Genomic DNA, 58,218 nt, shown 5'->3' on the forward strand with positions numbered 1-58,218 from the left:
GGTCGAATTTGGAGGTGGTGGTGAGCTCTGAACATCTCAAGAACCCAAAAAACGCCAGAATGAACATGACGTCGAGTGTGCGGGCGGTACTGGGGGGCTGATAGATGGTGCGGAGGGAGTGGATACATTTGGTGAGGATGTCTAAAGTTATGGGTAGTCTGGAATCGGGACGAGTGGGCCGAGATCGTTGGATTCCTTTGATTAACATAGAGGTTTGAGAATTGCTTAGTTCGGGCAAGGGAGAGCCATACATGAGTTTATGAAAAAATTGGATGCCGCTTAGGTAACCTCTGATGGAGCTGATTTGGAGGCCTTTGATGCTGTTGAGAAAAGGGATAAAAGAGGTTATTGAAAGTAGAGAAAAATCAGGAAAAAGTTAGTTATAAGATAGGTGGAACGACTTAAAACATCTCCATGCTGTCACGTATGACTGGAGGGTCCTGGGAGATACCGCCTGGAGGATGGTGTTGAGTGAGTCATCGAAAAGGGGTTTTAATGGGTGCGTTACGGAAATATTCGTTCTGAATAGTGAGGTACTGGAGTTGGGAATTGGTCCGCCTCTGGTGCCAGCATCCTGAATTTCTGGAACAGAAAGCGAGACAGAGAGTCAGCGATTCTATTTTCTGAACCTGCGACATGCTTAGCAACTATTATAAATTGGTCGCATGCTGAAATCCATATTAAGCGTCTTAAGAACGGCGTGAGGGCGGGGGAATGTGAACGGCCTTTATTGACACACTGGACGACTGCTTCGTTGTCGCAGTGCACTAGGATACATTTTGAGGTCCATTCGTTTCCCCATAGGAAAGCTGCTACCACGAGGGGGTAAAGCTCAAAAAGAGCTGAGGACTGTGGTGAACCCTGCAGCTGGGTGGGCCATGGGGACGCGAACCAGCGGCCTTGGTAAAAACCTCCGAAACCGATTGATGGGGCTGCGTTTGTGAATAGATTAATGTCGATGGGAGATGAAATGAGGTTGGTGTGGAAGAAAGAAAGACCGTTCCATTGTTTGAGGAACGTTATCCATAACCTCAGTTCGTCTCGGCATTCTTGAGATAGGGAAATGGGGTCCTCGAGTGCCTGGTAGGAGGAGATGCGAAATAAAAGGCCGACCTTGGGGAATGATGCGCATGGCAGAGTTTAAATGCCCGAGAAGTGACAGGAGTTCGTGTTTGGAACAGCGGGAACTGTCGATAAGGGAGGAGGAGACGAGGATGATCCTGTCAATCTTTCCTTTGGGCAGAGAGACTTGAAATTTGGCTGAGTCCAGGTTAATGCCAAGGAATTTGATAGACGTGGCGGGACCTATGGTTTTTTCTTGAGCGATGGGGATCCCAAGCTCAGAAAAAACTTTTTGGACAGTGAGGAGGTGGGCGGCAGGGATGGCGTCGGGAGGCGAAATTACTAAGAAATCATCTAAGAGGTGGATGAGGTGGGGAATGGCGTAATTGTTTAACAGAATCCAGCAGACGGCTTCGGAAAGCATGTCGAAAATTTTGGGGCTTCTTTTGCAACCGAAGGTAAGGTGGACGGCAAAGTAGTATTTCCCCAGCCATCGAATACCGAATAGATGCCATGCGTCCGGATGGATGGGCATTACTTTAAATGCGGAAGTAATGTCTAGTTTTGCGAGCCAGGCTCCTTGTCCTGCGATTTTGATGAGTTCTACTGCCTGTTCTATATCGTGGTATCTAAGGGAATATTCGTTGAGAAGAATCAAGCTGTTGATGCTTGGAACAGTGGAGTTATACGGAGATGACAGGTCGATGATTAGGCGTTTTTTATTAGAAAATTTTCTAGTAGCTACGCCGATGGGACTGACGCGAAATTTTTCGAAAGGGGGTTTATCGAAAGGTCCGATCATGAAGCCTGATTTGACTTCTTTCGCGATGAGGTTGTTTACTACATCGGGCTCGGCGTGGGCGGATTGGAGGTTGTTACAAATAAATGATTGGGAGAGTGTGCATTCGACGCCCGGATTAAACCCGTGGCTGAGGCCGGATAAGAGATAGTTGCGAAATTCTGTGTCTGGATTGTAACAAGTGGATTGTTAGTTTTCTGTCATGTTCCCAAGCGGACAGATTTGAGTGACGTACAGCCGGAGAGTTAGGCTTATGACACTAGTAATGCTGTTATGCACATGTGTTAAATAAAGTAAGCAATGATACTGCTTTAATCGTCCATGCTGTATAGTTTGATAAAACAGAACAGTATGAAACATGGTGGCAGCGGCCGTGAATTCAGCCGAAGTTAGTACCGAGCCGTGAAGAGTGAAAAGTGCCGCTAGCTTGTTGTAGTTAGCCTAGCCAGCGAGCTCGGACAAGGGACTTACCCAGTGTTTACGGAGCCGAAGCCGGAGCAGAAAAGAGTGTCAGACGTCGCGATGGATGGTCTCAGGCCGCCTCCAATACTTTGTTTGGATTCAACCACCTTAGCGAAAACTTGGAAAAGTTGGAAGGAGGAGTTTACGCTGTATACAGACCTCACTATGCCCAATGCAGAGGAGACAACTAAAGTTAAGTTGTTTAATTACCTCCTCGGAGAGAGAGGGAGGGAACTTTTAGAAACGCTGACAAGCGGTGATACATCTGCGAGGAGGACAGTGAGAACAATGATGACGCAGTTTGATAAACATTGCAATCCGCAACTGAATGAGACTGTGGAGCGATATAAGTTTTTTGTTAGAGACCAAGGACAAGACGAAAGTATTGACAGATATGTCACAGATTTGAGAGTATTGGCCAGCACATGCAATTTTGGTGGCATCAAAGACTCACTAATAAGAGATCGCATTGTGTGTGGTACACAGAGCCCTGCGATGAGGGAAAGACTGTTAACGCTGGATAAGTGCATGCAAATATGCAGAGCTAATGAACTGTCAAAAGAGAACAGCAAAACCATACAAGGTAAAACGGTGGAAGAAATACATGCAATGAAGAAGAATCCAAGAAGAGACAAAAAAGAGGAGATTAACTGTAACTGTTAAGTTAAATCTGAAATTGAAGGAAAGAGGGAGAAATATATTCATCATTGTTTAATTAAAAGATTTGAGATCAAAATGGGTGCAGCCTATTGGTTGTGAGCACAGTGCTGCTGGAACAACCAGGGAAGCTGATTGGCCATTGAAACTCCACATGGCACAAAGGACCAGGTGTGTTTGATTGTGAGCATGCTGAGATCTTTGAGCAGTGGATGTGCTTCTCCTACCTAAACTGGTGGATTTTGGAGATTATACAACCAAATGAGAAAGATTGGTAATCAGCATCGAGTCAATTGAGTTTGTTCAAAGACTGCTGGGAAAAGCCAAAATGTGTTCATCAACTTGGAGTGCTACTGGTAGGACAAATATTCATTGTGTTTGCAAGTTGTTTGATGCTAGTATTTTAGCATCTAGCATGTTAACTGGACCTGTGCACTAGGTGTATTTGATTTTACATTGTTGTTGCTGTTTACAAACTGCTATATAAACCGCAAATAGTTTAACAATATTGTTTGTACTTTTAATATCTCTGAATGTACATTTATTTATACTGTGTGTAGTGACTCATATTTATATATGTTTTTCTATATAGGTTATTAAGCTAAGCATCTGAGCTATTCATTGAAACGAGAAGATCAAGTCATTGTTGAAAGATTTTCAATAAATTGATTCGATGAAGAAGAATTCAATGCTTTGAGTTATTCCATGCACCCTCCTCTTAAAGTTGATTGAAGCCTTTTCAAGTTTGGGCAGACATTGAGGCACAGAAACCTTGAGAACTTGACACTTAATAACCACCGCTTATGGATAAGAAGATTAAAGGCTTCTGATGGTCCAGAAAATAAAGCTGGTGCAAAACAAGAATCAACATTGTCAAAACAAGTCATCAGAGAATTGAGTTGTTTAAGAAGACGTATCATTGAGACTTGAAGATAAGATGGCAGAAGAAGCTTTGGGGAAAACGGTGGATCAACTTAAAAGAGAGAGAACCACTGCAAAGATGTGTTTCACAAGGCAAGCCAACCTTCTCATTCGAGAGTCAAGTCAAATGATTGAATCTGAACTTCGGAAGGAATTCCAGAAACTCTCTTCTAGTGCAAGAGCACTTTTTGATGCGAATGATGACTACAACATGGGGTTGCTGGCAGAGCTGGAAGTTAAAGCAAAGAGTGACGAGAAAGTGGAACTTGAAATGCAGCAGACAACAGATATTGAGAAGACTGTTAATGATTGTGAGACAAAGCTCGAAGAGGTGCGGAGAATGGTCCAATTTAACTTATGGCAGAGGTACGGCCAAGAGGAATTGACTGTTGCAGTCCATGAAGCTGAGAAAGCTTGTAATCACTGTGCTTCAATACCTGTTGCTGGTGTCAATTGTGAAGGATATGAAGTTCAACTAATTCACTTGGAGAGGCTCTTGAGTAGAGCAGTCAAAACTCTATCCAGCTGGGAGCGATGGATTCCTACAGGAGAGAAAAAGGACTTTGAGAGCAGAGTAAAGCAATTAAAAGTAGAAAATAATGGACTTGTTTCAAGAAACACTGAGTTTATTACTGCACGTAATGCTGAAAGAAGTTCTCAATTTGTAAGTCCTATAGACCCAAACACAGTTCTCCGAACTACGCCGGTTACACCAGTTGTGAGAATAAAACCAACTAGTTTGCCTAGATTTAGTGGCATCAAAAGAGATTTCTTCCGCTGGAAGAAGGATTGGGAAAGTTTGCAGAAACAAGGTGAACCATCTGGATCGGTAGAGGTCAAGAAATTCCAGCTCCTGGACAGTTTGGATGACAGAATTGTTAAGGACCAAAGGCTGTCATGTTATAGCACTGCTGATGATGTGTTTAGAGTGCTGGAAAACAGATTTGGCAATAAAGTAACAATTGCCATGGAAATTATTGAAGAACTGGAAAGAATTCCTGGTGTGAAGGGCAATCAACCCAGAAAAGTGATAGACTTGATCCAGACTGTTGAAAAAGCTCTATCTGACCTGACAGATCTTGGGAACATTGGTGCAATTAAGAACCCTCTCGTAATCAAGTCTATTGAGAGTAAACTGCCTGAGTTTGTAAAAAGGGACTGGCTTTTCTTCATGATTGACTCTGACAATGGTGTGACTCCAGAGAATCACTTTGACCTCCTGTTGAAGTTTTTGAGGAAACAGGAAAATGTTCTTGAAAAACTCGAACAGCTCCGAATCACCGACAAGGCAGATAGATCTGAAAATAGATTTGAAAGGAAGTATGCGTCTACAAGAACCACAAGGAAAGATTCTGACGGTGGGTGTGCTTTGTGTGGAGCTGTGAATCACAAGGACAAGATTTTCTTCTGTAAAAAGTTTAAGGAGCTAAAGTTAGCTGAGAAGAAAGCTGCTCTGAGGAAGATTGGAGCATGTAAGAAGTGCCTCGGATGTCATGAAGGTAACACCGACTGTAGAGACACATTCTTGTGTAAAAATAGAGACTGCAGAAGAGAAAATGTCCCAGATCATCATTATTTTCTCTGTCCAAGAAGAGAATCCACGAATGGGAGTGAGAAAAGGTTTGGAAAGGACAGTAGGAAGATAAATGTGCTAACAGCAGAGCAAGAGGAACTTCTAGCTGAACTTTCCCCAGAGCTTGCTGAGAGGTGCAGAAATGCCTTCACCAACAAAATTGCAATAGTGACTTGCACTGGAAAAACCAGAGTTGGACTTCTAAAGGAAGGTGGGGTACAAGAACTACCTGTCATTATGATGCTCATGGAAGTAACAGCCAATGCAGGGCAGAAGATTGGAACTTTGGTAGATCTTGCATCAGATACCAACTATATTACCCACAAGGCTGCAGAACGTTTGAGGTTAAGGAGCGAAGATGTCACACTGATAGTGCATGGAGTTGCTGGAATGGCCATTAAGGTGAAAACCAAGCGATATCTTCTTCGAGTAAGAGTCAAGACTGATGAGGATAAGGAAAGAGCACATGCGCTTCTCTGTTATGGCTTGGAGGAAATTGCTAAAGTGCATAAAGTTATCAAACCTAAGCAATTGCAGAGATTCTTCCCAGAAGTCAAGCTTGAAGAGTTGGTAAGACCTAAAGAGATTGAACTTCTTATTAGCCATCGAGAAGGGAGATTGGCCCCACAAAGAATGAAGGTTGTGGGGGATCTTGTCTTATGGGACAGTCCTTTGGGAAAGACAGTAGGCGGAGCTCATCCAGACTTATTTGAAGAAATTAACGTAGCTGCTTATGAGTCCAAAACACATTTTGCTCGCTCAATGAGAACAGCCGCAACAAAATATGAAGAGAAAGTGGGAGGACCTGAAATGCAAGTGATGTCTAAGTCAGTTCAGATACTTCAAGAAACCAGAGCTGAAACAAATATTGCTGTTACCAACCGCGAGTTCTTGGAATGGTGGAAGTGGGACAGCATTGGGGCAGCTTGTGAACCAATGTGTGGATCTTGTCGCTGTGGGAATTGTCAGCCAGGTGGTAAGGAGATGACATTGGCAGAGGAAAGAGAACTCGAGGTTATAAAAGAGTGTCTTACCTACCTAGAAAGTGATGATCACAGCAAGTCTCCTCATTGGCATGCAAAATATCCCTGGACTGAAGATCCAGCTTCCCTTCCCAATAATAGAGGGGGAGTAGAGGCAACATTCCTGAGAACAGAAAAACAGCTCAAGAGGGAACCAGAGTGGCAAGTCGCTTATACAGCTCAAATTAATGAAATGGTGCAGCGCGAAGCAGCAATCAAGCTCACTGAAGATACGATGAATTCCTGGAATGGACCAGTATGGTATGTGAGTCACCTGATTGCACCAAATCCTCACTCAGTTACGACTCCAGTGCGCTTGGTATGGAACAGCAGTCAGAAATTTAAAGGAGTGAGTATGAATGATCTTCTTCTGAAAGGCCCAGATTTTCTTAATCCAATCAGAGCTGTTCTCCTAAGGTTTAGGAGCGGAGTTTATGCTGTCCTAGGAGATATAAGGAAGATGTATAACTCTGTATGGCTGGAGGAGAGAGAAATGCATCTACATAGGTTTCTGTGGAGAGGTGATCAGAGTAAGGAGATAGAGGAGTATGCAATCACCAGAGTTAACATCGGTGACCGACCAGCAGGGTGCATTGCGCAGTTAGCCATGCGTGAAACTGCAAAATTGGCAAAGTTCTCTCATTTGCATGAAGAGCGCAAAGTCATCGAAGAGGATAGTTATGTAGATGATATTCTAACTTCCCACAATGATCAGGAAAAGCTGGACAAAGTAACCGAAGGCGTTGAGGAGATCCTAAGAGCTGGAGGGTTTTTCTTGAAGCACTGGGTTCGGTCAGGACAAAGTTGGAAGCCTGGTGATGGTGAGTCAGAATCAACAGCAGAAAACAGAATCCTGCAACTTCCAAACCAGTTGAGGGACAAGGACAACAAGGCCCTTGGAGTTGGGTATCTGGCAGAAGAGGACACACTTTACGTCATGACATCAATTAATTTTTCCAAGCGGAAAAAGAAGATGAGAATGGGACAAAACCTCCTTAGAGAGGAGGTCAGGGCCAAAACCCCTAATCCTCTGACTAGAAGAGAGCTGCTCAGTCAGGTGGCAGGACTGTATGATCCGATTGGCCTGGTCACACCGGTAAAGCAAAAGGGGGCCATCCTTGTACGGAAGGCATTTCAGGAAGCTGGACGTGAAAATTTGACCAAAGATACATGGGATATACCACTGTCAGAAAATCTCAGAGAAGAAGCCATTAAAATGTTTGAGGAGTATGTTCAGCTAAGCAAGATAACGTTTCCCAGAGGCTTAACACCTGGAGGCTGGAAAGGCAAACCGTTGGGAATAACCTTCTCTGATGGAAGCGATAAGACCTATGGAGCTGTAATATACTTTAGGTGGGAAACAGACCAAGGAATTGAAGTGAGGCTAGTTGAATCCAAGGCCAAATTGACTCCTTTGGATCAAAAAGGGGAAGCAGTCAAGGCTGAAATGTGTGGTGCAGTTTATGCAGCCAGACTGAGAAAGTATATTGAAAAACATTGTCAAGTGGAGATTGACCGATGGTTCCATCTGGTGGACAGCCAAACAGTTTTGGGGGCTATTCAGCGGGCTATCTATGGCTACCAGTCCTTCTTTGCCAACAGAATTGGAGAGATCCAGAGAACTACGCTTGTCGAGGATTGGTGGTGGATCCCAGGCGAATTGAACGTTGCGGACATTATAACAAGGGGAGGTAGTCCAGAAGGCCTAGAACAAGATTCTGCATGGCAGAGAGGGCCTATGTTTTTGAGGTGGCCGGTAAAGGATTGGCCTATTAAGTCAGCTGCTGAGGTTGCAACTGCTGCAAGAGAAGCTATTAACAAACTTCAGAGGAAAGCATTCTCTGCAGTACTAACCAGAAGTCTGACTAGGAAAAAGCAAGACTCAGGTCTCCTGCAGAAAGTTAAAGTGAGTATTCATGAGGATGGAGAGAAGAGTATGGTAAAGAACCTCAGTGCGGATTCAGGCACTCCTGCAAATCAAGAGGAAGAGCATATGATTGGTCCGTCAAGAAGGATGTCTGACGGCATAGTAGCAAGTAGGTTACTTGATGTTGAACAATTCAGCAAATTGTCCAGACTGGTCAGAGTTACTGCTTGGGTGCGTCGAGCTGTCAAGAAGTGGCTGAAGATAAGAACTAAGACCTCGGGTTCATCAAAGTGGGAGGTAAAGTCTTTGGAAGGAAGAGTCAATGAAGCAATCCTGACAGTAGGTGAACAGGAGGATGCTCTTGAAGATCTCTTTCTAGCAGCCCAAGAGAATGTGGTCTTTCCTGATACTACCCTTAGTAGGTTGGCAGTGTACAAGGATGGAAATTCTGGACTGATTGTTTGTGGAGGAAGAATTCAGATCTTCAATGAGGACAAAACTGCTGTTCCGATTTTACCATATAATGCATATGTGTCTACACTTTTGGCTCAGGAAGCTCATCAAGTAAACCATGAAGGAGTGGCTGGAACTTTGTTGAGAATGAGAAGGAAAGCTTGGGTTGTAAAAGGCCGCAGACTAGCTAAGAAATCCGTAGACTACTGTGTGACCTGCAGAAAGGCAAGGTCAAAGCAATGCCAACAGATTATGGGAGACCTTCCACCAGAGCGGTCGGAACCAGCTGCGCCATTTGAGTTCACAACCCTGGATTTGTTTGGACCATATCTGGTAAAAGATGAGGTAAAGAAAAGGGTGGGGCTCAAAGTTTGGGGAGTTGTTTTCTGTTGTATGGCATCAAGAGCTATCCATACTGATGTTGTCAGTGACCAATCAACAGAAGGATTTCTGATGGCATACCAAAGGTTTACAGCTTTAAGGGGACATCCCCGGAAACTGTGGTCAGACTCGGGATCAAATTTCATAGGGGCCAAGCCTGTTCTTGAAGATCTTCATAAGTTCCTAGAGCGACAAGACGGGGTAAAGTTAGAGATTGAGGCAGCCAAGAATGGTACGGAGTGGTCTTGGAAAATTCACCCGGCAGATTCCCCTCACAGAAATGGAGCAGCGGAAGCAGCTGTCCGTCTGGTGAAGCGAGCCCTCCAGAATCTAGGCTGTAATGGTGGTATGTCATGGGGAGAATTTCAAACTTTTCTTTACACGGCAACCAATTTGGTCAATGAAAGACCTATCGATGCCAGGACACAAAGTCGGGAAGACTGTGTGGAATACATAAGTCCAAACTCACTTCTCCTGGGACGTACTGGGAACAGAGGGGATCAAGGAAGTTTTGAGTTTGAAGGTTATCCATACAAAAGACTAAGGATCATCCAGGAAGAAGTCAACAAGTTCTGGAGAAGTTGGTGTCAGCTGGCAGGACCGAACCTGTTTGTAAGAAACAAGTGGCATACTAAAGAACGGAATATTGCCGTGGGAGATGTGGTATGGTTGGCTGACCAGAATGCTCTAAGAGGTCAGTACAAGATGGCTAGAGTCGTCAGTATAAATGCAGACAAGAAAGGAACCGTAAGAGATGTAATGGTCAGAGTATTCCCCAGCTATCCTGTCTCGATTGTTAAACCAAACCAAGCAGAAACAGCCAAGAATGTCAAATTAGCAAAGAAGCTTGGTGATAAGATCCCAGCTACGATTCTGCATAGGGATGTGAGACGCTTGGTGGTTCTACTTCCCATTGAAGAACAGTAAAAGAAATTTCAGGCAAGAAGTGTGTGACCTCCTTGGGTCAGTTGACCAGGAGCTCAAGTGGGAGGTGTTAAATTAAATCTGAAATTGAAGGAAAGAGGGAGAAATATATTCATCATTGTTTAATTAAAAGATTTGAGATCAAAATGGGTGCAGCCTATTGGTTGTGAGCACAGTGCTGCTGGAACAACCAGGGAAGCTGATTGGCCATTGAAACTCCACATGGCACAAAGGACCAGGTGTGTTTGATTGTGAGCATGCTGAGATCTTTGAGCAGTGGATGTGCTTCTCCTACCTAAACTGGTGGATTTTGGAGATTATACAACCAAATGAGAAAGATTGGTAATCAGCATCGAGTCAATTGAGTTTGTTCAAAGACTGCTGGGAAAAGCCAAAATGTGTTCATCAACTTGGAGTGCTACTGGTAGGACAAATATTCATTGTGTTTGCAAGTTGTTTGATGCTAGTATTTTAGCATCTAGCATGTTAACTGGACCTGTGCACTAGGTGTATTTGATTTTACATTGTTGTTGCTGTTTACAAACTGCTATATAAACCGCAAATAGTTTAACAATATTGTTTGTACTTTTAATATCTCTGAATGTACATTTATTTATACTGTGTGTAGTGACTCATATTTATATATGTTTTTCTATATAGGTTATTAAGCTAAGCATCTGAGCTATTCATTGAAACGAGAAGATCAAGTCATTGTTGAAAGATTTTCAATAAATTGATTCGATGAAGAAGAATTCAATGCTTTGAGTTATTCCATGCACCCTCCTCTTAAAGTTGATTGAAGCCTTTTCAAGTTTGGGCAGACATTGAGGCACAGAAACCTTGAGAACTTGACAGTAACTTTTGTGGCAACACACATGAGAAAAATAAACACAAATGTCCAGCCTATGGAAAGAAGTGTAAGAAGTGTGGAAAAGAGAACCACTTTGCTGCAAAATGCAAGTCCAAGTTTGAGAAAAACAAGAAAGGCAGACAGGTACACACAATTTCAGAGTCAAGTGAATCGTGTGAGGACATCATGACAATAACAGACATCAGAGAAAACCAAGAGACAATAAATCAAGTGAAAGAAGCACACAGCAAAAGTCAACATCTCTTCGGAGGTATGTTGTTGGACAAAAAGCTAGTTAACTTTCAGATAGACTGTGGTGCTACTTGTAATGTGATCCCAATGCAACTGTTGAACCCAAGTATAAAATTGGATCACACAGAGAAAGTACTTGTCATGTACAACAAAAGCAGATTACGCCCACTTGGAAAATGTAAAGTCAAACTCCGAAACCCGAGAAATGATAAATTATACAGACTTGAGTTTCAAGTGGTAGACCAGGAGGAAAGGATCCCGCTACTGGGAAGAAAGGCTAGTGAAGCCATGAAGTTGATCAAAGTGCAGTATGAGAACATACTGGCGATTGACAGTATAGTGAAAACACAATGTACAGACAAAACGACTGACAACAGTGTGCAGCTAACAAATATGGAGAAAATAAAGACAGAGTTCGGAGATGTTTTCACAGGCGTTGGCTGCCTAGAAGGCGAATACAACATAGAAATAGACAAAAGTGTACCACCAGTAAAACTGCCTAAACGCAGAGTGCCGGTTGCAATGATGACCCCACTTAAAGAAGAACTAAAGAATCTTGAAAGCCAAGAAATCATAGCACCTGTGGAGCGCAGCACTGACTGGATAAGCAGTATGGTGTCAGTGACAAAACAAAATGGAAAGCCAAGGATCTGTATAGACCCCAAACCACTGAATAGAGCACTGAAAAGGAGCCATTTTCCTCTTCCGACCATTGATGATGTCCTGCCAGGACTCTCAAAAACCAAGGTATTCACTGTTTGTGATGTGAAGCATGGATTTTGGCACGTCAAGCTGGACGAAGAGTCCAGCTACCTCACCACATTTGCCACCCCATTCGGACGGTATCGTTGGCTCAGGATGCCAATGGGTATAAGCCCAGCTCCGGAGGTCTTCCAAAGGAAACTCATGCAAGCACTAGAGGGCTTACCGGGTTTGTATATCATTGCGGATGATATACTAATCACAGGGGAGGGTGACACACAAGAGGAAGCAGACAAGGATCATGAGAAAAACTTGAGATGTTTTCTAATGAGGTGCAGACAAAGAGACATTAAACTCAATGCAGACAAGTTTAAACTGAAGAGAGAGTCTGTACCCTACATTGGACACTTGCTGACAGCTGAAGGCCTCCGCATTGACCCGGAGAAAGTGCGGGCGGTGCGGGAGTTGCCGAGGCCTACTGATGTTAAGGGGGTACAGAGACTTGTTGGTATGTTGAACTACCTTTCAAAGTTTTGTGATCATCTATCGGATGACTGTGAAGTTTTGAGACAACTTACGCACAAGGACAACATGTGGGAATGGACTAAGGTGCACGAGACAGTTTTTAAAAGATTGAAAGACAGAATAACAAACGCACCACTGCTCAAGTACTATGACCAAAATGAGGAGTTAACACTGCAATGTGATGCCTCAGAGACAGGGCTAGGAGCAGCCCTGACACAGAAAGGTAAACCTGTGGCATTTGCGAGCAGAGCGCTGACACCCACAGAACGGGGTTATGCGCAGATAAAAAAAGAATGTTTGGCCATAGTGTTTGGAATGGAAAAGTTCCATCAATATACTTATGGTAGAAAAGTGACTGTTCAAAGTGACCATAAGCCACTGGAGAATATTGTAAGAAAACCTCTACTTAGTGCACCAAAGAGATTGCAGAGAATGCTACTCAGACTGCAGAAATACGACATTAATGTGATCTATGTGCCTGGGCGAGACATGCTACTAGCTGACACACTAAGCAGAGCTTATTTACCTGACAGCAGTCAGGGAGACACAGAGGCAGATCTAGAGACTGTTAACATGGTTAACTACTTACCTATCTCTGCAGAAAGACTATCAGCCATTCGCGATGCAACAAAGGAGGACACAAAGTTGCAGGAGGTGATTAAGTTGATTCTTACAGGATGGCCTCAGAACAAAAAAGACATGGAGCAAAACATTCAACACTATTTTGCTTTTCAGGATGAGCTGAGCTTTCAGAATGGCATAGTGTTCAGGGGAGAAAGAGCAGTTATTCCTGACACACTAAGAGCTGACCTGACCAGCCGCATACACTCAACACATCTGGGAGTGGAAGGTTGCCTCAGACGAGCACGGGAGTGTGTGTACTGGCAGGGGATGAATGAGCAAATAAAGACGTTCATTTCCAAATGTGCCATCTGCAGATCAGTTGACCCCAAGCAACAAAAAGAGACACTGCATCCCCATGACATTGCCTACAGACCTTGGGCTAAGGTAGGAACTGATTTGTTTTCTTGGCACAATAAAGACTACCTAGTAACTGTGGACTATTATTCAAATTTCTGGGAGGTTGATTATTTGCCGGACACCAAAAGTACCACAGTGATTCACAAACTGAAAGCACACTTTGCTCGTCAGGGGATTCCAGATGTGCTCATCTCTGATAACGGGCCGCAGTACTCATCACACGACTTCAAAATATTCAGGCAAAAGTGGGAATTTGTGCACAGAACATCGTCACCCGGGTACCCGCAAAGCAATGGAAAGGCTGAGTCAGCTGTCAAAACAGCAAAACGTCTTATGCAGAAAGCTGCAGCTGCTGGACAGGATCCATACTTAGCCCTACTGGACCATCGCAACACACCGAGCCAAGGTCTCACCACCAGTCCAGCACAGAGACTTCTCAGCAGGAGGACCCGGACCCTTCTTCCTACTAAAGAGACACTGTTGGAGCCGAAAGTGTCTACCAACAAACAGGGACTGATTAACAACAGACAAAGACAGGAGAAATACTACAACCGCACAGCAAAAGACTTGGACTGTTTCACTTCAGGGGACAGTGTTCGAGTCCAACCATTTGAGCCTTGTAAAACCTGGAAATCAGCTAGAGTGATTAGACCAGTGAGTCCGAGATCTTATGAGGTTGAGTTGGAGTCGGGTAGTGTTCTGAGGAGAAACCGTCGCCATCTCAGGCACAACTACTGCCCACCCTCAACATCTGAACAAACAGGGGTTTTGACAAACACACAAACTGTAGCTGCTGAACAAGGTCAGGGTAGGGATCAAAGCACTGTTACTACGAGGTCTGGTCGTAAGGTTAAAATGCCTACCTATTTGAGGGATTATACTACGTGAGATTAATATATGACATGTTTGGTCATTTTCTAGGTATGATTGTGAGTTGCGGTTGCACTGTAAAAGAGAGGGGAAAAGGGTAAATGAGTTGTTGATTGCACAGTTAATTTGCAAGGAATATATTGTCAAGAATAAGTTTACAAATATGCACTTGAAGTTAATATCCTAAGAGGACATGTTATAAATTTGCTTTTGAATTTAGTAAGATAATTACATGCATTTTTGCTGAAGCATTAGTGTTTACATCTGAAGGCACTGAGAAGAAAATGTTAATTTTGTTTACAAAGAAAATGTATAACTTGAAAAGAAAAAAAAAAGAGAAAGGATGTAACAAGTGGATTGTTAGTTTTCTGTCATGTTCCCAAGCGGACAGATTTGAGTGACGTACAGCCGGAGAGTTAGGCTTATGACACTGGTAATGCTGTTATGCACATGTGTTAAATAAAGTAAGCAATGATACTGCTTTAATCGTCCATGCTGTATAGTTTGATAAAACAGAACAGTATGAAACATGGATGGTGGCAGAGCTCAATAGCCAGGCGAGAAATATTCAAGGGAGTCGATAAGTAATTTTTGTATTTTTTATTAGCAGCTTTGAAAACTGGGCATGTGGTGCGAGTATGTGCTCCGCCGCAAAAGCTGCAGATGTGGAGGTAATGACATCGCTGCCTGAAGCATCTTCGATTGTTGAAAGCAAAACATGGCTGTCTGATGTCTGCTGCGAGTGTGGCTGGATCCTGATCTGGATGAGTGATGGTTGCTGGTCTTGGAACGTAGCTGGTGGATTTCGAGGATGTGGGTTCTGAGCATGGTGTTGAGGGATTGATGCGTGGGCATGCGGTGGTGGAGTGAGTGACCGACCTGCATATGACGCATGAGATGTTCTTGCAACCTGTGAACACCCTGCTGTGGAGATCTAAGTCGAGAGCGCCCCAGTAGGGGCATTGATTCCACTGCGCCACTCGGACGGCACTTTTAGCGGAAAATAGTTTGTGGTAAGTGAAGAACAGCCCTCCTCCGTAAGATAACGCGAGCTCGGCTATGATAGCCAAGTAGTCGTTTAGCTCACGTCGTCTGTGGGGGAAGACGGAGTATATGATCTCGGTGAAACGACTAAAGGCTATGGAGAACTCAGGAAACGACAGGATATGGGATGACTGAGGATTGGGGTTTTTTAAAGTGACTGAGAAGTCCCCGCAATCTATCTGTCGGTGAGTTTCGGAGGTAGGCAGGAGGGAAAGGAGAAGCGAGAGATCAACATCCGCACCTGCTAATATTTGCGCGCGGACGTTGTTTGCCACTTGTGGTGGTTCGGCGGCGATAGCGTTCGCTGGGATGGGCATGGGTGTGGCGGTGAAGAGTGAATATTGTGGTTTCGCTTGCAAGAGAGGGTTGGCTGGGGGTGGGGCAATGTTTGGCAGCTCGTGGGGCCAAACGTTAGTCTGGGCTGTAATTCCCAAGCAGGAAGGAGCGGGTTGCAGGGCTGAATGAGGAGGCCACGGAGGCCCAGTGCTTGTCTGTGCTGTGAATTCTGAGCCATAGGGCTGCGGAGCTGAGGGTGGTTTCCCGGGTGGCCCTGGCCACGCTTGGGCCGCGGGCCCTGAACTCGGAAAGGTGGGCGGCAGAGCAGAATGTGCCGGCCATTGCAGCCAAGCGTTTGCTTGCGCTGCGGGCCCTGAGTTTAAGAAGGTGGGCTGCGGGGCTGAGATTGGCGGCGGAGGCGGCCAGGCGCCCACTTCAGTTGTGGGCCTTAGCATTGCTGAGGGAGGAGCCGCGGTGAAATGCTGAGCTGCAGCCAGATTCTCGCCTGGCCTTGCTTCGGTGGAATAGGGGGCGTGGTCTTGGCTTGCTGCGGGCTTAGCGCCGCTGTTTGATGAGCTGGTCCTTGAGCTGGAGGAGAATGGAGGAGTCTGCCTTGGTGTGTTCACGGATTTGCTGGGTTTTTTCCCCTTCTTTGGGGCTGGAGTGGATTTAGGAGATGGGTTAGTTGATCTTAGATTTTTATACAAGTCATATAATTCGGCTTTGGTAAACTTGCGTGGGGCCTGGATGTCAGCGTTGCTTAGCGCCTGCCTCAGGCTCGGCACGGTCCATTTTTCTATGGGTGGAATTGTTGGCCTGGTGGACCGGTATGAAGACGCTGGGGAAACAGGTGGTGTTCTCGCCGGAGGAGATGAATGAGAACTTCGGCGTTTTGAGAGGCGGGAGGCTGAACGGGTTGTAGGCCGCCCGCAACGAGGAGCCTGGGGCTCGATTGCATTGCTGTGCGGTGTACAGTTTTGGATAACTGGGCCACATTTGTGCCATCATATGCTGGCCACTTTAGACTCACAGCCACATTAGCCAGTGGTCCCTGTGCCATATATTTGCCAAAACTGACCCAAATATGTTTTAGGATAACTGGGCCACATTTCTGTCATCATATATATGCATGCCACTTTAGACTCACAGCCACATTAGCCAGTGCTCCCTGTGCCATATCTTTGCCAAAACCGGCCTAAACATGTTTTAGGATAACTGGGTCACATTTGTGGCATCATATGTGTGCCATTTTAGACTCACAGCCACATTAGCCAGTGCTCTCTGTGCCATATGTTTGCCAAAACTGGCCCAAATATGTTTGAGGATAACTGGGTCACATTTGCGGCATCATATAAGGGCCACTTTAGGCTCACAGCCACATTAGCCAGTGCTCACTGTGCCACATCTTTGCCTAAACTGACCCAGATACATTTTAATATACCTGAGCCACATTTGCTGAAACATATGTGGACCACATTTGGTTTACACCCTGATTAGCCTTTGTCGATAATGCCACATTTTTGCCAAAGGTGGACCACATTTGGTTGGCACTATTTGGGCCATATTTACTATTTACCACATGGGCCACTTTAGGGTCACATTCAGATTACACATTGCCATGAATACCACATATTTGCCTACAGAGGCCCACATGTGATTTGATATATTTGGGCCAGTTTTGCTATTTTACATGTGGGCCACTTCAGGCTTACATCCATTTTGTATGGGTCATAAGAAGGCCAGCAGTGCCGTATCATTGCCTTAAGTGGCCCACATCTGCATGCTATCTGGGTAGTGCTTTGTAAAGCTTCATTTCACCATCACTGCAAGAGAACGCTCAGAAGTGTTATCTGGGGCAAAACAAGACTTTGCAATGAGCAGAGGAGACAGTTATACATAAATAGTCCCAGGAGGAGGTTATGGGAAATACAGTAAACACTCAGATGATAGTGCCTTCTTGTGTTTATCAGGGGGAACCACAGAGGCCTGATTCGTGACAGTTAAGGCCTGTCCCAAATGGCACCTTAAACCCTCGCGGTCTTCCTCTGAGTCCGCATTTTCGTGACATAATGCTGCTTTGACTGTTGGATAGAAGTCTGCTGTGGAGCTCGCCCCAGTGTTGGCTTGGCAGAAGTGCGGATCGAGGGCGCATAGCGGCCGCAAAGGGACACTAAAATGACAAATGGGACACCCTACGGTCTGGTGGATTTAACGGACATGTGCACGCGGCGGCCATCCCTTACCAAAAAGTAGTATACTTCAAGTTTATCTTATTAAGTATACTTAAGCAAAGTTGAAGTATATTTTTAAGTATACTTTATGCAGTAAGTATACAAATATCAGTGTACTAGTAGTATACTCATAAGTGTACTATTTCAATGCTCCTTGGGACTAAACGGGCCCACTTTCTAGTATATAAAAGTATATATATAAACTTTAAGTATAACAGTAGTAAACACAACTAGTTTACATTTGAATAACATAAGTGAACTTTACATCATACTTTAAGTATGCTACTATGTCCCTATTTAGGTATTAATTTGGATATACAGTATCTCACAGAAGTGAGTACACCCCTCACATTTTTGTAAATATTTTATTATATCTTTTCATGTGACAACACTGAAGAAATGACACTTTGCTAAAATGTAAAGTAGTGAGTGTACAGCTTGTATAACAGTGTAAATTTGCTGTCCCCTGTAAATAACTCAACACACAGCCATTAATGTCTAAACCACTGGCCACAAAAGTGAGTACACCCCTAAGAGAAAATGTCCAAATTGGGCAATATTTTGTGTGGCCACCATTATTTCCAGGACTGCCTTAACCCTCTTGGGCATGGAGTTCACCAGAGCTTCACAGGTTGCCACTGGAGTCCTCTTTCACTCCATGACGACATCACAGAGCTGGTGGATGTTAGAGACTCCCACAGATGCTCAATAGGGTTTAGGTCTGGAGACATGCTTGGCCAATCACCTTTACCCTCAGCTTCTTTAGCAAGGCAGTGATTGTCTTTGTCTTGTTTAGGGTCGTTATCATGTTGGAATACTGCCCTGCGGCCCACTCTCCGAAAGAGAGGGGATCGTGCTCTGCTTCAGTAAGTCACAGTACATGTTGGCATTCATGGTTCCCTCAATGAACTGTAGCTCCCCAGTGCCAGCAGCACTCATGCAGCCCCAGACCATGACACTCCCACCACCATGCTTGACTGTAGGCAAGTACTCTTTGTACTCCTCACCTGGTTGCCGCCACACACGCTTGACACCCTCTGAACCAAATAAGTTTATCTTGTTCTCATCAGCTCACAGGACATGGTTCCAGTAATCCATGTCCTTAGTCTGCTTGTATTCAGCAAACTGTTTGCGGGCTTTCTTTTGCATCATCTTTAGAAGAGGCTTCCTTCTGGGACGACAGCCATGCAGACCAATTTGATGCAGTGTGCGGCGTATGGTCTGAGTATTGACAGGCTGACCCCCCACCCCTTCAACCTCTGCAGCAATGCTGGCAGCACTCATACATCTATTTCCCAAACACAACTTCTGGATATGATTCTGAGCACGTGAACTCAACTTCTTTGGTCGACCACGGCGAGGCCTGTTCTGAGTGTAACCTGTCCTGTTAAACCGCTGTATGGTCTTGGCCACCGTGCTGCAGCTCAGTTTCAGGATCTTGGCAATCTTCTTATAGCCTACACCATCATTATGTAGAGCAACAATTCTTTTTTTCAGATCCTCAGAGAGTTCTTTGCCATGAGGTGCCATGTTGAACTTCCAGTGACCAATATGAGAGAGTGAGAGTGATAACACCAAATTTAACACACCTGCTCCCCATTCACACCTGAGACCTTGTAACACTAACGAGCCACATGACACCGGGGAGAGAAAATGGCTAATTGGACCCAATTTGGACATTTTCACTTTGGGGTGTTCTCACTTTTGTGGCCAGCGGTTTAGACATTAATGGCTGTGTGTTGAGTTATTTTGAGGGAACAGCAAATTTACTCTGTTATACAAGCTGTACACTCACTACTTTACATTTTAGCAAAGTGTTATTTCTTCAGTGTTGTCACATGAAAAGATATAATAAAATATATATGCTATATGAATATCTGAACATACAAATTATCAAAAGAGAGAACAGAGAAAGAGACACAATCTGACTGAAGCCACTGAACGACTGCAGGAGATGATCTGCCAGAAACATGAGAAGCTCCTTGAGGTTTTCTGTAGCACTGACCAGAAATGTATGTGTGCGCTGTGTATGATTATTGAACATAAAAACCACAACATTGTATCAGCTGCAGCACAGAGGACAGAGAAACAGGTATTTAAAACTAGACACTGATGAAATATTGTTGAGACTCTTTTTATATGTGTTTATATTGGCACCCATATGAACAGCTTACATAATTCACACTGCACACGGCAGCAGAAATGAACAGCAGCTGCAAGAAAAGTTTCATTGTTTGCTGAAAAAAACTGTAAAACTTTATCAACACAATCTTTCATAAACTATGCTTTAATTAAGCAACATAAAATAATGGAGTGAACTGCTCACTCATCTTTCGATAAAATGTATAATTCTATCAGTCAAAATACAAGTTAAATGCCGTGACAGATAAGTTTCTATTCAGTAAATCTGACTGAATCCGGATGATTTCAGTCATTTATAGCTTCACTTTGTTCATCTGTAACACTGTCAGTGTGAAGCTCTACGTCTTTTTCAGTTTAACTTTTACTTTACGTACACTTGCAGTGTAAAAATGCCTTAATCTTCATGATAATTCATGCACGATAATTGTAACCGACCATCACTTCTGGAGTTTGAACCTACAGCCATTAGTTATCAGCTCCACTTTTACTGGATTCATCTGTTCACATGATGATTTAGTGCCAGTAGTTTTCTGTGAGATTGACTATCATCTGTTTGTCTTGCAGAAGCAGCTGAAGGAGACGCAGAAGACGCTCCAGCAGAGAATCCAGCAGAGAGAGAAAGATCTTCAGCAGCTGAGAGAGGCTGTGGAGTCTCATAAGGTGAGTCTGGAGAAGAAGAGAAGTTTGTCTCAGTCTCAGTTCAGACTCTCCTCTTTCAGTCCCACTGAAGGAACAGAGCTAGGAACAGAGAACTGGGCTAGTTTGGTCTGGAGGAGTGTTGGGATGATGGTGTTTAAAGCCCGGTACACACAAAGCCGACGCCGACAAACCAGTGTCGACGAAAGCAGACTGCGGGGTCGGCTCACGTCGGCAGCGTCTGGGTCCAAAGTTGTCCTGACACACCAAGGCAACACTCGACACCCGTCGAAGCACGTCCGTTCTGCGCCTTTCTCACGCACTGGTTCGCCAACTGAACAGCCAATCAAAATGATCAGATGGCCCGACTGACCGACGAGCTCCGACGCTGATTCAACGTGTCGAATCGGCCAAAAAAAAGGCGACGAGGACCAACTTCAGCCGATGGCGCGGAACACACTGAGAAAACTTAGTCGGCCGACGAACAAAAACTGTCTGACGGCCGACCGTCGGCTTTGTGTGTACCGGCCTTAAGACCGAACTGAAGTCCACAAACAGGATCCTCACATAAGTCCCTGGTTTGTCCAGATGTTGGAGGATGCACTGCAGTCACATGCTGACTGCATCATCCGCAGACCTGTTTGCTCAGTAAGTGAACTGCAGGGTGTCCAGTAAGGGTCCAGTAATGTCCTTCAGATAAGCCAACACCAGTCTCTCAAATGACTTCATGGCCACAGATGTTAGGGCAACAGGTCTGTAATCTTTAAGTCCTGTAATTTTGGGTTTCTTCAGAGAAAAGTCTCAAAATAGTTCAATCAAAAACTATTGTTTAGTCTAAAACATGTTGAAGTTTAGCCGATAAGCTGTTGATTCGTTAAATGATGAGCTGTTTTCTCTAAAATTCTGTTCATTCAGCGTATTTAGGTCTCTCCTCCATTGACACCCATTAAAACAAAACGGCCTCTGGTCTCCTTACCCACATAAGACCAAAGCGGCAGCATTAGCATTACCAGTGGCTTTGATGATAGGCTGAGGTGCACCTTCTCTCTCTTCCACTGAAGAAGAGTGAAGCCACCAGTGTCCTGGTAAGGCGCTGATATCTTGTGCTGATTCGGGGCCAGAGTCTGCGCAGTAGTGAGCGAAGTGTATCCGTGTCCCGCCCATAGGCTCCGCCCACATTCCCACAGAGGTGACACACCCCTTACCCGATTTTAATTAGCCTGACTGCTTCAAGTTTTGTCTGCTGATTGCCGTACAAGAAGCTTGTTAAAATAATATAAATACAACTCCAATCTCTTCCTGAAGATCCCCAAAAAAAGTCTGTTGGCTCGTCAGTTTGCTCAGAGAAGCTGTCAATCTCAGCTGTCAATCATGACATCACACTCCCATGTTTATAGCATCACATAACTAATCAAAACCAAACTTATTAAAAAACTAACACTTGAGCTCACAAGAGTGTGATAAAAATGACATAAAATTACAAAAAACATCTTTGGAAAAAAATTATTTTACGTGTAATTTAATTATTTATTTTGTCTCACATCCCATTAGATTACATGGTGAGGGAGGGGTTTATGGCCTATACTGGGTCCAGCCACCTGGGGGCAACCAAAACATTTTGGCTTCACTTTTCAGCGCTTGTGACAACAAACCTGATGGCACCGTTCAAAGAAGTCCTGAACAAAATCTTCCAGTGGCTGTCCTCTGTGATGTAAGACCAGGAGTTGCTCCTTTGCAAAATAGTCTAATATAGTCATTTTTAGGGTTTGTTATTCTGTAGCGTTCAGGTCAAGTCAAGTCAGCTTTATTTATATAGCGCTTTTAACAATACAGATTGGGTCAAAGCACTTAACAGTATCAAATTGGAGGATAGAGTGTCAGTAATGTATAATAATAAGATTAAACACTCAATTTTCAGTTAAAGGCATTTCATTATTGAATTCAGTGATGCCATTGTCTAGCTCAGTTTAGTTTAAATAGTATCTGTGAAATCAAATTGACGATAATCACTGGAAATTAAGTGTCCCCAACTGAGCAACCCAGAGGCGACAACAGCAAGGAACCAAAACTCCCTCTGTGACAGAATGGAGGAAAAAAGAAAAAACCAGGCTCAGTCGGAGGCCAGTTCTCCTCTGACCAGGAGATAATTGTTTATTTATTGTTTACTTATTGTATTAATTAAAATTTTAAATGTATAAATGTATTATATTTCTATTTTTATATTGTTTCAATTTCTAACAATAATAGTATTATGTAGTTAGGTATTTTATTATATTTTTAGTTATCTGTTTAATTTTAAGTTGTATTGTATTTTAAGTCTTCACTGGGGATATGTCCCCGGGGCTCATCCAGGTGTCTGGCCTCCGCTGACGATCAGGGCCACAAACATCATCTCCTGGCGCCGATCCACCATCTGATCCGGACACGGACTGAGAAACAGAATAGAAACAGACAAATATTAGCGTAGATGCATTTCTTCTTACGATGTAACGAGTACATCATGTGTTATGGGGAGTGTCCCCGGTTCCGGTTTATCTAATTAATGCAGCCTAACAATCCTTTAACGGATTTGAATAATAGAAGTGTATTAGTGTGTTATGTGTAAGCCAGGATAAAGAAATGGGTCTTTAATCTAGATTTAAACTGACAGAGTGTGTCTGCTTCCTGAACAGTGTTAGGTAGATTGTTCCTGAGTTTGGGAGCTAAATAGGAAAAGGATCTGCCGCCCGCAGTCGATTTTGATATTCTAGGTATTATCAAATGGCCAGAGTTTTGAGAACGCAGCGGACGTGGAGGACTATAATGTGATAAGCGCTCGCTCAAGTACTGAGGAGCCAAGCCATTCAGGGCTTTATAAGTAATTAACAAGATTTTAAATTCTATACGATGTTTAATAGGGAGCCAATACAGTGTTGACAGAACCGGGCTAATATGGTCATACTTCCTGGTTCTAGTAAGAACTCTAGCTGCTGCATTTTGGACCAACTGTAATTTGTTGATCAAGCGTGCAGAACAACCACCCAGTAAAGCATTACAATAGTCTAACCTTGAGATCATAAATTGAACATGAATAACATGAATTAGCATTTCTGCATTTGACGTTGAGAGCATAGGTGGCAGTTTAGATATGTTTTTAAGATGGAATAACGCAGTTTTACAGATGCTAGAAACATGGCTTTCAAATGAAAAGTTGCTATCAAACAACACACCTAGGTTCCTAACTGATGAAGAAGAATTGACAGAGCAGCCGTCAAGTGTTAGATAGTGTTCTAGGTTATTACATGTGGGGTTTTTAGGTCCGATAATTAACACCTCTGTTTTTTCAGAATTTAGCAGTAAGAAGTTACTCGTCATCCAGTTTTTTATATCGACTATGCATTCCATTAGTTTATCAATTTGCTGTGTTTCACTGGGCCGCGAAGAAATATAGAGCTGAGTATCATCAGCATAACAGTGAAAGCTAACACTATGTCTCCTGATAATATCTCCCAAGGGTAACATGTAAAGCTTGAAAAGTAACGGCCCTAGTACTGAGCCTTGAGGTACTCCATACTGCACTTGTGATTGATATGATACCTCTTCATTCACTGCTACGGCTACTTTGAACGGCTACTGTTGTAAATGTACAAAAGCACATTTACAAAAAGTGCTTTTGTAGAAAGGGACCTGATATTCAGTAAGCCAAGCTTTATCAATTGTTTCTCTGTATTGTAAACATTTTTTATTTGTTGAACATCAATTAAATTGTTACTCTTAATTTGGTTTGGACGTTTTCTGTATTTTCTAGTTCGGGGAACAGACACAGTCTCTATAGTGTGATATCTAGGTGAAGGAGCCTCTATGTGCTGAGAATTAACTGACTTCTGTGACGTGAGGCGGCTAGCAGACGGTCGGTTTAGCCAGTCTGTCTGCTTCCTGACCTGTCCAAAACAGAACATAGCTCTTACAGTGAGTAAGTGTGTGTGTGTGTGTGTGTGAGAGAGAGAGAGAGAGAGAGAGAGAGACTCTACACGAGCAGTAATGAGGAACCTACTTTACAGACTCGCGGACACACCTGTTTTACTCACGTGACTCAAACACAGAAGCAGGAAAAAGGAAACACCTGATTTCAGAGAAAAAGAAACTGAAGTGTAGTTGAGCTGTTGTGTGTTTGTGTCTCTTTATTCATGCAGTAAAATGGCAGAAGCGAGAGTTTTTCAGGATGATTTCAAATGTGCAGTGTGTCTCGATCTCCTGGAGGATCCAGTGGCCATTCCCTGTGGACACAGTTACTGTAAGAGATGTATTACAGGCTTCTGGGATCAGGAGTATCAGATGAGAGTCTACAGCTGCCCTCAGTGCAGAGAGACCTTCAGTCCAAGACCTGCTTTAGCTAGAAACACCATGCTGGCTGAAGTGGTGGAGAAACTGAAGAAGACCAAACTCTCTGCTGACTGTGACGCTGGAGCTGGAGATGTGCAGTGTGACATCTGTACTGGAAGAAAATCCAAAGCTGTCAAGTCCTGTCTGGTGTGTCTGAACTCTTACTGTCAGAATCACCTCGAACAACATGAGAGTTGGTTTAAAGGAAAGAGACACAATCTGACTGATGCCACTGGACGACTGCAGGAGATGATCTGCCAGAAACATAAGAAGATCCTTGAGGTTTTCTGTTGCACTGACCAGGAATGTATATGTGTGCTGTGTATGACGGATGATCATAAAAACCATGACATTATACCAGCTGCAGACCAGAGGACAGAGAAACAGGTATTCAAAACTAGACATCAAGTTAAAACTAAGTACAGTGACCCAACAGTCTGTTTGTTTTCTGTGCAGAGCAGCAGATTTATTACACAGAACACAGAAACACTATGAAGCTCTACATCTGTGTCAGTTTCCATTTTATAATATTTGCACTTGTAGTGTGAATCAAGCCTTAAAGGATTAGTTCACTTTTAAAAAAACTTTTGCTGATAATTTACTCACCCCCATGTCATCCAAGATGTCCATGTCTTTCTTTCTTCAGTCGAAAAGAAATAAAGGTTTTTGATGAAAACATTTCTCCATAAAATGGACTTCATTGGGACCCAAACGGTTCAAGGTCCAAATGACAGTTTCAGTGCAGCTTCAAAGGGCTTTAAACGATACCAGACGATGAATAAGGGTCTTATCTAGCGAAAAAAGTCAACCGTGACCTTTTCCACGTAATTACGTATTACGTGACGTCACGAACGCGCATCAGAACAGAGCAAGGCAAGCATTTGTGCTTATAAAACTTAAACTTTTTTATTTATTTTTGAAATGACTGATCGTTTCGCTAGATAAGACCCTTATTCATCGTCTGGTATCGTTTAAAGCCCTTTGAAGCTGCACTGAAACTGTCATTTGGACCTTGAACCGTTTGGGTCCCATTGAAGTCCATTATATGGAGAAATGTTTTCATCAAAAACCTTAATTTCTTTTTGACTGAAGAAAGAAAGACATGGACATCTTGGATGACATGGGGGTGAGTAAATTATCAGCAAAAGTTTTTTTAAAAGTGAACTAATCCTTTAATCTTCATAATTCATGTACGATGATTGTAACAGATTATCAATTCTGGTGTTTGAACTTGCAACCATAATTTATCAGATCAGATAAAGTTTAAAAAGTCCTTTTTTGTGCGGGTGAGGAGTTGTAGTTCGTCTGATTTATTTGCAAGGGAGCGGAGATTCACCAGGTGAATACTCGGCAGCGGAATCCTTAAACCATGTTGTCTGGATTTCACAAGCACACCAGCGCACTTCCCTCGCTTGCGTCGCCTGGAGCGCTTGTATACTATGGAGCGATTTTTGTGCCAATATTCATCATGCAAATCCAGTGTTTTGCAAATAAACACAATCTGCTTTGCAAAGAAAAACTTGACTTTCAAATAAACACAAAGTGATTTTCAAATACAAAACTCTATTTGAGAGAAAATGCAGAGGTATGGACAAATATGTATTGTGTGTTATAACTGTGAGACTCATTTGCCTTTTTATGAGGAAACTTGGCTTGATTTTCTCACATGAGTGCGGGCAGATTTTCTCACACGAGCAATTGAGCAACTTTCTTTTCCAAAACAGCAGATGACGCTGTTGGTCAATTTATGCTAGTCTCCCGAGACCTGAAGCACCTCTTTAACTTTTCAGACCAAAATGAGTGGGGAACAGGTGCGTTTCTGTCTTACTAGATCTATAGTTAACCATTTAGATGTTTTCACAAAGCGACCCTACTACAGTGTCAGTGAAATTCACAACAAGTCTGTAAAGTTGTTAACATGATTGATTAGTTAAAAAATCAGGAGTGACATGGCTAAACATTTAACTAGTCTTTCCCTATAAAAACTGATCCATTCTCCGTACCTTTTATCCTCTGTTGGATCGCGGGATATAGAATATACAGATATATTGATACAATTGTTCAACATTCAAAACAATGCAGGGGTAAAACAATATATCATGTCACAATATATTGTAATACTAAAATGCAAATATATAGTGGATAGCGACAATATTGTGGACCAAAAATGAAAGCATTTTGAATTTTATTTTTACGTTAGGTCAAGTAAGATTTATTGTCTTTCTTCTACGGTATATATGTTGAAACACAGCCTACAGTGGAGAGAAATGCTGTAGGATACCTCTGCAGTAAAAGTTTAAACAAGTATAAAACTACACATAGACAACCTACTGAGAGGAGTAGGCTAATCTAATTATACAAATAGGCTATTATAATCAAACTAGTTTAAGTTCAGGTGAGCTTTATTGTGATTCAGCTATATAAATGTACCAAAATATAATCTAAACATTAATATCCCTTACGAAAATTAGCCATGGTTTTACTAAATAAATACCATGGTATTTGTAGTAAAGCTGCCTATATTGAAATGGTAACCTGCAAAAAACACATGGTTACCACACTTTTACTATAGTAAACACAATTTTAATTTTCATAAGGGATATCATAGTTTATCATATTCATGTTTATATATAGTAATATACATGCCTTGTACAACATTTCAAACTAAAAGTGGCCTGTAAGGAGATATTTCATATTTCAACCAATATACCAGCAGATTTTAGTCTGACAACAGCCTGTTTGGAAAAATTCAACTAAAATGATGTATCTTTTTATATACGGCCGAGCAACATTTTAACTCATGAAGTTAAGAATAAAAGGCTACGGTCAGGAATTATATTAGTGGCTGTTTAAAATGCAAACGTTGGTCATCTGAGTCGCTCCTAGAAGAGTCCTCGCTGTCCAGAGTGTGTCTTCACCCGTGTAGCACGCTGTTTATTAAACCACTGCTTATTAAAATGATGAATTTAGTATTATATCAGCGTGATCCTATCACTTGATCCTTCTCCCCAATTCACAGGACAAGAGTGACACCAGAAAATAAATATTCATAGTTTTGCTTAGCTAAAAAATACGTAATTATTTTAGACAAATGATTGCACAGTTACATCATTTAAAAAAAAAAAGTTTTAGATATTGCACTAAATAATGTGATTTGTTTTCATTTTTTTATTAATAATTAATGACCTCTTGGGTGATATTACTATATCTGATACTAAATTAAATTGTCTAAACTTTCATTTTTGGAACACAATATTGTTGCTATACATTATACATTTGCATTGTCACAATATATTGTTATACCCCTGCATTGTTTTGAATGTTGTACAATTGTATCAGTATATATGTATATTCTATATCCCGCGATCCAACAGAGGATAAGAGGTACGGAGAATGGATCAGTTTTTATAGGGAAAGACTGCCTAGTTAAATGTTTAGCCATGTCACTCCTGATTTTTGAACTAATCAATCATGTTCAGAATCAGAATCAGAATCAGAAAGAGCTTTATTGCCAAGTGTGTTTGCACACACAAGGAATTTGTCTTGGTGTTAGGAGCTTCCAGTACAGAAAGTACAAACATAGTGCAGACAACATATAATTAAGGTGATAAAGAACACTAATGAAGAGAATATACAATAATTAAGAATAACAATAGTAATAAAAATAAAAATATACAGAAAAGAGACATGACCATAGACAGAACTGTGAATGTGCATGTGTCCTATGTACAGATGAAGGTTTGATGGGTTATTTACAGATGTACAGTACCGGGGTGTGTTATGTGTTGTTCAGGTGGGATACGGCCTGGGGGAAAAAACTGTTCTTGTGTCTGGCTGTTCTGGTGCTCAGTGATCTGTAGCGCCGGCCAGAGGGCAACAGTACAAAGAGAGAGTGAGCTGGGTGTGAGGGGTCCAGAGTGATCTTACCAGCCCTTTTCCTCACTCTGGAGGTGTAAAGTTCTTGGAGGCTGGGCAGAGGGGCACCGATAATCCTCTCAGCAGTCCTAACTGTCCGTTGTAGTCTTCTGATGTCTGTTTTGGTAGCTGAACCAAACCAAACAGTTATAGAAGAACATAGGACAGACTCAATGATTGCAGAGTAGAACTGTTTCAGCTATAACAACTTTACAGACTTGTTGTGAATTTCACTGACACTGTAGTAGGGTCGCTTTGTGAAAACATCTAAATGGTTAATTATAGAAATAGTAAGACAGAAACTCACCTGTTCCCCACTCATATTGGTCTGAAAAGTTAAAGAGGTGCTTCAGGTCTCGGGAGACTAGCATAAATTGACCGACAGCGCCATCTGCTGTTTTGGAAAAGAAAGTTGCTCAATTGCACTCGTGTGAGAAAATCAGCCTGTTGCATTTGTGAGAAATTCAAGCCAAGTTTCCTCATAAAAAGGCTAATGAGTCTCACAGTTGTAACACACAATACATATATTTGTCCATACCTCTGCATTTTCTCTCAAATAGTTTTGTATTTGAAAATCACTTTGCGTTTGATTGAAAGTCGAGTTTTTCTTTGCAAAGCAGATTGTGTTTATTTGCAAAACATTGGATTTGTTTGATAAATATTGGCACAAAAATCGCTCCATAGTATAGAAACGCAGCTCCTCCAACTAAAATGTCCAGTAAAGCGTCCGAATGTTCAAATGTCGGCAAAAGGTTATCTGGTGTGCTATTTCTTATGTACAAGAGTTTGTTTCTAGTGAAGCTGATTGGAAAAACGTTGCTTAAGACAGGACAGAAAAATTACCAAGGAGCAACAAACCGAAGCAGCCATGTTCAGCACCAGTCAGTAGTATCACTCTGAACTGAACACTCTGGCTGAACGGATCTATCCAGGACAGCGCTCTACATCTAGCGGGCTTTCAGCTGTTCAGAGCAGACCGCATCACCGAGTCGTCGGGGAAAACACGAGGCGATGGATTGTTTTTATATCAATGAAGGCTGGTCTACAGACATGACAGTTTTAAAGAAGATGTGCTGACCAAACCTGGAAGCTCTCTTTATTAACTGCAAGCCTTTTTATTCGCCGCATGAGTTTTCCTCTTTTATTCTGGTGAGTGTGTACATTCCTCCTGATGCGCGTATGAGCCCGCCCTAGAACTGTTGGCTGAACAAATCACACTGTAGCAAATTATATAGCTCAAAAGGGAATTGTATATAAATAATTACAATTAATTATGATTAATTACAATTATTTATATCGGCTGACTAATAACTGTAGCAGAATTAAATTGCCATCAACTGATCTGTCCGTCCAGTGATCATTCAGTGCAAGTTCATATCAACTCTAAGAAAGGATATTTTCTTGGCCACAGAAAACACTTTCTTAAGTATTAATACATTAGAGCATGTTGTAAGGGTCAAAATCGTAAAGGGACATTCATTTGCAAGGCAGACCCAGAAACTCATGTAATTTGTGCACACAACTTTTATTAACTAAACACTAACGCAAACTAGTCTAACAAACAAACAAACATACATACGTACAATCATTCATACATGGGGAAAGGGCAAATGAGAGTTGATGGATGAAACCGTCAGGAAAACCAGAGAATGCAGTTATGGAAAAAGTCATTTAAGCACCTGATTAAAACCATTTATAACCATTTATAAACCGTTTATAACGGGGTCTATAACTTATACTAAACCTCTGTTTCGTTTAGTTAAATTTACAATACTTGCAATGCATTTGGTTGTGACGAGTGTCCGGACTGCAGTCTCAGATGAAAGTCTTAATGGTTTCAAGGTTTTGGATTCCTGATCACGTTCTTCCAGGTTGAAGAGTGATGAATTCCAAAGATGTTCTGAGGTAGAAATGTTCTTTCCAGGTAGAGAGTGGAAAAGAGCTAAGAAAGAGATCTGCTGAGGTACTTTGTTGAATGGAAAATCAAGGCCGCAAGCCCTGGCACAAAAACTTAGAGGGTCCAGAAAAAGTTCTAGCTCACATCCTCTTAAGGCCGGTACACACCAAGCCGGCAGTTGGCCGTCGGGCAGTTTTTGTTCGTCGACCGACTAAGTTTTCTCATTGTGTTCCGCGCCATCAGCTGAAGTTGGTCCTCGTCACTCTTTTTTCGGCCGATTCGACATGTTGTATCGGCGTCGGAGCTCGTTGGTCAGTCAGGCCATCTGATCATTTTGATTGGCTGTTCAGCTGGCGAACCAGTGCGTGAGAAAGGCGCAGAACGGACGTGCTACTTGACCGTCGAGTGTCAAGCGTCGGCTTGGTGTGTCAGGGCAACTTTGGACCCAGATGCTGCCGACGTGAGCCGACCCCGCAGTCTGTTTTCGTCGGCGTCGGCTTGGTGTGTACCAGGCTTTAGTCAAGTCAAGTCACCTTTATTTATATAGCGCTTTTAACAATGTAAATTGTGTCAAAGCAACTGCACAATATCAAAAAAGGAAAATAGTATGTCAATAATGTAAAATGAAAGATTATAAAAAAAAGAAAGATTTTCAGTTAAAGGCAATTCATTATTGAATTCAGTGATGTCATCATCCAGCTCAGATTAGTTTAAATAGTGTCTTTGCAATCAGGTCGACGATATCGCTGGAAATGAAGTGTCCCCAACTAAGCAAGCCAGATGCGTCAGTGGCAAGGAACCAAAACTCCATCGGTGACAGAATGGAGAAAAAAACCTTGGGAGAAACCAGGCTCAGTCGGGGAAGCCAGTTCTTCTCTGGCCAAACAAACCAGCAGTTCAATTCCAACTGCAGCAAAGTCAGATTGTAAGGGCTCAACTGGCTCAACTTTAGGATCTAACAAAACCACAGACTGCCAGGGGCGTCACTGAAGTGAGAGCTTTATCTGATATAGAGGTTACACCTCTGGGAGTCAAAGGGCCTATGGTGACTTGAACTTTTGGAGGGAAAGTTTACAACTCTTTGTCTCCATGCATGGTAATTTGCAAATGAACCGGATTGGACGTTGATATACAAACTATTAAAGATCCTTAGAACACTTTTATTTTGCATGAAATGAAATATATTGCTGATATGCTCACTGAATATAAACCGAACAGACCACTCAGATCATTAGGATCGAGTCAGTTAGAAATACTGTGGCCATTTGTTAATCTAATAACTAATTGATTTGTTAAATCAAATGCAAAATTGTGTGTCTGATTGGTCCAAATGCTACAACACACACAGAGCAGCGTTGCCCGGACTCTTTCATTATCATTCTCAGGGATTTTAATAAAGCTAATCTCACCCGCGAACTGCCTAAATACAGACAACACATCACGTGCCTCACCAGGGACAGCAATATACTGGGCCACTGCTACACTGTTTTAAAGGATGCGTATCACTCTGTCACCCGTGCAGCACTGGGACTCTCTGATCACTGTTTGGTTCATCTTCTACCAGCCTACAGGCAGAAACTTAAATCTGCTAAGCCTGTAATAAAAACTGTAAAGAGATGGACTGTTGAAGCAGAGCAGGATTTACAGGCCTGCTTCGACTGCACTGATCAGAGTGTTTTTGAGGCTGCAGCTACTGATCTGGATGAGCTCACTGACACTTTGACATCCTACATTGGTTTCTGTGAGGACATGTGTGTACTACCCACCAGGACTTATTTAACATTTAACAACGACAAACCTTGGCTCAGTACAAGACTCAAACAGCTTCGCGAGGCCAAAGAGGATGCTCACAGGAGTGGGAACAAAGCTTTGTACAAAAATATACTGAATAGAGAGATAAGAGTAGCAAAGAAAAACTACACCGAAAAGCTAAAAAAAAACAGCTTTCTACATCAGTGTGGAAACGTCTGAAAGCCATCACCAGTTACAAGACCCCTCCCCCCAGCACCCAGGCCAATCAACAACTGGCTGAAGACTTGAACAAGTTTTATTGTAGATTTGAAATGCAAAAGCCTGGTCTGACACCCCACTCTCTCTACACGCATGACTGCGTGTCCTCTCACAGCTCCACATCTATTGTCAAATTCGCTGATGACACTGTGGTTCTGGGCCTCATCTCCAACAACGATGAGACCGCATACTTGGATGAGGTAGAGAGACTCACATCATGGTGCCAGGACAACTGTCTCTCTCTGAATGTGAGAAAAACTAAAGAGCTGATCATGGACTTTAGGAAGAGACAGCAGCAGCCCTACACTCCTCTTATGATCAGTGGGACCCCTGTGGAGAGGGTGAGTAGCTTCAAGTACCTCGGTGTAAACATCTCAGAGAACCTGACTTGGACTACACACATCCAAACACAGGTTAAGAAAGCCAGGCAAAGACTGTACCATATGCGTCAGCTGAGGAAATTCAGGGTCTCACCAGCAATCCTGAAAACTTTCTATTCAGGGACCATAGAAAGTGTATTGACTCAGTGCATCTCAGTGTGGTATGGAAACAGCTCCAATCAGGACTGCAAAGCACTACAGAGAGTTGTGCGCTTAGCTGAGCGCATCTCAGGGTCTGCTCTCCCCTCTCTGCAGGACATCTACCTCAAACGCTGCAAAAATAGAGCTGTCAAAATCATCACTCTAATCACCCTGGTAACCATCTATTCACTTTGCTTCCATCTGGTAAGCGCTTCCGTAGCCTGATGGCAAAAACTGAGAGACTTAGGAGGAGCTTCTTCCCCCAGGCCATCAGGCTCCTAAACTCTAACTCTGTGTAATATCACTTGACTCCATGTAATATCACCATATCAATAAGCTATTCATAATTTTTCTCTACCTCATATTGCTGCTATTCAAATACCCTGTACAACTTTTTGCACATTATTTTTTGCACATTCCTCTCATTACTAATTGTCAACAACATACTGACCTGCACATTTATATTTATATTTTTTATCTTATCTTATCTTATTTTATCTTATCTTTTATTTTATTTTATGTTTGTACTTCTTCTTAATATTTGTATTCTTTATAATTGCACTGTCCTTGGAGCGGACCTGACCTACATTTCACTGCTGGTTATACTCTGTATAATTGTGTATGTGACAAATAAAACTCTTGAATCTTGAATCTTGAATCTTGAACACCCACTCTGACCATCTCACAACACAGCCATCAACACCTTCCCCCTCCCTCCACCTACTGTTTCTCAGCCTGTAAGCACGATCTGTGAAGAAGATGTAAGCAAAGTCTTCAGGAAACAGAAGATAAGGAAAGCCAAAGGCCCAGACGGTGTCTCTCCAGCCTGCCTCAAAGCCTGTGCTGTCCAGCTATCATCCATCTTCACATTGATCTTCAACAGATCACTAGAGTTGTGTGAAGTCCCCTCCTACTTCAAACGCTCCACCATCATCCCTGTACCCAAGAAACCAAAAATCACAGGACTTAATGACTACAGACCTGTTGCTTTAATGTCTGTGGTGATGAAGTCATTTGAGAGGCTCGTGTTGGCTCACCTGAAGGACTTTACTGGTCCCTTGCTGGACCCCCTGCCATTTGCTTACCGAGCAAACAGGTCTGTGGATGATGCAGTTAACATGGGACTGCACTTCATCCTCCAACATCTGGACAAACCAGGAACTTATGCGAGGATCCTGTTTGTGGACTTCAGCTCTGCCTTCAACACCATCATTCCGGACACCCTTCAGAATAAACTGACACAGCTCTCCATCCCCGCCTCCATCTGTCAGTGGATCACCAGCTTCCTGACAGACAGGCAGCAGCTAGTGAGGCTGGGAAAACTCACATCCAACACTTGCACCATCAGCACTGGAGTTCCTCAGGGCTGTGTTCTCTCCCCACTGCTCTTCTCCTTCTACACAAACGACTGCACCTCTAAAGACCCCTCTGCCAAGCTCCTGAAGTTTGCAGGCGACACCACACTGATCAGCCTCATCCAGGACGGTGACGAGTCTGCTTACAGACAGGAGGTTAAGGAGCTGGCTGTCTGGTGCAGTCACAGCAACCTGGAGCTCAACATGCTCAAAACTGTGGAGATGATAGTGGACTTCAGGAGAAAACCCCCTGCTCTCCCCCCACTCACCATCATGAACAGCACTGTGACTGCAGTGGAGTCATTCAGGTTCCTGGGCACCACCATCTCTCAGGACCTGAAGTGGGACAATCACATTGACTCCATTGTGAAAATGGCTCAGCAGAGATTGTACTTTCTTCGTCAACTGAAAAAGTTCAACCTGCCACAGGCGCACATGATACAGTTTTACTCTGCTGTTACTGAGACGGTCCTGTGCTCTTCTATAACTGTATGGTTTGGGTCAGCCAACAAATCAGATATAAGAAGACTGCAGCGGACTGTTAGATCAGCAGAAAGGATCATTGGTGTCCACCTGCCCAGCCTTCAGGACTTGTGCTACTCCAGAATGAAGAAATGGGCAGGTAACATCACAGACCCTTCTCACCCTGGACACAACCTGTGTGTGCTTCTCCCCTCAGGCAGACGCTACAGATCTCTGTGCACTAGAACTTCTAGGCATAAAAACATTTTTTTCCCCCATGCCATCTCCAGCCTAAACAACTAACACAGAAATTATTACCTCTGTTCTGTAATTCATTCCCCATCTCTAATTATTGACTCTCTCCCTAGTACTTTGTACTGCATATTTTTCTAAACAGCTGTATATATAGATTCAAGATTCAAGATTCAAGATTTTTATTTGTCACATACACAATTATACAGGGTATAACCAGCAGTGAAATGTAGGTGAATAAGTCTTATTTAAATGTTTCTGTTCTCATGTCAGATATGTATGTATGTATGCATGTATATACCATGAGCTTCTTAAAAATCACAACAAATTCCTTGTGTGTTTGCGCACACTTGGCAAATAAAGCTGATTCTGATAAGTAACCTTTTAAACTGCCTTACCCTATGTTTATTGGATTCATCTGTTCACATGATGATTTAGTGCCAGTAGTTTTCTGTGACATTCACTATCATTCGTTTGTCCTGCAGAAGCAGCTGAAGCAGAAGCAGAAGACGCTCCAGCAGAGAATCCAGCAGAGAGAGAAAGATCTTCAGCAGCTGAGAGAGGCTGTGGCGTCTCATAAGGTGAGTCTGGAGAAGAAGAGAAGTTTGTCTCAGTCTCAGTTCAGACTCACTGAAGCCTGAATCACTGTGTGTCCTAACAGCGCTCTGCACAGACAGCAGTGAAGGACAGTGAGAGGATCTTTACTGAGCTCATCCGCTCCATTGAGAGACGCCGCTCTGAGCTGATACGGCTGATCAGAGATCAGGAAAAGCAAGCAGTGAGTCGAGCTGAAGGACGACTGGAGCGACTGAAGCAGGAGCTCAATGATCTGAGGAGGAGAGACGCTAAGCTGAAGCAGCTTTCACACACACAGGATCACATCCAGTTCCTGCAGGTAACACAGATCTAGAAGAACAGCATCATAGTGGACTTGAGCAGATCCTGCTGTGACACGAGACTCACAGAGAAACATTTCATGAGTGTCTTATTATATAATCATCAGTCAGACTCTAATCAGGGGGCTGTTCCATAAAAGACGCTAAGAAAAGCGGGGATTAAAGTCCAAAACCTGACTTGAACTAACATAACAAATCAATCGGGACTAAAGCGGTTCCATAAACGACAATTCAAGTTCACGCAATCTGACTAATGCTATCCAGGTTCAGTGAGTCAGGATAATGTGACGTACACGCTTATTCTGAAGCAGCCCTTAATGTCGATCATGGATCAAATCGATCCACCATAGCAAACAGCGAATATTTGTGCTGTTTAACGCATTTGAAACATTGTGTTTTCCTCAGTGCATAACTGATACGTCACAGGTATATTTTTACATCTGTAAATGTCAGAAAGCCATGCAAATATATCCATTTAGCTGTCAGGAGTGGGCGGGGCTTATGCGAGAGAACGAGCGCTGCGGCGCGCATGCGCGCTAAACAGACAGAGCAGAATAGAATACTAGCGCAAGAAATCTGAATAAAATATACATTCTGCTAAAATATTTGTTGTTGGACATTAAATGTGACACATAGAATTTTACTACATATAAGTGTATTTTTATGATAGCAGCAACTGTTAATCACTAGCTCAAATGAGTTAAATGTGTGTTCCTCTTATCAGTTAAAATGTACTCTGATTTCTATTATAAATTTACATTTTTAATTCAGTGATTTTAACTTTTGATTGTGTTTTTATGCTTTAATGCTTTAAAGAGCCATTTTAGATTGTAATGTTTTAATGTTCTAATAACCATAAAAGGTACAGCTGTCATATTCAGAGAGAAAGGCTGCATGGCTAGAAACTGCTGATCAACTGCATGCACAAGTAGCAACTATGTTAAAATGTCATTCGCCTACATTTTGGGCACAATACATTAAATACAGTTGGTTGTAGCCTATTTTTTATTTATTTGATTATTTAAGGTGTATTTTCTGTATACTTTTATTTTTGGACCGATAATAAATTAAACTGACTGTATGTGAGAGAGTCAGTGGTAATATCGATGCGTTCCTATTGGTCAGAGTTAGAGGAGCTCAGCTTAGCCTGACAGTTAGCCTGCTCCGGACCAGGTTAGTTTGCCAGCATAAGTTGCCGGGGTAACTGAGTTTGAACTTTTTTAAGTTTGATTTATGAAACCGAATCTACCAAAAATAAGCCTGACTAACCGAAATAAGCCTGGCTTATACTCTAATCTTGGTTTATGGAACAGCCCCCTGATCATCATCTTCTGAAAGAGATGCTGCTTACAAATGGCTTTCAGCTCTGGAAATATCTTAGGAATCATTTCTCTCAGCTCTTTCGTCTGGAGGATATATTTAGCTGTCGAACACCACTAGCACCACCAACAGTTCAAAACTTCACTAATATTTCAGCTTTATTACATCCATTTTCCTTTTGAATTATTACATCAGTGAAATCAAAATTGGATCAGGTGATCCAGGGCAGTCGTGGCCTAATGGATAGAGAGTTGTAACCCGAAGGTCGTGGGTTCGAGTCTCAGGTCCAGCAGGGATTGTAGTTGGGGGAGTGATTAACCAACACTCTCTCCACCCTCAATACCACGACTGAGGTGAGACCCTTGAGCAAGGCACCGAACCCCCAACTGCTCCCCAGGCGCCGCAGCATTGGCTGCCCACTGCTCAAGTAACAGGTGTATGTTCACTACTGTGTGTACACTTGGATGGGTTGAATTCCGAGTATGGGTCACCATACTGAAACCAAAGAAAACCTAAACGTGTCTTAAGGATCCGTGTGAAGTAACAGTGTCTCGAACTCCCCTAAAGTTCTATTTCATTCTTTCTGACCACCAGAGGCAGTCCTTCACACTGGATGTTACAGATGCACAGGTCGAGTCTAATACAAACAATGTCCCTCGTGACCAGGATGACTCGGGGTCCTCCCCTATTTAACCCTGTAATCTTCTCATGTGCATGTATTACAGGTCGGAGAATATTAAAGGAAGACACTTGGAAACACTGTTGGTGTTTCGCGACTGCGTGTCCTCCAGAGGCTGCATCGGATTCAGTTGAATTCATCGGAAAACAGTGTGATGAGTTTGGTACGTTAATGCTCGGGGTTTGTTTTTGTTTTTCCCGGCATTGTTTGGTGGCTAGAGAGAGTGTTTTCACTCTGTGACGCTGCCGGATTGTATTGTACAATCTCACAGCAGTAGAAGAGTGGGTATTAAGAGTGGGTGCGCTCTGTTCGGTATCTGTGTGAATCTATCAGTGATTCTACTAAATGCTCTGTGAGTGCGTGCATTCATATATTAGGTGTGTATATTATATACGTTAACATTAAGGATACATATATATTTATTTACACACAGATTGTTATTCACATTGTGTGTGTATAGCATATAGGCTATTATATATATATATATATATATGTGTGTATGATTGTAACGGAACTGCAGGACACAAAGGTAAGTGGTTCAAGTGACAAGGTTTATTTACAGAGTGGGTGAACACACAGCAAAGGTGGACGACGTGGAAATAGGTGAGTGGTGATTCTTCGTGAGTATGGTGATAGATCGTCAGGATTCTAACAGTCCCTTCTTTCTTTGCAGGTCCGTGGTTAACTGGAGTATCAGAGAGCTCAGGGAAGACGGCGTTCACCAGGAGCTGGATCCTGAGAGCGAAGAGGATGAAGAGGAACAGGGCAGAAGGTAAGTAAGACAGGTAGGGAATTTCAGGTAGTATACTCAGCCAGTAGCTTCGTAAGAGGTCAGTCCTTGTAGTCACAACAACTTGCAGCATGTTACTTTAAGATCGGACGATGAAGTGAGCTGAGGGAAGTGCTTTTATGAGTGTGGTGATTGGAGATTGATGAGGTGCAGGTGCGGGTGATGATTGAAGATAAACAGGTGACAGTGATGAGTGACGGGGAAGACGGGCCATTCTGTGACAATGATCTGGAATAGTCCAGTGAAAAGGCTCTTTTGAATATAGTGAGAGAGTGTTTTCGCTCGGCTTACAGGAATTTTATCTGGGCTAGGATGGAAAAATATCTTATGCCTGCACATTGTGCATACCCACTCTGCAGAAGGATGATGGGCTACTGCCCTTCCTGTTTAGGCTTGGAACACCTGAAACAATGCCTGCATGAAACTGCAGAGTTATGTCTTGGGAGAGGAAAATACTTCAGGGATCGCTATCAACACCACCACCACATAAATCGGCAGCTAAACGTAAACATTCTGAAGCAACGTGGGCTGCTAAACGATCTAAGGAAGATCACTTAGCCAAGAAGGTGGATGTGTTGACTGCGGAGTTTGCTCAGATTAAGTCCTTGCTTGTGAATTTGCAAACGTCTGAGAAACGAGTTTCTTCAGGCAAAGCCCTAACTTTGGAATCACCCATTTCTGAGCAGGATGTCATGTCGGTTACCGCTTCTTATAGTCAGTCCTATGAGGATGAAGAAAGGGAGATTACTTCAGAGATTCAGTCCCAGGTCTATTATGAGGAATCCCAGGATACTGATCGGGGATCTGTAGAGGGTCCACAGTCAGAGCAGGAAGTGGTGAAGCGGGCTCTTTGGGCTGCATTAGCTTGCCTAGGTCTGCAGCCCTGGCAGCAGCAGCCTCTACTAGTGCTTTTTTCAGAGGTTTGGCTCAACCATCTCTTCTTACCATTCCACCATCGAAAGATTGATTGATGTTAAACCCAAAATCACTTGTGCACCACACTAGTGCAAGCAGAGCGGTAGTGGCTGCTGGTCTTTCGAAGAGGGGAAGCTCATTTTCGGCCTACATCATTAAAATTGTTCCCTACTTATTCCCTTTTCAAGAAAATGCTCTATGACCCTGTCTTACCAACTAGGCATCTTTTCCAGTGACTTGACCAGTGTCCTCTCAATGGCCAGCAGAGCTAGGCTGCTTAAACGGCCTTGGCCCATTGTGTTACGGGTGTAGGACTTGAGCCGCTTTAAACAGGAGAAGCTCCTTTCTACACCTGAAACCCCACCTTTGACCAAACAACACATCCGTGAGATGGTTTCATCAAGAGGCATGGCCAGCAGTGCATTTTCTTTGTTACAGCACTTCCAGTCAGCCAGCTAACTTTGTCATACCAGGAGAGCTGAAAAGACCTGTTACTTTTCCCTATCTTTTGCACTAAATCAATCTTAGGTGTTGATCTGCCCTGCTGTTTAATTCTAAGTTTCTCCTCGTAAGGAAGACTTTCAAATGGCTTCGCCAAAATCAGGTCGACAATATTACCACTGTCTGCCATCGTGTGCAGTTTTCTAGCTGGCTAGTTCCCCCCTACGACGCTAGCCTAGCCTACTGTATGAATGAATGAATGAACAAACTTTCTAAAAAAAAAGATATTAAACTCGACGGAGGAAATGTGGGAATTAGGTTAAATTGAAACAAGGAATGTGGTGTATAATTGTGTGAAATGTATGATGAAAATTTGCTTGCAATTTCACCAAGCGAATACCAAGAAATAGGTTGCAGCAGTTTGTCTTTCGACTACACTTGCAAAATCCACTGTGGGACTGAGCTCAAATAGCTTCAGCGTCAGTGACTTTTTATAGTACAAAATCGCTGTCAATCAAAAGGAGATGCAGTCTTTCGACAGACCCTCCAATCATCATGCAGAAGCCTGGAGTCCAGGCCATCCCACTCCATTCACCCCCAGAGACGCTGAGCGTCCGTGGGTGGGACATAATCTCAGCATTTATCCAATGACCATCTAGTTTCGAAGCACTGAAAAAAACTGTCCAAACCAGCCTCATTGAAGTCAATGGATGCTAGGCTTCAACAGGGAAATACACTGTGATGCTACAGGAATGTATGAGAAGGAAATCGAGTCTGAACAAACTCGTCTTCGTCTTGTTCTAACGCATTTTTAGTCAATAAAATGTTAACCCAATAGTACATATTTGACCATTAATTTTTTGACATTATAGGGGAAGCCGAGATTCCCTTGCAGTCTTAAGGAAATCCCCACTGAAGCAGAGCTTAGGCTGTGAAGCAAGATGCAGACACTTTTGGCCTGTGTTAGATGCCTAAGGTTGATCCAATTATTGTCTCTTTTGTTCTCTCTCCAGAAGGTTTTGAGGCCTAATGTCCATTGCCCTCGACCTCGATGTCAGATTACGGATGATCTTCTTATACAGGCATTATACACTTCTTATCCCTGGACAACTCTTTGGCCCAGCTGCACAACAGACACAAGAGTGCAGTTTCCAGGCGAATCAGACCAGACAGCAGTTTGCAGACCTGAGGAGAGTTCTACCATCTTGCTTACAGTACAGACAGCCCCCTAGGGGCCATGAATTGGCGCATTCTCAGTTTTCAGCAGACCCAGCTGATAGTTTTAGGAGCCAGCCTCAGCATTTGGAGCGGTCTCTTAGAGTAGAACGATCAGTTCAGCAACTGGATGGGGACGGCAGTCATTTCAGGCCCCAAACGGCAGAGCGCCTGCCTAGCATTCCCCCAGGAATGCTAAAGGCCAGGGACGCAGGACCTGAATGTCTGCAGCCACCCATTGGACGTTTTTCTCATCAGCAGCTCAGTTACTGGGAAACAACAACTTCAGACCCATGGGTGATAGCAACTTTAACTCAAGGGTACAAGCTGCAGTTCCGACAGCAGCCTCCCTCTTTAAAGGGGGTCAACTCCTAGAGAAGGGTGCCATCGAACCAGTAAAGTGGTCAGAACGGCTCGGTGGGTTCTACTCAATATACTTCATAATTCCAAAAAAAGACGGTGGGGTAAGACCTATACTCAACATTTGTTCCCTCAACAAGTTTCTGAAGATACTTCCATTTTGCATATTGCGCGTGACTGATGTTCTCCACGCAGACAGGTAACAGCACTGGTTCACTACAAAAGAGTGATCAGAGGGCAATGAGATTCCTGGCAAAGAGGGGAGAATATAAACACCCTGGAACTACGAGCAGTGTTATGGCACTGCAGCACTTTGCACTGAATCTGTAAGACAGCCATGTTCTTGTCAGGTCAGACAATACATTGGTGATTTATCACATCAACCATCAAAGGGGCACGAAATCCAGCCAGTCTATTCAAGTATCACAGGAGCTGTTGACCTGGCCCTTCCCTCAGTTTGCGAGTATCAGAGCCATGCACATCCCAGGAGTGACAAATGTAGTGGCAGATTTCTTGTCATGCCACAGACCTCCATCGGGGGAGTGGACTCTCAACCCAGAGATGGTGGAGATGATATGGCAGCAGTTTGGCAGAGCAGAAGTAGATCTCTTGGCCTCAGCAACGTCGACTCAGTGCCCTCTCTGGTTTTCACTAGCTAAAGAATCCAGTCCTCTGGAGCAGGATGCTCTAGCTCACGACTGGCCAGATCAGTTACTGTATGCCTTTCCCCCGATTCCATTGATCTTATCAACTGTTCACAGAGTCCTTCAGGGATCCCACAGGAAACTGCTAGTGGCACCGAACTGGCCAGGGAGACCCTGGTATCCAATGATGTACAGGCTCTTAGAAGGGGAGCCCTGGAGCCTTCTCTTCCACTACTTGGGAAGTCAGATTTGACATCCCCTTGGTGTTACGTTTATTGCAATCTCTGCTGGAAGATAATCTGGCAGTTTAAGAGTTTATGTAGCTGCAATTTCAGCACATCATGTACAAATAGATGGGCAGCCATTGGGATCTCATGCCTTGGTTACTCAATTCCTTAGAAGTGCACAGTGACTGCGTCCTTCACTACTGGTTCGGTGGTGAAGTTGTGGCCAAACCCAGCATTTCTCCCCAAGTGGCTCTTTGCCCTGTTTAGAAATCAGGCTATTGAGCTGGCAGTATTTAATCCTCCAAGGTAGGATGCAGTGGACGAAGTGGACGCAGACTCTTGTGCCCGGTAAGGGCTCTCCGTGGCTACCTCATGGCCACAGAAGATTTTCGGCAATCGGACCAACTTTTTCTCTGCTTTGGGGGGCAGAGGAAAGGTCAGGCCCTCTCAAAGCAGACATTGTAACATTGGGTAGTGGAGGTTATCACAAAGAATCGAATGTAATGTCCACACACTGAATTGACTGCTCCATAAAAATATATACTTTATTGCTATAGCACATTACATAACATTACGTTTGTTTCTTTGCTATAATTAGAATTTTTTTGTCCTGCACCTGAGCCCTATTTGGGTTTGTGGGATGTGCGCAACGTTCTCACATTTTGGCTCGTGGAGGTTATCACCCATGCTTATAAGTCTAGTGGGTGTCCATTGCCATCGGGAGTGAGATGTCATTCAACAAGAAACATTTCAATGTCTTGGGCAGCACTAAAAGGTGTCCCCTTAAGTGACATCTGTGTGGCAGCTACATGGTCATCTACGAACACATTTTCCCGATATTACAGGATTAATGTGGTTGCATTGGATACTTTTGAAACAGCTGTCCTATTGGGACCCTCAACTTCTTAGAGGTAAACCGGGCCTCCTCGTGACCTTGTGGTTATAAAACATCCAGTGTGAAGCACTTTCTCTGGCAGTCAGAAAGAACGAAATTGAACAAGAATTACGAATGTAACTGCGGTTCTATGAGTTCTAGATGACCGCCGGAGCTTTCTGTCACTCAGAGTCAGGGCAAGAAGATTCTGTAGGGACAGTCTGCAAGAAGTCACGAGGTTAAATATGCAGGGGCCACTACTTGACTTCATCCTAAAAAAAAAAAAAAAACACCCTTAATCTTTCCCTCTATCTTTCTATCTTTCTCTCCTTCCCTTGCTAGCTTATACTTATTTGAACAATGACTGAGACTTGGTGTTACGAGCACTTGTCTGATTGCCTCTTCAAGATGAATCGCTTTTTGTATTCCCCAATTGTAAGTCGCTTTGGATAAAAGCATCTGCCAAATGACTAAATGTAAATGTAAATAGGGGAGGACCCCGAGTCATCCTGGTCAGAAGGCACTTTGTTTGTATTAGACTTGACCTGTGCATCTGCAATGAGGTAACATCCAGTGTGAAGCACTGCCTTTGGCGGTCATTCAGAACTCATAGAATTGCAGTTACATTTGTAATTCTCATTATAAATAATGGTCAGTCTAATCTTAAATGATACAACGCACATTTTGAAACCAGAATTTGAAATGTTACCATCAGGAAGGAGATTTAGAATTCCGAGGTGTAAACATAATAATTTTAAGAATTCATTAATTCCTTCAGCAACTATGGCACTAAACAGTAGCATGTGATTATTAATTTATTATTTTATTTTTTTAATGTTTTATCAATGTTTTATTGAGATGGTTGTTTATTTATGCGTGTTATCTATTGTTTAAATGTGGTGATGCAGTGGCTGTTTTTGGAGCCCAAGACAAATTTCCCTGTGGGGACAATAAAGTATACCTTACCTTACTTTAATCGTAGCCTTTGAGCTGCTTTTCCTGACAAAACTACTCAACCCTACAATGAAGCTCTATTAATGTGCTTGAGCTATTAGATGGACATTTATATTCTTAGCAGATGTTTTATTATCCAAACTATTTCCTAGAATATTCACACAGAGTGTAAGTGGCAAACACTAAAATCTGTAGTTCTAATGTGATATAATGAATATGAGAAGAATGAAGCTGATGCTGTGAAAGTGCTGGATTGAGGTGAGTTACTAAACATCAGTCAAGTCAACAAGAGCCACACACATCTGATGTTGGAGCAGGTTATTGGGTGAAGTGTGGAGCTGATGAGTTTTGATCTCTGTTTTCTGTAGAGTTTCCAGTCTCTCTCAGCTCCTCCTGAATCTACAGACATAAATGATCTCTTCAGTTCTCTCGTCTCTTTTGATGATCTGAGAGAATCTGTCCATCAGCTGAGAGACAAACTGGAGGATTTCTGCAAAGAGGAGCTCAAGAAGATCTCAGACAGAGGTAAAGTCCTGGAGATTCATCTGCTCTCAGAAACCAGTCCATCATCATCATCTCATATCATGGAGAACATCATATTAGAAATGTGTTAGGAATGGATGCAGGATCATGAGAATCACACTGTTCATGTCTGTTGATTTCCACAGTCACATTCACCAACATTGTTCCCAGGACCAGGAACCACTTCCTACAATGTAAGTCAGAAAGAAAACAAGCAGAAAAACTCACTGAGTGTGTTCATGTTCTTCGTGTAGAAGGAGAAAGAAGAGTTTTATAATTGATGTAAATGATGATTAGCACAGATATCTGGTCATCTGTACTGAGCCACTGATGATACACTGAACATGAAGAGTTCATCTACATGAAAAGATCAAACAGATTCATAATAATTTTATCTCCATCAGATTCCCATCAGCTCACTCTGGATCTGAACACAGTGAATAATTACCTCTGTTTGTCCGAGAACAACAGAGTGATTACTTACACTGACTCAGAGCAGCCGTATCCTGATCATCCAGACAGATTTGATTATTATCTTCAGGTTTTGTGTAGAGAGAGTGTGTGTGGACGCAGTTACTGGGAGCTGGAGTGGAGTGGGTTTGGTGTGTGTATATCAGTGTCATATAAGAGCATCAGCAGGAAGGGACGGGGTGTTGAGTGTGTGTTTGGATCTAATGATCAGTCCTGGAGTTTGTACTGTACTCCCTCCAGTTGCTCATTTGGACACAATAACATACAGACTAGCCTCCCTGTAGAGTCTATCGGCAGGAGAATAGGAGTGTTTGTGGATCACAGAGCAGGAACTCTGTCCTTCTACAGCGTCTCTGACACAATGAGCCTCATCCACACAGTCCAGACCACATTCACTCAGACCCTCTATGCTGGGTTTTATGCTGCATATGGATCATCAGTGAAACTGTATTAATGAATCAGAATAGACTGACGAGAGATTCTACCCATAATGCTTTGAGCTTATTCAGTAAATCTTGCTCATTTTATCATCATGTATCTTTTACTTTCTGCTATTCTCTAGATTCCTCTATTAACCTCTCAGGCTGACTGAAGAATATGTGTTAATACAGTTTTGGGTCTCAGATCAAATTAATGTCTACTGACAGGATCTGGTATTTTTGTTGTGGAGATTTGATCATATGTTTTTGTTGTAGTCATCAGGATGTTGGCACAATCTAACAGTGAGATATTTTCAACATTTACAAGGGCTAATGTGTGATTTTATTTCTGGTTTCTTGTCTTTTGTTCTATTGGTTGTTATTCCTTCAGGCTGTATTGCAATTATATTTCAAAATATAAAAAAAATATTTTGAAATGGGCTATTATTATGGCAGCAGATACAATAACATGCTAAAATATGTGTTATATACATTTGTTATGATATCTTGGACCCAGCTCTCATCACTGAGTTTCATGCCCATCACCCAGATCGACCTCGATTATGGAAGCAGAATAATGACAATAGTTTTTGAAACATAAAGCATGCTGAATTCCACAAATCGAAAAAAAGATGCATTGCAATTAACAGTGCTTGCATTTTAATGCCTTGTATTTCTAGGGCTTGCATTTTTAGGTCCTGAAATTTAACATAGTTGTTTATTTAAGCAGTGAATATTTCAATTCAAAATATTTGACACACATTTTCATAATTCAAAATTCAATAATTCATATTCACCTTACAGAATTCACTTCCAAAATATTCAATCTGTTTAAAAATACGATGTGTAATATTCGACAGGCAAATTTTGGTCATTTTATTTCACTTTCCAAATTCGCTGCCACAAATTCAGTGGTTAAAATTCGGCAGAAAATTCGGCAGAAAATTCGGCGTTGCACATCCGGGACCCGCAGGAATAGCAGTAGAGCACCGATGCATGATCTCCAGCTGATGTCAGCCGCTCACCAGCAGGTGGCGCAATCAGCTGTTGATGAAGGCCATTCATTCACAAAAACTGATTTGCAGAAATGGAGCAAGCTCTAAGTAGAAGTTTTGATTATTTTTAATACTGGGGTTCCCCGTCACACTCCAGGATTCCCCGATGACGCGTAACCGCCTCAGTGATACAAGAACTAATACAGTGATACAAGACCTCAGATCTCAGAACACTTTACTGATGATTATGCGGACAATATCGACAGTGAAGCAGATGGGGAATATGAACTAACGTGCAAGGTTTCACGGTGTTTCTCTCAGAAATCGGTTAAAGAAAACGCATTATGCGGCTCGGTAGTAAATCCAAAATGGATGTTTCCATCACTCAGATGCCTCTTTAATCAGGAGGAATTGTTTCTTCCCTGTAATCAGTGTTTGAGTGAGTCTGTCTTCATCTGTCTTCAGCAGGATTCATTGTGAATGTGTTGTTTTATACTGCACTCGAGTCTAACTAAAGGAGACGCACATTGTATTTCTCTAGGCATTCAGTAGGCAGTTCTTAAGGCCCTTCCACACTGAGTCTGATTAAGCAGCACAACTATATGATGAGGTGACACTCTTGAATTAAAAGACTAGGTCCCTATGGAGCTATTCACGCTGTGTGAGATCATTCACAGCATGATAAAGCAATATTTTTTTTGTTTTTTGACAATTTCAAACCAAACTTATCTGCAGTCTAAACTGCAAATAAAAGTTTTTGCTATGGCATTAAATGCATATAAATAGACCGTTTGAACTGCAGATATAAATTTAAAATTGTTTCATTATATCAAACGATTTTATTATTGTTTATATAATATAGAATTATACGTAGTTTATTATTATGATTTCTCAGTCCTAGTAAACCCTTCTGTCTCTGTAGTGCAAGGTGTTGTCATGTTTGTGTGTATTGGTTATATTCTAATGAGGTTATATTGTAACATATGTCCTTGTAAATCATCTTGTTTTATAAATGATGAATAAAAAATATATTTTGAGTTTTGATGCCCTGATTTTTTTAAAGCATTTCAATTTTTATTTGAAAGCTCTACTATAAAACGAAAGCATAGTCCCTATAAACCATATTTTTTTCTGGTTTGAAGAAACTGTTCTTATAATGCAGGCTTGTGTGTGTGTGTGTGTGTGTGAGTGTGTGCGTATGCGAGTGTGAGCGTGTGAGTGTGCGTGTGAGTGTGTGAGTGTGAGTGTGTGCGTATGCGAGTGTGAGCGTGTGAGTGTGCGTGTGAGTGTGTGAGTGTGAGTGTGTGCGTATGCGAGTGTGAGTGTGTGCGTGTGCGAGTGTGAGTGTGAGTGTGTGAGTGTGTGCGTATGCGAGTGTGAGCGTGTGTGTGTGAGTGTGTGAGTGTGCGTGTGCGTGTGCGAGTGCGATGTGTGTGTGTGTGTGTGTGTGTGTGTGTGTGTGTGTGTGTGTGTGTGTGTGTGTGTGTGTGTGAGTGAGTGTGAGTGTGTGTGTGTGTGTGTGTGTGTGTGTGTGTGTGTGTGTGTGTGTGAGTGTGTGTGTGAGTGAGTGTGAGTGTGTGTGCATGTTTATGTGGTTTATGAGGACACAAATGTGTATAATGACATGGGTATGACAGAGGTATTACAATATGAAGGTGGTTTATGAGGACACTGCCTATGTCCCCGTAATTCAAAAGGTTTAAAAAACATACTAAATGGTGTTTTTTTGAAAATCTAAAAATGCACAAAGTCTCCTGTGAGGGCTAAGTTTAGGTGTAGGGTTGGTGTAGGGCAATAGCACACACAGTTTGTTCAGTATAAAAACCATTACGCCTATGGAGAGTCCCCATAAACCACAAAAACCAACATGTGTGTGTGTGTGTGTTTGCACACTGTCCTCACACTCTCTACACACCAGAAGAACCATTTTTGGTCTCGTTCAGTGCTAATTTTTTATTGATGCTTTTATTTTAAGCTACAATGCTTTTGAGACACAGCTTGTTATTTTAAGCACATGTGCAAGATTTGTACAATTGTTTATGACTGTAATTTTATATCACAATATGAGTGATTTTATTCCACAGTATTTTTACTGGAAATAGTAAGCCAGTATTAATCCTGTTATGATACCAACATTTTAGAAACCATTAAAAGTATAAGTAAGAAGTTCTCAAACTTATTGAAGACAAGCAAACAGTCAATAATTAAACAAGAACAAAGGAACTAATTACAAGAATGGAACAAAGATAGAAATGAAACAAACTAAGTTTTTCAGGTATTTTTATTGTGAAATGAAGTAAATTTCACAAGCAATTCATGGCAGTGAATTAAACACTTTGAAATAGAAAGCCTCAAATGGCATTTTCTTGTAAAATGTATACTCCAATAATGTGTTTTTACACCTTACAACATTTACACTGCTTTTTTCCTGTGTATTACTGTAAAGCTAAATCTGACTGTACTTGGATCTCTGCATGTTGAGGTTCAGAGGTGTTTCCAGTCGTCAGTAGATGTTGTTCTCCACACATGAGCTGCATCTACAGTGTCTCTATGGGATGTTTTGGCCTCTAACAGCTTTAGCTGTATTTTCCCTCCGATGTAATGTCATGACACACACACACTGACATCATCACACAAACACGGACCTGTGCCGCCCTGAACATCACTGCATGAGCTCACACTCATGTTAGTGAGCAGAGGGAGGTCAGAGGTCACGGTACAGTGTGCCAATCACACAGCCTGCGTCCCAATGTGCACACTATCCATCCTAAATTCTATGTGATATTAGTCATTTTCAATACTATTTAGGGCAAAGTGTGCATTTGTAATCCAATTTCTGCTCAAGACAAAGATGTTATAGGTGCAATATGTAATACTGACAGCTAGTGGTTTAAATAAGTACTGCAGTCCAAACTCAACAATATTGAATAAAGTTGTTTGTCCTCCTCTTAGGGCAGGGGAAATCTTCTTAGAGAGCTTGATTAGCTGGTTCAGGTGTGTTTAATTAGGGTTTGAGCTAAACTCTGCCGGACACCGGCCTCCAGGACAGAATCTGATGACAGTATACCAGCAGCTCAGCCTTCAACATTACTGTCACAGACACAGTCACCGAAATCAACAGAGGAGGGAAAGGGGAGAACAGAAAAAGACATAACGGAAAAGAACAATGCATTAAAATAAAGTAAATAAACAGATAAGCTTAATCTATCATTTTTCTTTCTAAACTATACCTTTCACCAAAAATTGCCATTTTGAATTCAAAACAGGTCATTTGTGTGATTCATGTAGATCCGAGTTGCTACTTCATACATCAGTATAAAAAAAGCACTGAACTTTATTATTATTATTATTTTAAAGTTATAATATTGATTGTATAATGTCTAAATATAAATCCAACAGCAAAACAGGTGAAAAGGGCTCCATCAGGGAGTGGAAATGCCAAATGAGCCAATGAGTGATCCTCTGCTGCTCCCAGTGCTTATAGTGGGAATATCATATCATTTTCATTTTAAAGCTTTCCAACAGAAATCTTCCAATTAAGCTTGACACACTTTCCATTATATTATCTAGGAATAAAACTTTTTTTTTTGCCTATAATGTTCCCATTTTATATAAAATATGCAAAGATATGAATAAATTTGAGACAAAAAAAAATACTGTAAATAAGAATATACAGGGATGCCGACACTGGCTGCAGTACACTGTTTTCTGCCAACTGGTATCTGGCAGTGGTGTTTAGGGGTGGAGATGGGTGGGTTTAGGGATCAGGGGGTGGACACAGAGAGGTATAGGGATATGGAAGATATGTAAGGTGGGAGGATTTGGATCTGAATCCAACCTCACCCCCTGGATCTTGTGTTCTGCAGTGAGGACCATCTTGAAAAATTTCGAGAATTTCATTGTGTTTGATGCAAATATAACCTAAATCAAATGAAAAAAAAAAAACATGGTAACATTATATTTATATATATATATATATATATATATATATATATATATATACAGTCAGGTCCATAAATATTGGGACATCGACACAATTCTAACATTTTTGGCTCTATACACCACCACAATGGATTTCAAATGAAACGAACAAGATGTGCTTTAACTGCAGACTGTCAGCTTTAATTTGAGGGTATTTACATCCAAATCAGGTGAACGGTGTAGGAATTACAACAGTTTGCATATGTGCCTCCCACTTGTTAAGGGACCAAAAGTAATGGGACAGAATAATAATCATAAATCAAACTTTCACTTTTTAATACTTGGTTGCAAATGAATGAATGAATGAATGATGCATTTATATAGCGCCTTATTATGTATTGCTGTACACCCAAAGCGCTTTACAATCATGTGGGGGGGTCTCTCCTCAACCACCACCAGTGTGCAGCATCCACTTGGATGATGCGACGGCAGCCACAGGACAACGGCGCCAGTGCGCTCACCACACACCAGCTACAGGTGCAGAGGAGAGAGTGATAGAGCCAATCAAGTGGATGGGGATTATTAGGAGGCCATGATAGACAAGGGCCAGTAGAGGGAATTTGGCCAGGACACCGGGGTTACACCCCTACTCTTTACGAGAAGTGCCATGGGATTTTTAATGACCACAGAGAGTCAGGACCTCGGTTTAACATCTCATCCGAAAGACAGTGCTTTTTTTTGACAGTATAGTGTCCCCGTCACTATACCGGGGCGTTAGGACCCACACAGACTGCAGGGTGAGCACCCCCTGCTGGCCTCACTAACACCTCTTCCAACAGCAACCTAGTTTTCACCGGAGGTCTCCCATCCAGGTACTGACCAGCTCAACCCTGCTTAGCTTCAGTGGGCAACCGGTCTTGGGCTGCAGGTTGATATGGCTGTGGCTTATCCTTTGCAGTCAATTACAGCCTGAAGTCTGGAACGCATAGACATCACCAGACGCTGGGTTTCATCCCTGGTGATGCTCTGCCAGGCCTCTACTGCAACCGTCTTCAGTTCCTGCTTGTTCTTGGGGCATTTTCCCTTCAGTTTTGTCTTCAGCAAGTGAAATGCGTGCTCAATTGGATTCAGGTCAGGTGATTGACTTGGCCTTTGCATAACAGTCCACTTCTTTCCCTTCAAAAACTCTTTGGTTGCTTTTGCAGTATGCTTCGGGTCATTGTCCATCTGCACTGTGAAGCGCCATCCAGTGAGTTCTGAAGCATTTGGCTGAATATGAGCAGATAATATTGCCCGAAACACTTCAGAATTCATCCTGCTGCTTTTGTCAGCAGTCACATCATCAATAAATACAAGAGAACCAGTTCCACTGGCAGCCATACATGCCCACGCCATGACACTACCACCACCATGCTTCACTGATGAGGTGGTATGCTTAGGATCATGAGCAGTTCCTTTCCTTCTCCATACTCTTCTCTTCCCATCACTCTGGTACAAGTTGATCTTGGTCTCATCTGTCCATAGGATGTTGTTCCAGAACTGTGAAGGCTTTTTTAGATGTCGTTTGGCAAACTCTAATCTGGCCTTCCTGTTTTTGAGGCTCACCAATGGTTTACATCTTGTGGTGAACCCTCTGTATTCACTCTGGTGAAGTCTTCTCTTGATTGTTGACTTTGACACACATACACCTACCTCCTGGAGAGTGTTCTTGATCTGGCCAACTGTTGTGAAGGGTGTTTTCTTCACCAGGGAAAGAATTCTTCGGTCATCCACCACAGTTGTTTTCCGTGGTCTTCCAGGTCTTTTGGTGTTACTGAGCTCACCGGTGCGTTCCTTCTTTTTAAGAATGTTCCAAACAGTTGTTTTGGCCACGCCTAATGTGTTTGCTATCTCTCTGATGGGTTTGTTTTGTTTTTTCAGCCTAATGATGGCTTGCTTCACTGATAGTGACAGCTCTTTGGATCTCATCTTGACAGTTGACAGCAACAGATTCCAAATGCAAATAGCACACTTGAAATGAACTCTGGACCTTTTATCTGCTCATTGTAATTGGGATAATGAGGGAATAACACACACCTGGCCATGGAACAGCTGAGAAGCCAATTGTCCCATTACTTTTGGTCCCTTAACAAGTGGGAGGCACATATGCAAACTGTTGTAATTCCTACACCGTTCACCTGATTTGGATGTAGATACCCTCAAATTAAAGCTGACAGTCTGCAGTTAAAGCACATCTTGTTCGTTTCATTTGAAATCCATTGTGGTGGTGTATAGAGCCAAAAATGATGTCCCAATATTTATGGACCTGACTGTGTATATATATATATATATATATATATATATATATATATATATTATATATATTATATATATATATATATATATATATATATATATTATATATCATATATATATATATTATATATATCATATATATATATGATATATATCATGTTTTCTCAAGCAAAGGAAATTTTGAAAGTCAACTGAAAACATATCTTCTTACATTTTTGGTCACAGACAATGTATGTTAGAGATATAGGTTATTCTGAGCAAACGAATAAAGTGATAAAAACATTCAAAAAAAGTTTATAAAATTTAAACTTAAAATTAAAATAACAAACATAAGAAAAACAAAGAAAACTAAAAACCTCAGAGCATTTTTCAGAATATTTTGTGTTTTGCTTGTGTCGCTTACAGTTAAAGTCCTTATCTGATTCTATTGTTGTTTGCAATGTTTTTAAAATATTTTGCATGGTCTGTTGTTGGAGTAGCATCACCCGGGTCAGAGATTTTACTCCTATTTACTGGCAATAAAACAATAATTCAGCAGATGCAGAGATATATAGACTGGGAGAATCCCCCCATCTCCCCACCCCCTGCATATATTGAGTATGTAACTGTGTAAAAGTAATTTGGCAGTTTTTACTTGTTTCTCTTGCATTCAAATAACAATGGATAAATATGAAACGACAGAAGAAGGATTGCAAATAAGGTAGAAATGTGCATGATTTTAAATTGACACCTGCCACAATGTTTCTTATTTATCACCTGTGATTCCTCTTTGAGAGTGTCCCAAAAGCCAGTGATGAAGAGGAAATCTTAATATTAGCACTCAGCATACCGGTTAAAAAGTCACCGCTCGCCACTGGTATCTGGTGTGTCAAAATACTATTGGCTAACCTGGCAGTGGGCGGAGTCACACAGAACAAAACAAAAACAGACATTCTGACACAGAAGGCACATTTCAAAGCAGAATAACTGGATGTTGGATTGTTCTTCAGAGAAACACATATGTGAACTTGGCATCTTTCCTAAATATCTACAAATGTATTATGGTATTTTTATGCTATAGTAAAGAAAAATGACATACGGTATCTTTAAAATCACAGCTGACCTCACTTGCTGTTATTCATCACACTGGAAATGAAAAGTGAAATCTAAAGCACAGAAATAAACAGCATAAAAACTGTTAATCAAAGTGAAAAAGTGAAGTGATTTTTTACGTATTGAAATAACTTTTTCTTAAAGGCACGTAACAGTCCGTTGAAAATCAGATTTGTTTCATGATATTAAATCAAGACAAAATCACACACTGCTCTTGACTGAAAAACTGTAGTAGCTTTAATACAGATCCATGTATTGATTTATTCATACAGTGAAGTGCTGATTTCTGTAGTATTCTGAATACTGGATCAAGCCTAAACCTAAAGCACTCTATTCTTTATTTACATGTAATTTGCTTCTTTTTTTGTTCATTTTTAATAACAAAACTTATTATTTAAAGTTATGTTAAAGTTTGATGAGATACTATTTTAAAGTCACAAATCAGAAATTAATTTAAAACAAATAAAAATAAAAATGTTTTAACCTTGACATAATTTCTTCCCTGTCATGATTGTCTAGTGACATAAAATTATAAATGTGCTGATTATTAAAAAATAATAATAATAAAAAAAAAGTCATTTTATTTGATTTATTTATTTATTTTTTAATAGGATTATTCATTGCAATACAAGGAGACAATAAACTTGATGGTAACAGGGTTGAACTAAACTAAATAAAAAGATATTCTTACTTAGATTTCAGTGTTTAGTTTCTGGAAAAGTGATTTATCTATTGCAGATGTTTTGATAAGAACGTCAGCTATCTGAACTCTCAAACTCCAGTCCTTTCACACATTCTTCACATGATTGTGTTGTGTTGTCTGATGTTGATGTGTTTGGGCACGCTGCAGGTTTTTCAGGTATTCGAGTGATATCTGCAGCTCTGTTACATGCAGATTTCTCCAGATCTCTCATGTTTTCATGCATGCAGCAGCTGAAACTGCAGATGTTTTGCTCCAGAGATTCATGAATGTGTGTTTAGTTTGTGCCGCCCATCCGCACCACCCAACCGCCGGCGCTGGCACAGCTGACCTCAGGCCAGCGCTGTCAGTCACGGCTGTAATGTATGTCCAGCAGGTTCAGGCCGGTTTTCCTGGTCCTCAGGAAGTCTGGTCAGGTTCCAGACGCTTCCTGTGACTGTGTTCAGTACAATGAGCCGCCCTGAATGTCCCATGTTTTCTGCGACCCAGTCTGATGTAGAGACTGAGATCTGGCACAGCATTAGAGGTAATAAAAGCCATTCATCTCAGAGATACAGCGTCCGAGAGCTCATAACAACTCCATTATACAAAACAGATCCCAGTCAGTCATTGTGTTCAGAAAGCAGTTCTTTAGTAGTGTTCAGATGCTCAATTAAAACACATGAATGCTTCTGAAATCATGCTGATTTGTGTTCTTGTGAATTCTTGCAAAGTTCTTCATCAGCTGAACCCACCAGAGCTGAAATGTTTTCTTGAAATATTTTAATTCATGGTTTATGATGTCAGTTAATGGTCATATCAGGACATGCTTGTAAAAGAAGAAAATACTTAAATATAAACATCGTCTGATTTTTCTTTTTAAATAATTTAATTTAGTTTATTTCAGATAAAATATTTATTTGTATCAATTGTTATATTGTTGTCAGTTTAAAAAAAATAATAATAATTTAATTTGTTAACCATACAATATATGTCAATTATTGGTCAACTATTATATATACAAATATATAATAGATAATATAAGTATTTTATTTAGATTTTATATTTAAATTAATGTAATGTTTTGTTAGCGTATTAGCATGTCAGCTCTTCTGTAAATCATCATGTTCTCTTATGTGATTATGTCCTGTTATGATTAATGAAATAAAGTGGAGTGATTTGAGTGCAAAGTTCAGTGTTCAAGTACAATTATTTATTGTTCAAGATACAACCAAGAAGCAGCTCCAGAAGATGAAGCTTTGGTAAAACTATGAGATATACAATATTACAAACAATTCAAAAGAAAGAAGAGCTGTGAGTGACCTGACGATCCTTCAGATGATTCAGAAATACTGTGATTTACAGCAGAACAAAGTTCAGCAAACACACATTTATACAACTCTGAGAAGGAAGGGTGTGTGTGTGTGTGTGTGTGTGTGTGTGTGTGTCTGTGTGTGTCTGTGTGTGTCTGTGTGTGTGTGTGTGTGTGTGTGTGTGTGTGTGTGTGTGTGTGTGTGTCTGTGTGTGTCTGTGTGTGTGTGTGTGTGTGTGTGTGTGTGTCTGTGTGTGTGTGTGTGTGTGTGTGTCTGTGTGTGTGTGTGTCTGTGTGTGTGTGTGTGTGTGAGAGAGAGTGAGAGTGTGTGTGTGTGTGTGTGTGTGTGTGTGTGTGTGTGTGTGTGTGTGTGTGTGTGTGTGTGTGTGTGTGAATCTAGTGGACAAACACTAAACAAACCAAAGACCTGCAGGAAGGTTGGGAGTGTTTCAGTATGTCAGTAAATCAGCTCCATTGCAGCGATCTCTTACATAACTAGACAATAAAGGTGTGTTAGTCAGGGTCAGATATAAGTGGTTGTTTCCTGTGATTCGTCTGTTTACTCACTGGAGGAAGTAAAGAGCATTGAGCTGATGTAGAGCAGGGTTTAGTAGCTGCTGAGAGTCATCATGTTTGTTAATGGAGCGGCTCTGATATGAACCATGATCTGCTCATGAATCACTCCAGAATGTTCTCACAATGTTCTCTATAAGTTATGAACAAACATTCTTCCAGTAACATTAATAGAATGTTCCTCTGGTCTTTAATAACATTATACACATTGTTCATGGAATGTTTTTCTGAAACATTTTAGTTGGATGTTTATGCAAAACATGAACGCGGTTTAGAGAATATTCAAAAGTAACGTCCCCATAATGTTTGCAAAATAATAAAATGGAACGTTCCCATGGTGTTATTTTTAAACATACAGGTCGTTTTGAACATTCAGAAATATAATTTTAACAGGAATGTTATCTTAGAACATGTATTTATGTGAGCTGGGACTGCAGTATGAACATTAATAGACCGATTCTCCATCAGGAGCGACATGGACAGACTATTAATACCAGGTCAGATGAAATAAATGTCAGTCAATTAAATAATCTCCAGTTCTGTGCAAAAGTCTTACAACACTAGTATATCAGCAGCTCAAGATGGTTTGAACTCAGTTATTTCTATCTTCTGCTGTAGTGTGTCAGAAGGAAATATCAGTGTTTTCCATTAATAGTAATAATCCAGTGAGATGTTTGAGATCTGATCTGATCATCATCAGTCTGTCTGGAGTGACATGAAGAAACAGAACAAACTGAGACTAAATCCAGAAGAACTGTGTCTCTGCTTCAAGAAACCTCCTGCAAAGCTACAGTACTGTTAACAGTTTTAGGCACTCGTGTAAAAATGCTGTAAAATGAGGATGTTGTCAAAAATAATGTCATAAATAGATTTTCTAACTTTTTTTAACTTCTATGAACTAAATGAAATCAACATTTGTTGTGAGCATGCTTTGTGTTTAAAGCAGCTTTTGTCCTCGGTGCTCTTGAGCAGAGTTTCTCAGGAGCTTTGCAGGAGGTTTCTTGAAGCAGAGACACAGTTCTTCTGGATTTAGTCTCAGTTTGTTCTGTTTCTTCATGTCACTCCAGACAGACTGATGATGATCAGATCACATCTCAAACATCTCACTGGATTATTACTATTAATGGAAAACACTGATATTTCCTTCTGACACACTACAGCAGAAGATAGAAATAACTGAGTTCAAACCATCTTGAGCTGCTGATATACTAGTGTTGTAA

General features: G+C 41.8%; 1 protein-coding gene across 1 annotated transcript; it reads left to right on the forward strand.

Moving 5' to 3' along the window:
- The first annotated feature begins 24,740 nt into the window (after positions 1–24,740).
- LOC306853057 (tripartite motif-containing protein 16-like) lies at positions 24,741–48,162 on the forward strand. The gene is made up of 6 exons (XM_079390227.1): positions 24,741–25,379; positions 35,890–35,985; positions 36,066–36,299; positions 45,088–45,244; positions 45,388–45,435; positions 45,646–48,162. Exons 1-6 carry the CDS (start codon positions 24,807–24,809, stop codon positions 46,164–46,166), a joined length of 1,629 nt encoding a protein of 542 aa, XP_079246353.1. The 5' UTR covers positions 24,741–24,806; the 3' UTR covers positions 46,167–48,162.
- The last annotated feature ends 10,056 nt before the right edge of the window (positions 48,163–58,218 follow it).

This window comes from Barbus barbus (assembly GCF_936440315.1).
Source record: "Barbus barbus genome assembly, chromosome: 33".
NCBI lineage: Eukaryota > Metazoa > Chordata > Actinopteri > Cypriniformes > Cyprinidae > Barbus > Barbus barbus.

Coding starts and splice junctions, on each gene's coding strand:
- LOC306853057 (XM_079390227.1), top strand. CDS start 24,807: ATGGCAGAAGCGAGAGTTTTTCAGGATGATTTCAAATGTGCAGTGTGT. Junction 35,986..36,065: donor AGGCTGTGGCGTCTCATAAG/GTGAGTCTGGAG, acceptor GTGTCCTAACAG/CGCTCTGCACAGACAGCAGT. Junction 36,300..45,087: donor ATCACATCCAGTTCCTGCAG/GTAACACAGATC, acceptor TGTTTTCTGTAG/AGTTTCCAGTCTCTCTCAGC.